Source organism: Alosa pseudoharengus, unplaced genomic scaffold (assembly GCF_046254945.1).
Source record: "Alosa pseudoharengus isolate Yale_2024_CS ecotype anadromous, Long Island Sound unplaced genomic scaffold, YU_APseudo_1.1 YU_APseudo_1.1_scf_18, whole genome shotgun sequence".
In the NCBI taxonomy this organism is placed as follows: Eukaryota; Metazoa; Chordata; class Actinopteri; order Clupeiformes; family Clupeidae; genus Alosa; species Alosa pseudoharengus.
Window position 1 is genome coordinate 6,270,606 of NW_027468650.1, and position 72,089 is coordinate 6,342,694.

The 72,089-nt window shown below is 40.6% G+C and overlaps 4 protein-coding genes, 1 long non-coding RNA gene, 2 other non-coding genes and 1 pseudogene across 7 annotated transcripts; 3 read left to right on the plus strand and 5 right to left on the minus strand.

The window, feature by feature from the left end:
• Positions 1-4,613: 4,613 nt before the first annotated feature.
• LOC143131833 (olfactory receptor 6N1-like) lies at positions 4,614-5,486 on the minus strand. The gene has a single exon (XM_076291421.1). The coding sequence runs from the start codon at positions 5,484-5,486 to the stop codon at positions 4,614-4,616; it is 873 nt and encodes a 290-aa protein (XP_076147536.1).
• Positions 5,487-18,756: 13,270 nt separating this feature from the next.
• On the plus strand, positions 18,757-19,150 carry LOC143131594 (uncharacterized). Its single transcript, XR_012988132.1, has 2 exons — positions 18,757-18,852; positions 18,979-19,150. It is a non-coding gene; the product is annotated as an uncharacterized LOC143131594 (long non-coding RNA).
• Positions 19,151-21,386: 2,236 nt separating this feature from the next.
• Positions 21,387-22,604, minus strand: LOC143131834 (olfactory receptor 6N1-like; annotated as a pseudogene).
• A 3,599-nt stretch (positions 22,605-26,203) lies between these two features.
• Positions 26,204-26,368, plus strand: LOC143131864 (U1 spliceosomal RNA). Its single transcript, XR_012988226.1, has one exon. It is a non-coding gene; the product is annotated as a U1 spliceosomal RNA (small nuclear RNA).
• Positions 26,369-38,967: 12,599 nt separating this feature from the next.
• LOC143131863 (U1 spliceosomal RNA) lies at positions 38,968-39,132 on the minus strand. The gene has a single exon (XR_012988225.1). It is a non-coding gene; the product is annotated as a U1 spliceosomal RNA (small nuclear RNA).
• Positions 39,133-41,312: 2,180 nt separating this feature from the next.
• LOC143131835 (olfactory receptor 8A1-like) lies at positions 41,313-47,710 on the plus strand. The gene is made up of 5 exons (XM_076291422.1): positions 41,313-41,370; positions 41,472-41,635; positions 41,854-42,285; positions 42,458-42,688; positions 47,639-47,710. The coding sequence occupies exons 1-5, from the start codon at positions 41,313-41,315 to the stop codon at positions 47,708-47,710; spliced, it is 957 nt and encodes a 318-aa protein (XP_076147537.1).
• A 9,127-nt stretch (positions 47,711-56,837) lies between these two features.
• Positions 56,838-57,535, minus strand: LOC143131836 (olfactory receptor 2J2-like). Its single transcript, XM_076291423.1, has 2 exons — positions 56,959-57,535; positions 56,838-56,857 (listed from the first exon to the last, which is right to left on the minus strand). The coding sequence occupies exons 1-2, from the start codon at positions 57,533-57,535 to the stop codon at positions 56,838-56,840; spliced, it is 597 nt and encodes a 198-aa protein (XP_076147538.1).
• A 6,428-nt stretch (positions 57,536-63,963) lies between these two features.
• Positions 63,964-66,564, minus strand: LOC143131837 (olfactory receptor 6N1-like). Its single transcript, XM_076291424.1, has 2 exons — positions 65,977-66,564; positions 63,964-64,026 (listed from the first exon to the last, which is right to left on the minus strand). The coding sequence occupies exons 1-2, from the start codon at positions 66,562-66,564 to the stop codon at positions 63,964-63,966; spliced, it is 651 nt and encodes a 216-aa protein (XP_076147539.1).
• Between the last annotated feature and the right edge of the window lie 5,525 nt (positions 66,565-72,089).

Sequence of the window (72,089 nt, forward strand, 5' to 3'; positions counted from 1 at the left end):
TTTAGCAAAACTGCTAAAAATGATTAGCTAAGTAACATGGTTAGCATAGTTAGCATGCTAACATGTTAGTTAGCATTTTTAGCAAAACTGCTAAAAATGATTAGCTAAGTTAGCTAAGTAATGTGGTTAGCATAGTTAGCATGCTAGTGTGTTAGCATGTTATTTAGCATTTTTAGCAAAACTACTAAAAATGATTAGCTAAGTTAGCTAAGTAACGTGGTAAGCATAGTTAGCATGCTAGCGTGCTAACATGTTAGCATGCTAATTAGCATTTTTTACAAAACTACTAAAATGATTAGCTAAGTTAGCTAAGTAACATGGTTAATATAGTTAGCATGTTAGCATTTTTAATAAAACTGCTAAAAATGATTAGCTAAGTTAGCTAAGTAACATGGTTAGCATAGTTAGCATGCTAATTAGCATAACTACTAAATATGAAAACATTAGCTAAGTTAACTAAGTTAAGTAACTTGGTTAACATTATTATCTTAGCATAACTGCTAGCAAACATTAGAGCCATTCCAACTGTCAGTTATCGTCAATTATCTACCTAAATAATTTAACCATTTAAATTATCCATCTATTTAACCGTTCATTAAACCTTATCTACCAAGCAAATCATTTAACTATATAAACTATCCACCTATTTAACTGTTCAGTCATTCCAACTATATTAAACCTCGTCTACCTAACAACCAATATAGTTTGTTTTTACTCTGTATGATATTTTACATCATATTTTTTGCATTTTCATGCACTGTATTTCCTTCAGGAAATGCTTTTCTAGTTATTATTATTCTTCTTCTAACGCAGCTAATGCAGCTTCAACCGTTTAACGTAGAAACTATGTTACGTAGGTCTTACTTAGGACATGTGAGCTTTGTATTTTTCAACTTTGTAACTTTTATACTTTTTAAACTATTAATTAAAAACTAATCAAAATTTCCCCATTGACTTAACATTATGATTATGATATCACAATACGGCCGTTAAGCAATTAGAATCCTATGGCAGGTGTTCAGGCCACCTGCAGTCTGTAACATCGGAGCTGCGCCCTCTGCCGCTGCTGTCACGGGGAGAGCAGTCACAGCGACCACGCCCCCTCCAGAGCCGACCGGGCTCACCGGAGTTTTAACACCTGCAAGTAATGAACTAATGAGCCGTAGACTATTTTAGAGACTCTCCTGGCTGGCCTCAGTGTGAGGTATTGTTTGCGACTCGTATAACGTACTAAGCCGTGATCCTATGTATTTTGGATAAACCCGTGTATTGACCTAGATAGTTTTCCCGACTGTGATTTTCTGGATTCTGTATTTTTGGATTGACGCTTAGATTTTCTGAACAACCTGTGCATCTACTTGGACCGTGTATTCTGACCTGCCCTTTGGATCGTGTTTTGGACACTTTTGCCTATTTTTTCCCTGCCTGCCTGTGTTACCGAACTTGGACTGTATTGTATTGACTTACGTCTGTGGATCACCCCTTTGTACTGTCGCTATTAAAACTCCTTTGCTCCTCGCACCTGGGTCCCTTCTGTAGTCATTACACAGTCTCAGGCTTTAAGCATACAAACTGGCCCTATTAAGACTACACATCCTGTTCAACTGCTTCCTCTGCCAAAAACTGTTTGAAAATAAAAGTCCTCACTACAATATTTCACACAATTTAACCCTTTAAACTACTGAACTTTTTAACTGTTCAGCCATTGTGAATTGAGTGTGCATAATGCAATTTAGTGAGACAGTTAGAATCATATATGCCTTTCAGCGTGATTTATTTTTGTGGAAAAAATGTGCTGGATGGGGTGGCGGTCATATTTTGTACCGCTCTGCCGTCAGTGTTGTAATGTAACGGAGTACAAATACTTCGTTACTGTACTTAAGTAGAAATTTCACGTATCTGTACTTTACTTCGCTATTTAAATTTATGTCAACTTCCACTTTTACTCCACTACATTTCCTAGATAAAATGTATACTTTTACTCCGTTATATTTCCACTAAGCATCTTCGTTACTCGTTACTAAAACATAAAATTAGAAAAAATGTGTGCGACTGCAATAAGGGAGGTTTGGCGAATCACTGCTCCTAGATTGTATTACGCACGCTCCGCACGCTGCGCGCTCTATTTCAGCTCTTGTTTGTTGCTAAAGGAGGAGGACGCACAACTGAAACCGCCATGGAAGCACGAGCACCTACTGGAGGACATTCCGTTATCATAGATGAATAGTGGTGAATATAACGTCATACACCCGTGGCCATATTTGCAAGAAATGTTTCTGTACATCGGCTACCTGCCCTAGCGGCCTGTGAAAGGCTATTTATCCATAGCATCGCAGGAGTTGTCTTCAGTCCAAGAAGAGTAAGACTGAATCAGGCCCGGGTGGGTAATCGGGAGACTTCCCGGTGGGCCGCTTCACTTTTGGGCCGGTCGAGGAAACAAATATTGACATTTATCACGTAAGTCTATCTTTTCTTAAAGTAGGACACGTTCCGCATTCTGTGCATGACACCAATGCAATGCCTCTGCATGGGTTGTAGCCTACGTGAGGGAGTTCTCCCCTCCCAAAAAGAGTTGGTTGGGTCCATATAGCCCGTCTTTTCCAAAAAGTTTTCTCAGATACGGATAGCCAAGCCGGCCCTACAGTAGACACAAGCGTCAGGAAGGATGGAGGGTAGAAAGAGGCCAGGAGAGACTGAGCAGCAGATCAACCAGTCGACCCCTGAAAATTATGAGCCCGAAATTAGTGAAGAGGAGGCCATGACTACAGGGACAAGTAGAGAGGATAAATTAAAGTTATTTAATGTAAGAAAGAGCAATTACCCTACATGATAAACCTATATGCCTTGTTTGCTCAGAAGAGGGTGTAGTAAAGGAGTAGGCTAAATCACCAAACAACAATATAGCCTACCCATGCAAAAAACATGTAGCCAAACATTAGTTCAATATGCCTCTTTGTGGAAGCATGGGATAGGCTACATTTCAAAGGCTTTCTTTCTGTTTTGGTAACTTGTGGAATAGTGGAATATTTTTTGTTAACTTCTCAGTTGAAGTGAATTATTATATAACCTTTACACATTTGTTGAACCATGGTACTAATAAAAACTACAGGATAGTAAGAGCTGAAATGTTGCTATGGTCGGTCTTGGGCCTGAAACTCCCGGGCACTGAATTCTGGCAACTTTGAAAACCAGCTTCTTTTGAAGATGAACAGACACCTTTTCAGTTTCAATTAATGACTGGCATATTAGTAGCTGCTGGACATAGGTGGCCTGTGTGTGTGTTTGTGAGTGACGGTGACCTGGGGAGTAAGCCCTAGAAATGCTCATGCCACATGACCAAAATGTTCTCCCTACAAGCAGGTCATTTTTTGTGTGTGAAAGAAATAAGTTATTTATTTTTCATTTCAGAGAATTGTGCCTAAAAAGTCCTAGAAAAGAATGTGATTTGATTTGATGAGTGAGATTAAGAAGATATGGGAACCCTGAAAATTCTTTATGCTTTACTATAAGAAAGCCAAAATAAAGTTTATAATAAAAGTTCAAAATAAAACCGCTTGCTTTTTACTTTTTACTTTTACTTCAAATACTTAAGTACATTAAATATCAGAAAATTACTTTTGATACTTATGTACAGTATATATCAGATACTTTAAGACTTTTACTTAAGTAATATTCTAAAAGGCAACTTTCACTTCTACCAAAGTCTTTTTCTAGTACGATACTTGTACTTTTACTCAAGTATTGCTTTCTAGTACTTTATACAACACTGTCTGCGGTACATCTAGTTTATAGTATTTTATCATCTGCATAATTACTAATAGCTAAACATAATTAGTCATTTGAATACATCATAATACCAATTGCAGGGGCCAGTCTCCCTGGAGCAACTCTATGAGTCTTGCTTGATTAAGTAAATGAATTGTGTTTGAGTTGGGGTCAATAAATTAAGCTGTTCTGGATAACATCTCAATGTTTTAACTCTTTTTATTAAATTAAGTGCAAAATGGAATGCAACACATCTAACATGGCAGTAAGTACAGTACACATCCAGACAGGCTGTAAAACATTTATGTTATCTAAACTCTGTTAAGGTCCAGTCAACCATACAAAAGTATGGCTTACAGAGGGTGAGAACATTTCAGGAAACCTGTCAAATGATACAGCTTATGGCATCTCAACAAATGAGATAGCGTTAAGAAGACTTTGGGAATTGCAGTCCAGGTCAGTATGAGCATAATGCACATTATTTAATCATTATTTTGTATTAAAACATTAATACATATAGACCGACATAATCCCAATTTATCGACAATACATGCTCTTATAGTTTATGCTTTACTACATTTAACATTACCGACATAACCTACATTGTCCAATGTTAATTTTGCATTGTGAGTAGAAACTGACATCAAAACATGATTAAGTAAAAGAAGTAGGTGTATGAGTTGGTGTCACAGTGTCAAGACAATGAATAAAGCTTTACACGGGTACATCTCCATCTAATTTTATTTAACAGCAAGATATTCGTCAATTATCAAACTCAAGACAAAGTTAACAATTACATTTTTCAATATTGACCAACCAGTATTGATAATGCTCTCGGACTAAGAGAGTCATCTCTTGAGTTTACACAGAATTTTGTGTTTACAACGTTGTTTGCACACTACTTTTCGGATCTGTGGAAGTTGAAGCCCATAAATTATTGGATTCAATAGTGGAGGAAAAATCAAAAACTGTATAGCCAATGCATTGCGTTCACTAACTGAAAGGTTTTCTGACCCCTCCCAGCCATACAGTACATCAGACACTGCTGTAATGATAAAGATGGCCAAAACCAAAATATGGGGCAAACAAGTTTTAGTAAACTTTGTTCTACCCTCATTGGAGGATATACAAGCTCGAACAATAAAAACATACGAAATGAGAATTAAAACAAACTGCAAAAGTACACCTGCAATTAGTATCATGCCCCATACCTGGTTGGCTTTGGTTTGAAAACACGCCAACTTTAGTATTAAAGTATTATCGCAAAATAATTTACGGATGTGAGATCCACAAATGGGTATTCTGAGAGTAAGAACAAGAGCTGTTAATGATGCCAAAAGTGGACAAGCCCAGGCCACTACAAGCAGTTTAAGCACAGCATGTGGAGTCAAAATGCTGTGGTATTGCAGTGGTCTGCAAATTGCCACATAGCGGTCATAAGACATCACTGTAATATTTGAGATTTCACAAAGGACAGAGGAATAAATCACATAAACTTGTAGTAAGCACCAACTGTAGGTTACTGTGTGAGTATCAGATAGCAAGTCCAGCAAAAATTTAGGGTAAAAACCAATAGTTCCGAAAAGGCTATTCACACATAGATTAGAGAGGAAAATATACATGGGCTCATGGAGGCTTTTTTCCATGATCACAGTTAAGATCAAAGTTAAGTTGACTGTAATGATTAGGATATAAAGGACAAATGTCAACAAGAAGTACATAGGCTTATAAACAGATCCCTGCAGTCCAGAATAAACAAACAATTTAAAATCAGACAAGTTGTCCATCATCTCAAGCATAATTCACATGTATCTTAATAATAGTCTAGAGGTAGCATTTGAACATATCCACATAGAATCACACACCAAGTAACATCATATTGCAGTATTATGGTCATTAGGCTATATCAAATACCATTTACAGGTACATTAATGATATAGAAACATGTTGTATTTGAAATGGTGTCATACAGCTATTATATGCACTGCCTGTTTTCTGTTTTGTTGTGAACTCAGGGACTAGATGGATTGCTCATTTATAGCTTAACCTCTACCTTTGGGACCGATCATATGAATAGCCTACCTGATTAACTCCAAGGTAATGGGGACTTCACATTGCACGTGACATGTGCTGTGCTCGCCGCTAGGTTGCTCTTGGTTGAGTAATGTCCCAAGGTTTTTTTTTGTAGTGCTTGCCGCCAAGCTCAGCACAAAATACCAATGACTTACAGTGCGCCACAGTCTAAGTTCAACATGACTGAACTTCCACCGCGGCAAGAGCGGCATAAGAGGCAAAATGCTGCTTGCTGGGTGCTTTGCTCAGCAAGAGTGGCATAAGAGGCAAAATGCTGCTTGCTGTGACAGTGTCATTGTAGTGCAGAAACAACATTATAAGAGTAGTAAGAATAAGTCTATGTGCAGGATGAATAGTATAAAGATCAGTAGAATAACTATGTATAAATGTATTTACAGTAGGCCTATGTACATTTGTAAATAAATAGAAAACTATGGGTGAGAGGGATAAATTAATTTTATTTAATCGTAAAAGTAAATTGCATTCAATTAAATTGCAATTAAAAATCTTTCCAGTAGGCTTTAATGTCACGCAAAAAGTACAACCAAAGTTGAGCTTGATCAACTAGAACATACATGGGCAACATACGGCCCGCGGGCCACATCCGGCCCGTGGGCTTTCCCTGACCGGCCCGCGTAAGGTCCGTGAAAGAACAATTGTCAAGAGCCTAGCATAGAGATAATGCACGCAAATCAATATCGTTGTTTTTTTTTTTGAAAGCGACTGCTATTTGTACGCCCATACATTTGTGCGTGGATGCATACGACGTAAACACCCTCACTGGTGCTGGTGAATAGAATTTATGCTTCTGCGTCGACACAATGCAGTTGCCTTTACGTCGGCGTAAACCTTTCAAAGTTTTGTGTCTCTTATGTCTGCGTCGCTCACCACCGCAAAGGTTGTTAGAACGAACTCCTACTGCTGCTCGTTGGCGATACAAAGTGTTCATTTCAAAACGTTACTGGCAGATAGACAGTTTACAATCGGATAACCCCGTAATTGTAACCAAAATATGTCTGAGTTTATTTGCAAAGCTTATGTAAGCGAACTAGTATGATGCTACTACCCACAGGTTGCTTGAAGCAGCCGGCTCAACACACAAATCGAGTTGACCAATCACAGTTATGTGCATAAAGTTAAAGCAAAAACATAGCCTACATTTGATGAGTGTTGATGAAATGGTGGCACAGGCCTATCGGTTGTACTGACTCCTTCACATTTCCATGACCTAGCCTAATTATATAGATATTGTAGTACTTTTTTATATCAGTCTTTGAAAACTGAAAAAAAAATGTCAATGTCAAAAAATCATTTTTGAGAATGAGGAGTAAATACTGGACATAGATTAAATATTGCTGTTTTTCCTTTGTCTCCCTCACATTTTCATCTGTTCTTACGAGTAGTAAACAAAACCATATGATTTACTTAATGTTATACAAGAACAGAATAGAATTGAACAGAATTGAGTTCAGACTTGAGTTCGGTATTTTGGGTCCGGCCCTCCTCAACAGTCCCAGTTTGTCATGTGGCCCCTTGGGGAAATTAGTTGCCCACCCCTGAACTAGAACGTCTAACCAGAACTTGAGTGTAGTTTTTTGCTGGGTCCCAGGCCATGTTGGTCTGAGGGGAAATGGAGAAAGCGGACAGTGCTGCTAAGCAAGCCCTCAATGAAGAAGTCACAGAATGTCAAATCCCTGCCCCAGACCTTAAACCTATACTGAACTCTTACATCTCAGATAAGTGGCAATCTGAATGGGATTAATGTACCAACAACAAGCAAGGAATGTGAATTTTGGCACATTTTCATGATCCACTGGGTCGTTATGGGCCACACAAAATACGGTGTTGCTAAAATTACTCCTATTGTGGCTATTAGAGACATGCGTTCATGAGTATCCAGCTACATTCAATGAGTTAAGTAAAATACATTCACACACAAAAAAAAAACCACATTCCTTTATTCTGAGATACATCAATAGGCTCTCAAAACAATCCCAAACAGACATAAGGTCTTTATAGAGCAAATCCATATAGATTATTTGTCAAATAAACCAGTAAAACAGAATTAGGGGATGGAATATATAACATTCACACTCATAGCTCATATTTTTAAAATAAATCAGTGAAAAAGTATCCTGACAAACAAGCAGCATTTTAATGCCTTAGTCATATTTCATAATTTCAAATTTTTCTCTAGGTTACCTGATAGCCCAGTTTTAGAGGTGCAAGACGTGTGACATTATTTATTTTTGCAGCCAATCACTGCTGTTGTTTTATTTTATTGATTTGATTTTAGTCATAGAAGCTAAAATCGAAGGCAGGCCACAGGTAAAATCCAACGAACCGCATTCACCCCGCAAGCCAATAGCTGAATAGCCCTCTCCTAGAGCTTTAGAGGTATTGCCACTGCTCCAACACTGAAAGGCACTGTTAGAATGCTTGGATCAAGCCAGGTTCAGCATATCGTATGCCACTGTCTGCTCACGTTGGTGACCGGACCAGGGCAAGCACACTTTCGCAGTTCCTGCCGGAAATGCAGTCTAGTTCAATATTTCAGTTGTGTTGGATGAAAAACAGATAAGTAACTGTTGTTTCCTATTGCTTTCAGAATATGGGTCTTTGCCATGTTTTGCTGTGAAGAGACTGAGTATTACTCCTGCATTGGTGCTTACATGACTTTAAAAGGACAACAATATGTATCATGATACTGGTGATAACTTACTCCTCTGAAGAAACTGATGAATATATACTTTAAGTGCAGTAGAACCATATATCACAGGATTTAACAGTGGTGACAAAATAAAAAATAAATACAGACATTCCATATGGAATCTGGGTTGCCTTCATACGCGCTTGGGTCATTTCAAAAACAACGCCAACAACATAGTTTATAAGTGTCAACAAATGTGGTATGCACGTTTGAAGTGCTTTCTTTTTGACACTCTTTGGATGTATGTAAATATATTCTCAGAATCTGAACATATGAAAAGAAAATAACAAAAAACTGGGGGGCCACATACACAACCAAGAGAAAGAGCCCAATAATGTTCTGTACAGAAGTATCATGACAGGAAAGTTTAAAGACATCATAATTTAGGCAATGAGTTTTGTGGATGACATTGTCACAAAAAGTCCGCCGAATTGTAAGTGATAAAAACATTGAAAAGGAACAGAAAGGAAAAAGCCAAGCCACTGCAATGGAAATTTTAACTTTTCTTAGAGACATTTTGGAATGATAGTGTAAGGGGGTACATATTGCTGCATATCTGTCATATCCCATTATAGCAAGTATCATCAGTTCAACAATACCATAATTGAACAAACAATATATCTGAATAAAACAGTTGACCAAAGAGATTGTGTATGACTGTGTAGAAAGTTTAGTCATAATATGTGGCAATAAAGATGTGCTGCCGTATATTCCATTAAATGCTAAATTACTAATGAAAATGTACATAGGTTCATGTAGGGTTTTTTTCTTATACAATATAAGTAATTATAAGCAAGTATTTAAGAGAATAGTTACAATGTATGTTAGTAGAAAAATTGTAAAATACAAATATTTATGTTGGTCCATTGGCTCATAATTAATAAATATGAATGATGTAAAAGAAGATTTATTCTCCATGATTCCCTGCAAATAAGTAATGACATTTATTAGTGATAGTTATATGAGAAATTCTGTAATATGTACAATTTAAGTCACATCTGTCATTTAATTTCAGTGTAAAATATTAGTACCCATTATATATATATATAATGTTATATATATATATATATATATATATATATATATATTCTTTGAGAAAGTACAATTAATAGGTTTCTAGCACCTTTTAAAGGCACAATGTGTCTTTTTTGTGAACTTTTGAAGTGTAATGCATTCAAAAATCAACTATAGATATCAATAGAATGTGAAGAAATAACACTACTGACATTTTCTAATCGAAGAATATGCATATCATTGCAGAGATCTCCTCCAGAATTAGCGTGCTAACCGACTAGCCCCGGGTCGTCCAGTCTTGCAATTCCAGTTTATGTCTGAGGTGGCGACAGGGAGTAACATACCGGCCAAACCATCTTCAGTGCAGCCCAGAGCAGTCGAGAAAGAGACAACGCAATTACGCACGCTCTGCTCCCACCCCCTCCTGCTCCTCCCCTCCCCCACGGAGTTCAAGTTCTACAGTGAAGTGTAGGCTACTGCGAGAATGGCCGAAAGTTCTAGGAAGAGGCCGAAGAGACCTCCATCGCCTCCAGCTAAAAAAAACTCGATCTGAGGCGAAAAGAATATCAGATGGGAAGCAAGCAAATACACGTTAATCTAGGGAGTGCTTTCCACCGATGGAGACAGCTTGGATAGCAAGGAGATGCAGTTCGATTCTGAACTTGCTACATTTCTTCTTGACTGGTAAGTAAACATCTGTTAAACATAATTCATAATTTTGATTAAGCAAAGGAGATATTGTAGAATTAGCTCTCGAGCCACTAGGTAATGTTTGTCAGCTGTAGATCGCGGTAAATTGACTTTGTTCGACCGCCATTGCTAACGTTACCAACCTAGCGATAGCGTCCTTGCTGCATAAGCAGTTTGCCAAATACTATTATTTGTACGTGACCCAAGTTTTGTGTCCTACACAATACATAAGAGTGTAATGTTCCAATATGCAATAAATACATTTGGATATTGGTGAATGTTCACTGGCTTGTGGTCTCGCTAACGAATGATGTTGGCAGCATAAGATACTAAAATTACAACTAATGCTAGCTCTACACGATTAGGATAACTTTCAGATACGTTAGAATACTATCCTCTATCTCCGGTAACGTTATAAGTTGCTTAGATTGTGTCGGGCCTGTTGCAAAATAGCATCACCATTTTCCTTTGAAGCTCTTCAAACATGTCTTTATCACAATATACCCATGCGTGTGTTTGTATCTGTTTTCACAGGATCAAGAATCAGGATTGGTGAAACATTGGTTGTGCCTGAAAGTGTTCTTTGATCAAGATTGGTATACTAACATCATGCTTTTCTCTCCTGTTCCCAAGGGCGTCGTAGTGGGGGGACAAGTGGGAATAAATTACCCGGGCCCCAAGTGGGGGGAGGGCCCCTAAGGAGTTGAATTTTATTTTCCTTAATAATAAATAATTTCCTTAATTTAAAGATCTTAATAAATGTTATTAACTAATATAGATGCAAATATTTCGGGTAAATGCATCAGTTGATTGATGTATTAAATTGTGTCCAAGCCAACATTGTTTGAGGGCAGGCACCCTCTCCCTTGCACGAAATGGTTCAGTCCGCCTTCCCCTGCTAGGTGCATTTTTGAAGTAGGCCTAGCCTTCATTCTGCCGAAGCGGCAATGCAGACTGTCACGGTGTCTAAGAAAGCTAAATCCGGTTCCCAGAAAAGAAAAGAGAGGCAAGAAAGGGAGAAAAAAAGAAATGAGGGAAAACAAGTAGTGATGGCGAACTGAAGCTTTCTGAACCAGTGAAGCTTCCAATCCAATTGTATCGAAAAAAGGTTCAGTACTCGAAGCTTCAGAACTCTATGAGGACCTCTGCTGGTGAAAGTTAAGGATAGCATTGTGTCACGAAGTGTTTCAGTGTTTTCATTCATTTCATGTTCTAGCTTTTAAACATTCTTTAAACATAAGAAATTCAGTGAAGTCTTGGGTAATAAGATTATTTTCTGTTATACAGTACATATAAGAGTTGTTAGATTAATTCAATGTGTGATTAGATAGTAGGCCTAGTTAGTTGTGAACCTCATGCTTCATGCTTACAGCTACGCCTGTTTGAGTCGTGATTCACTCGGATCTTTCACCCGTATCTTTAAATTAACCCATGAGTCGCGAGTCTCTAGTATCATTAACTCGGATCAGTTGAGTCCTACTACAATTCAATCTAAAACGATAAACAGCGCCACACACAAACCTCTTGCAACATTAGCTAGCCTACTAGCCATCATAGCTGCCAAAAATGTAACAATTTCGTAGGTAGGATAACCACAACTCCACAAATCAACTCAAGCGACTGAGTGAGCAGGCAGTCTGAGATAACTGGTTAACTTCCCGCAGAGCCGGGTTAGTCGGATCAGCCGGCCGGTTAGGCTACATTGAGTACGAGTCGGCTACGGCTACGTTGTCATGAGTGGCTGTAGACGAGCGAGTATCCTCCTCAAAGTGAAAAGCAATTCCACAACAAAAGCCATTCTTCACCTCTTAAATAACATTCAATGTTCTGCATGTAGCCTAGGCATACTTTAGATTTGGTGTATAGATGTAGCATATTAAAATGCAATTAGGTCGCGCAGACAGTCCGAAACATTGCACGCTCTTAATGGAGCTGATTTGTATACCCGGGTTAGTCGGATCGCTGGGCCGGGCGGTTACGTTATGTTGTTATGAGTGCGAGTCAGCCGAATCAGCCGGCTACTTTGTCATGAGTGGATCTGTAGACGAGCGAGTAACTCCTCGTCAAGGGGAAAAGCAAATCCACAACAAAAGCCATTCTTTCACTTCTGAAATAACATACAATGTTCTACACGTAGGCATAGCCTACTTTTAAATGCAATTAGGTCGCGAAGACAGTCCGAAACATTGCAAGCTCTGTATGGAGCTGCTCAGGCTAGCCGGGTCAGTTGGATCAGCAGGGCGGGCCGGTTACGTTGTTATGAGTGCAAGTCAGCCGAATCAGCCGGCTACGTTGTCATGAGTGGATCTTTAGAGGAGTGAGTAACTCCTCCTCGAGGTTAAAAGAAAATCCACAACAAAAGCCATGCGTTCACTTCTGAAATAACATATATTCTGTACGCATAGCCTACTTTAAAATTCAATTAGCTCGCGAAGACAGTCCGAAACATTGCAAGCTCTGTATGGAGAGTAGGCTAGCCAGTCGGATCAGCCAAGCGGGCCAGTTACGTTGTTGTTATGAGTGCGAGTCAGCCGAATCAGCCGGCTACGTTGTCATGAGTGGATCTTTAGAGGAACGAGTAACTCCTCGTCAAGGTTAAAAGAAAATCCACAACAAAAGCCATGCTTTCACTTCTGAAATAACATATATTCTGCACCCATAGCCTACTTTAAAATGCAATTAGGTCGCGAAGACAGTTGCAATGTCCGAAACATTGCAAGCTCTGTATGGAGTTCCTTGAGTAGGCTAGCCTACCTGGGTCATTTGGATCAGCCGGGCGGACCGGTTACATTATGTTGTTATGAGTGCGAGTCAGTCGAATCAGCCGGCTACATTGTCATGAGTGGATCTGTAGACGAGCAAGTAGCCTACTATTAGTATATATATAGCTATGATTAATAGGCTAATAATATTAGTTGCCTAGTATTAGCTGCCTATAATACCTATTAGAATAGATTCCTAGTAGCCTACTATTAGTATATAGTAGTGGTAATAAACATTGTAGCAGAGTAGCATTAGACCTAGGCAAATTTTCTATTGTTAACAAAACAACAACAAATAATTAATTATTATAATATAGGCTACCCTCCCTGTCAATAAGATCAAAGTTTCTGAACATGAGCACCAAAAAGATGAACAATGTGTGGATGCACTTTGACCAGGAGAGCAAAACTCTTAGGCTAAATGCAAGTACTGCAAAAACCTGGTTTCAAATCATGGAGGATCCACATCCAACATGAGAAGGCACTTAACGAAATGAAGCACCCCACTGCACTGCTTGAACGTAGGACTGAATTTCTTTGCGATTTAGCAATACTGACTCAAGTGACTCGTTCAACCCGGATCAGTTTAGTGAGTGACTCAGAATAACCCGGATCCTTAAAAGGAATCGAGTTTGACAAGCCTACTTACAGCCGGTGGTTGGTTGGTTGGTTGGGGGGGGGCCCATGGCCACCACTTGTGCATAGGGCCCAGAATTTGGTGCTACGCCCCTGCCTGTTCCTGACTTCTTAGAATCTATTTGTTGTTAAAGAGTTGTTTAAACTAATGTAATTTCAAGTAGTAGCTTTGGCTCTTGACATTTGTGCCCATAGTTTTAAATATGAACTCATAGCCTAAAGGTGCAAAGGAAAAGATGAACATACTAGGGCTGGGATAAACTATTATTTTTTAAACGATTAATCTAGCGATTATTTTTTCGATGCATCGATTAATCTAACGATTCATTTTTTCAGTTCGATTCGATTATCGATTATCTCCCCATTAATTCACTAATAGCAACTTATACATGTTTATTTACATATCTGAATGAAAAAACATGAATTATTTAACATTGCAATATATGTTTATTGCTCTTAAGATTCCAAAATAAAAGACTGAAGTGCAAGTAATTACAAGTGCAAAGTAATGTATTCTTAGTCAGAGGTAGCATTCAATAAAGTTTCAGTTAGTCATTTTAAGACGTTCTTGTGGGAATCATGTGTGGATGCAATTCATAACGTAGTTCAAATAACAGTTTTTACTTCTCCTTTGGACAAGCACTTTTGAGTCTTGGAAAACACTGCCATTTCCATCTGGATTTTGCAAACAGAGTCAATAAAATGAGCCCTGCATGAGTAATACAAGCAGCTGCAAGTAAGCATGCTAAACTTGACATCCAAACAGTATTCTAACGTTAGCTTTGAGATAAGGTTACTGCTTGATTGCATACTGTAACTTAACTTCGTTTAGTCTCCTCAATGTACTATGTTGTGATAAGACCTTAGCCGAGTTTACTTTAACTTTAATGCAGCGGTTTTGAACAAATTTGCGCAGCATGGTCACGATGCTAAGCGGATTTAATAGCAATGTAGCCCACTGTATTCTATGCAGTGTTTCTATGTGGCAACAACAATCCTTCAACAATCGTGAATATTTTGTTAAATGCACATGCAGAGAGGAGGAGCAGCGGGCTCGTTACGAGAGAGAGCGGGCGGGGCGAGGAAAGGCTGTGTGAGTAAGTGGCAAGTGCAGCTCAATGAAATTATTTTATCTTATCTTTAATTTAAATAGCAGGCCTACAACATAGAACATCAATGTGTGGTGGCCGGTTTTGATTTCGTGGTGCCCAGCCACAGATTAGTCAACGTATGAAAAACACTGAAGGTGTAAAATTAAAAATATTTAGCAGCACACGTTATGCTTGACGAATCGACGCTCATATTTTGCGTCGACGTCATCGATTACGTCGACGCGTTGTCCCAGCCCTAGAACATACCATTTTAGTCATAATTCAGGTATTCTTTATGTTACATGAAATGTAGCCACTGTGCTCTTAGAAAGTTTTATTGTTAGTTGTAGAGGATGATTGTGTAAGGAATAACGTTCTGTAAGGCGGTCATTATCGTGGCATATCTCCCGACAGTGATGCAGCGCTGGCCGTGGCCTGCCGAGTTTCACTTTCCTTGACATTCTCTGGTTATAGCACTTAGCAACGGTCCGGTATTAAAAATTATCAGACGACCGTAGGACGTTGGGAAGATCCATCGGAGTGAATGGAGCATTCTGTAGAATTATAAAGTAGCATTATAAAGAGCCGTGTAATAAATGGTAATAATAATGACCTCTAATAGTAAACAGAACGATTGGCTGTAACCACTGACTACATGGAGCATTTTAGTTACTGGCTACGTAGCAAGAACACCTGTGTTGCTGCCAGACTCTCACGGTGACTGTTCTCCAAACGCCTCTGCTGGTCAGCGCGCTCTCTGGCTGCTCTGACAGCTCGAGCCGTCCCTGTACTGTTCTCTCCAGGTCTGGGACTGACACTAGACACCCAGGCCTTTTATTCTTTGCCTGGCCCTTACGTTTGCCCACTCTTGTCTGACTCGATGCAGGGGGGATGTAAATCTTCGTCGTCACCCACACAGCAGTAGACTCCTAGGCGGATCCGCCTTCAAGTCGCCAAACCCGCGTGACTGTCGCATTCGTTTTGGTGCCGCACAGAGGATCAGCTCCGCCTCTGAATTCTACTGTCAAACAGCGGGTCCTGAGTGGACCCATGTCGGATCCGCGGGCGCGGACGCGCCTGTACTGTAACGGTTGAATATGACTGTACACCAAGAGCCGAGAAGAGTCATACTAGTGGATATTTTCTTTGCTGGGACACGGTTGCGCTGAACCCTCTCGAGTAAGTGATATTTATTAATATATTGCGACATTCACAATAGCTAAACATTGGCCTTTGTGGTTTTATACTTATCATGTTTATTGATTGTAATGACGTTGTTTGATATTAGTGCAGACGTTTGTAATTTTGAGCAACAGGCTAAGTTAACGTTATTGTTAGCTGTGATGCTCATATGAGTCTGTAGCCTATTTGATTTAAAATGGGTTAGCAATTTCGCAGAATATGTTATGGTAGTGTGATTTAAAAAACACACATTGTTATTTAACGTTAGTCTGGTCTTGTCTGTTAATGTGTTGCTGTTGTCCATAGTCCATAGTGCTACTATGCTAGCGGCATACAGCTGCTATCGATAGCTAGCATGCTGCTAAGCGCAATTGCATAAGTTATTGCTAATGTCTATTATACATATATATGTTTGAGATCACGTTTGCGATGCAATCCTTGATTAAGCTGATACATTGGCACTGGTATTTCAGTCAATGAAGTCAGTGAAGCACTCGTCTGCTATGAAAGCTACCTACAACTTTAGCATGTTGACTCACTGATAATGGTTTAGCCCTAGCTTCTAGCTAGCTGTGCATTAACGTTTGCATTTTGCCAAGTTTGGTCTCATACGTAACTTTAGTGTCCTTCTGCCATCTTTGTAATGAAAGCCTCGGCATTTTAATCACTGTTTAAGTCGGTTCAGACAACTAATGGGTATTGGCGTCTGTTTGTGATTTATTATGCTAACGTAACTTAACTGTATGGAACTTGGTCCCCATCTTCTATTTTGTTTGTTCTGCAGCGTCAACTTTTATCTAACGTTATGATTGCCTCTGTTGGGTTCGCTTGATGAAGATACTTTCTGGGTTGTTAAAATGTAATGTGAACACATTCCCGTAGCATTCCAAAATAGACCAGAGATGCTTGTACTATATGTATATTTGGAAATTTTGGGATTGCAATAACCATAATGATATGGTTATTTAACAGCCATCGTTTCGGGGACTCTGATGAGAGTGAAGAAGAGCCAGTAAATGGTGACTGCATCTCTGAGGTACCTTCCAACTCGCCTGGTATTAGAGATGTGCGGTTCGCGGTTACAGCCGCGGACTCCGCGGTTAAACCACGGATCGGGCGGATGACGTGAAGAAATATAATATTTTAATGAAATTCGGGCGGGTGGCGGTTGAACCAATCAAATGAAAAAAATATAGCCTATACATTGTTCAATTGTGTTACCTACATCCGAAAAAACGAGCACACTTTGAAATAGTCAAATTTTCATCAGGCAGTTTGGCCTAGTTGCTTCTATGCATGCTGCTTTGTTTATCTATCAGAGACGGTGTTGCGGAATTGGTGTATTCCGATGTTTCACTGAGCAACCCCTCACGCACGCACACACACACACACACACACTAAAGGTAACAAAGTTTAAATTAAGTAGGCTGTCGTAGGCTACCGGCATGTTTTCCTCTCCAGTGTGCAATAAGAAAGTAGAATAGGTACAGTGCAAGTTGACCGATGATTCATCTCCCATGCCGCGTCTCGTTGCAGAGCATTGGTAGGCCACTAAGCAAATCTGCAACCTATGAGCCCAGCTGCCAGTATTGGAAGAGGCCTAAACATCTCGTAGATGAGACTGACTGGGTTATTTTGTTTCGATATTATATATAAAACACATAGTCATTGTAGCCTACCATTCAGGGAATAGGCATTTAAAAGGGAGACAGATTATGGAGTGATATGACTCAGAACTGACATCGGGCAATGGCAGTGCGAGATGTTCAGAACGTAAGAGCTAAAACTTCTACAAGCTCAGTAACAGCCACAGCGGAAAAAAGAAGGTAAGAAAAATAGTCGGAAAACTTAGATGTGTAAGGCAAGCAAGCAAGTTGTTACTAAAAATGTAAACATGCACGTTGCACTGCTGTGCGGTGGGTTACAGTGCGTAAAGTAGGCTAGCCTATAATGTGAATGACTTGTTATTTTATTAAGGATTTCTTTCTTTTTGCAAAAAATAAAGTACAATAGGCATTCATTAGTAGGCTAAATAGCAGCATGTTGAAATTATGTGCCAAATTGCGTTTTTTATTACAATGATAAAATTGTAGGCTACAGGCCGATGTGCGTTTTATTTGGAGACTTTTGCGAGACAGAGACTGAGTTTGCTGCTGATATTCATAGCCAATGTAGGACTTTAGCCTTTTAATATATTTGCTGCATTGGATCAGTCTTTCTAGAACAGGCAAGAGCTTTCTAGCCTCACGTCAGCAGCACCCCATCACCCATACATTAAAACAACCAGCGGATGGCGGGCGGGTTCGGTTTTGAAAATTGGTCAAAAAACGTTGGTGCGGATGGATGGCGGATGGATGATAAGTTTTGCTATGCGGTTACGGTTGAAATAATAGCCCATCCGCGCATCTCTACCTGGTATATCAGTTGAAGCCTCAAGCCCAAGCCAATTGCACTGGCAAAGTAAGTAATAATCTCTTAACATTGAAATAACTAAATCATTATATTAATATTAGAGATATGGTTAACATTCTTAGTGCTAAAGACATTCCCCTCTCCTTGTATCTATTCCTCCAGCTCCACCATCTTGCCGAGTGCCAGGCAGCCGAGTCACTACCCCTCAACCTGGAGAAAACTGTTAAGGTAAAGACTGATCTCTGAAATAAAATTGAATACAGTGGCCCCATCTATATTAACACAGCAGTAGTCACTCTATTTCAAATCAACAGATTGCATCTGCATTACCATCTCAGATTTTCTGCATACTTCATACATTACTTTCAAAATCTGGACACACCGGGACTATTGACGTGCAGGGCAGTATATCCCTCTCGCACACCGCCCACCTCACTATGGGCCAGGAATGGCAGTCCCTCCTCAACTCCCTCCACCCCCACACCAGCCCTCAACGTGCAGCGAACAGAGGAGCTTTGTAAGTCATGTTTCTTTTTAAATTTAATCTCCTTAATACCTATCTCATATATTGTATTGTGTAAGCATACTTGGCTTTGGATGCTACATACCATAAACATAAACATATCTGTCTGTTTGATTACAGGTGCTGTGAGGAAAAACATGGTGACACGGTCAGCCACGGACGCTGAGGTCACCAAGCACGCAATTAGGTGTTTCAACTGGCGGTGGATCGGGCAACGAGGAGACATGTTCCGCCTCCATCCACACAAATGGATTAGTAGGAGAAATAAGCATTAAACAATCTTTTTATTGAACTTCTTGTCATTCACCAGTTATTCATTTTCTGATATTTTAGATGTGCATAGCGCAGCATTTCATTGAAGTTGTAGCCTATTAGATAAAATATTTCATGTCTGCACTGACCTAGGCTGATAAAGCACTAAATTAGGTTTTGACCTCAAAATTAATGTAGAGTAGCCTAGGCAACGTAGGCTACTTAACAAAAACAGAATAGCTTATAACCTGTAACTTTCCATAAATGTCCATTTTATATTTCCATTGAGTAGTGATCACGTTTGTACAGTAAATTGATGTCTTGACTTTTTCTGTTAGGTTTATTGACAGTATTGTTAAGTTAAAAATACGAGGCGATGCTAATCGTAGGCCTATCTTGCTGTAGTAGCCTAGGCTAGGCCTAGTGATAGTTTTACTTTTATCCTATAGTTTATCCTATTTAATCCTACAGCAAAAACAGAAGGAATTTTGAAAATGAGATAAACGGGTCCGAAACGGACCCGGGCCAGATGAGCCTTTATGAGTCCGTTGCGGGTCCGCGGTATGTATCAATTTACGGGTCCCAAACGGACCCGCCGCGGAGGTAAGGTTTTAATCGCGGATGCGGGGCGGATGCAGCGCGGAGCCACGTCGGGTCCGCGATCCGCCTTCGTAGCGGATCCGTTCCTGAGAGCATCTGGACTCCGATACGGGTCCGTTTCGCGGGTCTGTTCCGGATGCCGTCATAGATCCGCCGCGGAGTCCTTTTGCTGTGTGGGCAGTCTCCACCCGAAAAAAATACCTTATTACTATTTTCAGTTTTATCCATCCATACAATCGCTACTACACGCAGGCTAGGCCTAGCCTTTGCTAAGACTCGCTTGCCAAATGCCGCTAGCAAATTTGTATTTATTTCTCAAATGTCTCATTACCAACAATACCAGTGTGAAAAGCAAAACGTTAATAAAAACTGTTATATCTAGTGATCGGGTAAGGGTGAGCCGCTTGAAGAAGACATTTTCCGGATTTAGGAGTTTTTTTTTCTAGGCGGCGAGACACAGACATTCTCTGATAAACACATAGGGATAGACAGTAGCGAAAACGGAGACGGGGGAGGGAGGAGAGGAGGGTATGGGCAATGTGCGTTTCGTCGTTTCTACCACTAGCAAATCATTGTGACATCATTGTTTTCCTACATGCTGCCCCCAACTGGATTGGCGTGTGGAGTGTGAATTAAATAAAACGAAATCCTGACGGATTGTGCCTTTAAGTAAATGAATTGTGTTTGAATTGGGGTCAATAAATTAAAGGGACACCAGGCAAGCCTGATGCTTTTTCTCTACGAAACTCCCCCTCACTCGGTCTGAAGCTCTTTTCCTTTTCTTTGCGTCTTCCGTCAAGGGTTTTCGCTGCTTCTTAGCCGGCTCTGCCATTATACACATGTTTGCAACAATCTCTAGCATTTTGTTAGCCTGCCTCTGTGCTGTAAACTGATCCTGCTTCGGTCGGCGGGTAGGATACACCGAACTTGCAAGTGGGATTTTCTTCCTACAGCCAGTAGGGGCGGGCGAGAGAGCCTTCATTCGCCCCCCCTAATTAGTCATTTAACCATATACCGACTTACGAAGATGATTAATTAACACGAAAACGTTGCCTGGTGTCCCTTTAAGCTGTTCTGGATGACATCTCAATGTTTTAACACTTTTTATTAAATTAAGTGCAAAATGTAATGCAACACATCTAACATGGCAGTAAGTACACATCCAGACAGGCTGTAAAACATTTATGTTATCTAAACTCTGTTAAGGTCCAGTCAACCATACAAAAGTATGGCTTACAGAGGGTGAGAACATTTCAGAAAATCTGTCAAATGATACAGCTTATGGCATAACAAATGAGATAGCGTTAAGAAGACTTTGGGAATTGCAGTCCAGGTCAGTATGAGCATAATGCACATAATTTAATCATTATTTTGTATTAAAACATTAATACATATAGACCGACATAATCCCAATTTATCGAAAATACATGCTCTTATAGTTTATGCTTTACTACATTTAACATTACCGACATAACCTACATTGTCCAATGTTAATTTTGCATTGTGAGTAGAAACTGACATCAAAACATGATTAAGTAAAAGAAGTAGAAGTACATCTCCATGTAATTTTATTTAACAGCAAGATATTCGTCAATTATCAAACTCAAGACAAAGTTAACAATTACATTTTTCAATATTGACCAACCAGTATTGATAATGCTCTCGGAGTAAGAGAGTCATTTCTTGAGTTTACACAGAATTTTGTGTTTACAACGTTGTCTGCACACTACTTTTCGTATCTGTGGAAGCTGAAGCCCATAAATTATTGGATTCAAAAGTGGAGGAAAAATCAAAAACTGTATAGCCATTGCATTGCGTACACTAACTGAAAGGTTTTCTGACCCCTCCCAGCCATACAATATATCAGACACTGCTGTAATGATAAAGATGGCCAAAACCAAAATATGGGGCAAACAAGTTTTAGTAAACTTTGTTCTACCCTCATTGGAGGATATACAAACTTGAACAATAAAAACATACGAAATAAGAATTAAAACAAACTGCAAAAGTACACCTGCAGTTAGTATCATGCCCCATACCTGGTTGGCTTTGGTTTGAAAACACGCCAACTTTAGTATTAAAGTATTATCACAAAATAATTTACGGATGTGAGATCCACAAATGGGTATTCTGAGAGTAAGAACAAGAGCTGTTACTGATGTCAAAAGTGGATAAGCCCAGGCCACTACAAGCAGTTTAAGCACAGCATGTGGAGTCAAAATGCTGTGGTATTGCAGTGGTCTGCAAATTGCCACATAGCGGTCATAAGACATCACTGTAATATTTGAGATTTCACAAAGGACAGAGGAATAAATCACATAAACTTAGTAAGCACCAACTGTAGGTTATTGTGTGAGTATCAGATAGCAAGTCCAGCAAAAATTTAGGGTAAAAACCAACAGTTCCATAAAGGCTATTCAAGCATAGATTAGAGAAGAAAATATACATGGGCTCATGGAGGCTTTTTTCCATGATCACTGTTAAGATCAAAGTTAAGTTGACTGTAATGATTAGGATATAAAGGATGAATACCAACAAGAAGTACATAGGATTATAAACTGATCCCTGCAGTCCAGAAAAAATTATGAATTTAAAAGTAGACCTATTTTCCATCGCCCCAGGCTTCAGTTGTAAAATCATGAGCTGGCATTTAGATATATCCACAAACAGTCACACCAAGTAACACTATTATACCTCAAAGTATTTCACTGATCAGCCATAACATTATGACCAACTGCTTAATATTGTGCAGGTCCCCCTTTTGCTACCAAAACAGCCCTTACCCGTCGAGGCATGGACTCCACTAGACCTCTGAAGCTGTGCTGTGGTATCTGGTACCACGACAATAGCAGCAGATCCTTTAAATCCTGTAAGTTATGAGGTGGGGCCTTCATGGATCGAACTTGTTTGTCCAGCACATCCCACAAATGCTCAATTGGATTGGAATCTGGGGATTTGGGGGATTTTGGTCACCTATGTGTTGTGTTCTTCAAACCATTCCTGCTATTTCTTTGTAGCAGGGTGCATTATCCTGCTGAAAGAGGCCACTGCCATCTGGGAATACTGCTTCCATGAAAGGGTGCTCATAATCTGCAACAATGAACATGTTTACATGCACCCAAATAATCCAATCATTATCTGATTTCTGGAGATATCGGATTACTCAAGTGGTCATGTAAACAGCATAATCAGTGATGGATTACTGCACGGGCCTACCAGGCCCAGGCCCAGGGGCCGAAGGGGTCAGGGGGCCCTGAAGCCCAAGCCTTTGCATGGAATCATTGCCTCAATATCAACAAATCAGGATGTAGGCTATGAATCTGATTGAATTTAGTATTGGCCATCCCCAAAATGCACCAGAATACAGGAAATCACATCAAACAAATTAAAAATGTTCTGGGGGAGGACCCCCAACCCCCCTCCTCCCACATATGCGACAATTAGTGGGGGGCCCTTAATACATCTGGGCCCAGGGGCCCGAAAATTCATAATCCTTCCATGAGCATCATGCAATATGCACAGCATCCTTGCCTATTTTAAGTGGGTATACTGAGATGGTGATGCTCTTTAAGTGGGTATACTGCGTAGTCCTGCGTAGGGATGTAACGGTATGAAAATTTAACCTCACGGTTATAGTGACCAAAATTATCACGGTTTTCGGTATTATCACGGTATTTTTAAAAGTGTGTTCAATATGCACTGCACAAGCACTGATAGGCCTACACACGCTGAAATAGTTTCAAAAAGTGTCCCGTTCAGTTTTTCATGTTTAATTGGCTATGTGCTTATCGCTTAACTTACCCTACCATGACTTGGAGGTTGCTATTACTGTTATTTGGATCCAATGAGTGAGACCAGGCTTGGAATTTCACCATTCTGGGGGCAAGGCCACTTGGCCTTCAGTTGGGCATATTTGGTGGAGGGCACAAAGGCCACATAGGCTATAAAAAATATCAAAGTTGTATAGCCTATTCACTGCAGTAGACCTGCATCACTGTATGAAACATTACAAAAACATGAAACATGACATATTATATAGAACTGCAAATCATCTTAACATCTAATATTTACAGATATCTAGGCTATATTTAACATTTATTTTATATTTGGCCTGTTATGAAATCATGTATTGAACAATTTAAGCACAGTTCAGCTTTAAGAAACTCAAATAGCCTAGATGCATGCTTAGCATTTTGTGATCTACTTTCACAAACTCTTAGTCAGCTGTCCTCTGATTTACCGATATATAGGCGATATTTGTAACATTTATTTTGTATTTGGCCCGTTATGAAATCATGTGGAACAATTTAAACACATTGTAAAACTTAAAGCCCAAATTTGGAGACATCCATGCATGTCGAAATGTACTGCAAATTCAAAAGTGGATTACTCTGGAACGGCTAACTGTACAGGGGACTGCTTTACACCTTTATGTTCGGTAAGGTCTGCTGTTTATTCTGATATATGGTTTGTCATGTGTTAAACGAAAGGTTCGTGAAGTATTGCACCGAGAGGAATGGGTAGGGAGATGGACGAAAACCTTCAGTAGAATTTATGATTAAATTTAATTATATTATTTACGTTTCTCGCGAACCGTTCACCACAGCAATTCGCGGCTAACATCGTTTAAAAGCTGAGAAAAAGCTCTTTCATGTGATACTTGTGATGTCTGTGTGATGAGTAGGCTACTTCGCGAGTAGTTCAACTGAGAAGAATAGGTGAATTTAGACGCACTTTCTTTCCTGCGCTGTCACTTTCTCCACTGCGTAAAAGAAATTCATTCAGGGACATCACGGCCAACGCAAGGGGCAAAAACGTGGCCGCCGTGAAATTCCTACCCTGAGTGAGACCAAAGTAAGTGTTCGAAATAAAACTTTAGGCTACTGTGTTCTTCTGATAACGTGAGTGGAATGGATTTAATGTGCACGCAAACATAAAAAGACGCAGAGTGCAAATGATACAGTGCAAGTTTTGCGGTGAAAATGTTCCGCCTTTTAAAATCAGGTGTAATCCAATTCGCAGTTAAAACCATCAATTAGACAACAGAATAAGTAGGGTACCAATTTTGCTTCATTGTACCAGGCCTACTGTATGTCAAAAGCAGGCTCGGATGAAGCTGGGAAGGATTAAACACACGGTTTCAACACCGTGATAATCAACCGTGATAATTATGATATTTCAAAAGAAAACGGTCATTGTTATCGTCAACATTTTTATCACGGTTTATCATTATACCGGTAATCGTTACATCCCTAGTCCTGCGTATCAAGTAGACCATTGGTTCCCAAAGACTGGGTCGCGACCCACAGGTGGGTCGTAGGAGATTTTATTTGGGTCGCCAGCATAGCCTAGTGACAATTTATGTTGTGTAATACCCCTAGCTTATACCTTATATAGATTAGGAAAGCTAACAGCTTTCTATTAGGATCTAGTTTGTTAACTACCACAGTCACGAGTTGGGTCGCGATAGTCTGTAATTTTTAAAAAGTGGGTCCCCAGAAAAAAAGTTTGGAAAACACTGACGTAGACTACACCATTGGATATGCATTTGCTAATCGGATAACGGCCATTATCGCATTGTGAGAAAAATCATATTAACACACCTACATTTTTCCCCAATGTATACCGTCAATCAGATTGATTTTTTTCTTTTACATCTGCACATGTGTAAATATTGTAGAAAACTGATGTAGTCAAAACAACAACAAGAATGGTGTGCAGCAGTCATAATCCATCAGCAAAAGTCACTGCTGGAGTGAACTGAATAAAACAACGCTTATCCCGCAGAGGAGTTGCTTATATCTCGTGATAGCGCGTCTTCAGCTGTGCTCTCACCTAATCATTACCAATTTGCAAATGCATTGTGAAATGTATTTTGTAATATCTTTATTCTTATTATGTTTCCCATTGTAGCCTAATCGTGTAATTTCTAATGTTTTGCATGGATGTGCGCTGGTGTGCGTTCATGGAGGATAGAAGGATGGTGCGCCCGCCAATATGACTGTTGACAATGCGCTCTTAAAATAACATATAAACAACGCGCCATAGACTTCTGACCAGGTTTCTCTTGGTCAGTGGCCTAATGTGTTGGCGATTTGCTTAAAAAATAGATTGCTTAAAAAATAGACGTGCAAAATAAGAAAATAAACTTTGCGCCAGGTGGAAAACGAGCCATTCTCCTCCTCTCCACCTCCTTTGTGATCACAGCTAATGAAGCACACTGTGGTCTTCCTCACCCCTCGACCCTCCTAAAGTATCTGTCTATCTACCACCACCATGGACTCCAGCACAGAGTCACTAACAACCTCCCCCTGCATCAGGACATACAGAGCCCCTCTCTACCTCCCCCAGCTTGTCTGTTTCCAGCAGCGGGTAAAGAGGCAGCTGAAAACAGTACAGACCAGCACTGCGGGAATCTGCAGCACCTATTCAACATCAACCTGTGTCAGGAGAAGATATCCTGCCTTGGTCCAGTATCCAAGAAGTCTTCTTACTACTGACCTGGCAGGGGAGATACCATGATCAGGAAGGTGTTTCACCTTTGGCGAGGCTCTGCCATTGCACTTTGGTGGTAGCTGACCCGAACGAATTCCCCAAATGTGGGAATCTCGACTGCATCATTTTTTTGAGGCAGCCGTGGCCTACTGGTTAGCGCTTCGGACTTGTAACCGGAGGGTTGCCGGTTCGAACTCTGACCAGTAGGCACGGCTTAAATGCCCTTGAGTAAGGCACCTAACCCCTCACTGCTCCCCGAGCACCGCTTTTGTTGCAGGCAGCTCACTGCGCCGGGATTAGTGTGTGCTTCACACACACACTCCACCCCCCCATACACACACCATTTCATCAAACCCCCCCCCCCCCCCCCACCTAACCTAACACACACACCAACCCCCCCTCCCAACACACACAGGAGGCGCACGGGAACCTATTTTTGACCAGGGGTGCTGAATAACAAAAATAATGGATGTCCGACGATTCTCCTCCCCCCCCGGACATGTTTCGGATTTTGACTGCTAAATAGCCTACGTCATTTTAGTGCGGTGTGCGGGTGATAGCGAGACGTTTTAGAAAAGTCCTGGGCAGCCACAAATTCCAATGTTCCGCGACAGCACTCCGAGTCCACTGCGCCACCCCACAGAACTTGACATCATTAGCCTATTTCAGTATAGCTGAAATACTTTTGAAATTACTTTTCTGATTGTCAAAATCACACCAGAGGTGTTAGGTAAGGGATAATGCCCGACGAGGTGTCCATTATCAGAAATAAATGAACGACGCGGAGGCGTGAACTGTCCGACGCGAAGCGGAGGACGGTTGCTTCTGCGAAGTCCATTTATTTCTGATAATGGACGCATCAAAGGGCATTATCCCGTTATACCATGGTCACTAACGAAATAAATAAATATGAAATCAATTATTAATACTAAATGAGTTTTAGAGTTAAAATCGTTCGTTTTTTCAGCTGTTTTTGCAATGCTGTGGAATGTTGATAAGTAACAGCTGAGCGGACTAACTCAGGTGTTGTCAAGCAACGTCATAATAATTTTATAGGTGTAGTATATCACTTTTTAAATGACACCCTTTTCAACCTAGACCATGGTATAAGCTTTAAATATAGGCTAATAATCAGGCTGCAATGATCTCGCAAATAATTTCTGAATAGCCTAAAGTGTGTCGTCTCCACAGCAAGTATGTGTCCTAATTTCTATCTTAGCGACTAGGATAGTGAAATGATTTCACTAGCTATACATTTATTAGTTTTTTTCAGCTTATCCATGCTTTTTTGAATGTGTAAATCGCAGAGAATATGTAGGTCTATATCAACCGTAGGCCTAGGCTACACACTTGATCGCTATCACATAGCTGAAACCAAGCTACGGTTCTTACAGTAGCCTAACTGACTCACGTTCACGTTGATCTCTATAACTGTTAATTTTTAGTAGCCTATATTCGAACCTATCCATAACCCTTTTTTGCTATTTGACTCATAATTTCACATACAAAAATATAAACTAGATGTACCGCAGAGCGGTACAAAATATGACCGCCGCCCAGTCCAGCACATTTTTTCCACAAAAAGAAATCACGCTGAAAGGCCTATATGATTCTAACTGTCTCACTAAATTGCATTATCCACACTCAATTCTCACTGGTATCTGCTAGACAACAAGTACCAAAACATGATTAGTTCATAGATTTCACATGTAAAATTAATTTTATACAACCCCACCTCCATCTTGCCTGTTCATAATTCTGAGAAATTCTTGATTGTTTGTGTTATGTTTATGTTATGTGTGTGGGTGTGTGTGAGTGTGTGTGTGTGTGTGTGTGTGTGCGTGCTTGTGTGTGTGCCTGCGTATGTGCCTGTGCATGCAAGCGTACATAGGGATAAGGCATGGGGTAAATATTGTTCGACTAAGGACCCTGTAGATTGGGAAACATATAAACACTTAAGAAATATATGTACTACAAAAACAAGGAATGCTAAATCTGAGTATTTTAAAAGTTCTCTATCAAATAACTACAATGATCCCAAGAAATTTTGGAGAAATCTTAATGAGTTATTTAACAAATCTAATCCAAGTGCTCCAGCTAAAATTAGACTTAAAAATGATACTCTTTCTGATCCACTTGCAATAGCTAATGCTTTTAATCAGCATTTTGCTTCAATCTGCAAAACCCAGTCTTCTAATTCCAACAACATCTTAAATATGGCTCAATACTCTTGTAATAGGCCTACCTCTTTTTCTTTTTCAATTATTAGTCCCATTGATGTACAGAGAGCTATATCTGAACTGAAGACAGGCAGTGGTAAAGACTTAGATGGTCTGGAAACCAAGTTCATTAAGGTCGCCTCTGACATATTGTCATATCCACTATCCGATTTATTTAATCAATCTTTAGCCACTGGTGAGGTCCCATTAAGATGGAAATGTGCCAGGGTAACCCCAATCCATAAAGGAGGTGATCCATTTGACCTTAACAATTACAGACCCATTTCCATTATTAGTAGCGTGGCAAAAGTTTTCGAAAAGCTAATATTTAATCAATTATATAATTATATTAATGCGTCTTCTATTTTGTCTCAACATCAATCAGGTTTCAGACCTAAATTTTCCACCACAACTGCCTTATTGAAGTTCACCAATGATGTATCATCATCCCTCGATGATAATATGTCTACTGGAGCGATTTTTATAGACTTAACCAAAGCTTTTGACCTTGTTAATCATTACATGCTTTTAGATAAACTCCATGCTATTGGGCTCTCTAAACAAGCTCTTCTTTGGTTTAGCTCTTACTTACATTTTCGCCAACAGTGTGTCCTTTTTCAGGGTAGTCTATCCTCCTTTGCCATTATGGAAAAGGGTGTCCCTCAAGGTTCTTCGTTAGGGCCTCTCCTATTTTCAGTCTTTATCAATGACCTTCCACAAGCTTGCTCAGACTGTTCTATTCACTTATATGCTGATGATACAGTGATCTATAATTCCGACTCTAATATTTCTAAGATACAGAACACTCTTCAGACAGACTTTGATATTATTCAAAAATGGTTCCACTGTAATGACCTCCTGTTGAATAAAAAGAAATCATACTGTATGCTTTTCCCAACAAGATCTACTGTTAAACAAACAAACTTGTCAATTAACTTTTTAGATGGCACCGCTCTTGGCAGAGTTGATGAATTTAAATACTTGGGCTTTTGGCTTGATTTTCAACTCTCCTATAAAACCCACATCAATCATATCATAAGAAAGTTGAATTGTAATATAAGGATGTTGTATCGTTTTAATAATTGTTTTACACAGCAGATCAGGTTGAGAATTGTGAAGCAATTATTATTTCCAATTATAGACTATGCTGATGTAGTATACCAGAACTCCACTGAGACCTATCTTAAGCCCTTGACTGTTGTCTTTAATAGCATTTGTAGATTTGTGTTGAAATGTTCATACAGGACGCATCACTGTATCCTGTATGATTCATTGAATATTCTGTCACTTAACGCCAGGAGACAGTTTCATTGGTTCCAGCTTATTTTTAAGTGCATACATCTTAGTTATCCACTCTACCTGCAACAACATTTAATACCTTACCAAACAAACTATAGTTTGAGGCACACCGAATATCTATCATTTACAGTACCACATATCTCCAAAGAAAGCGGCAGGCGTTCATTTAAATACAAGGCTCCCTTTGACTGGAATAGCCTGCCTGGGGCCTTAAGATCAATTACATCTTTGAGTCGCTTCAAGACATCTTTGTTCACATATCTGAAAGCAAGTAACCGTTGTAACTGTTTTCATTAATGCTTTTTGTGTGTCTTTGATCTGTCTGATCTGTCAATATGCCCTGTTATAGATATGTGAGCGTACGTGTCTATATTTTCGTATATGTGTATGTATGTACTGTGCGCATGCATATATGTGTCTCTGTATATATATATATGTGGATATGTAGATGTATGCTTGTTGTATATAAGTGTATATGTATGTATTATTAGGGAATGGGAGCTGTTGGGTTGGGGGAAGAGGGCTGTATGTGAGTGAATGTGTATGTTGTACTGTACTGTACTGTAGTATCTTGTCCCTTTGTCTTTGTCCAGTCCTATCGAGGACCCTCTCGAAAATGAGATGCCACATCTCAAGAGGCATTCCTCTTTAAATAAATAAATAATAAATAATATGTCTACTATGTGAGTATGTGTCATACGTATGATTACTGTGAATGTATGTGTGTGTGTGTGTGTGTGTATGTGTTTGTGCACATGTGTGCACATGAAATGGGTTAACATGACCCCTGGAGGCAAACATACGGAAAAAAATGGTCATCCTAGGCCCTACAGCTCTCAAGATGTTCACAGAAAACTGTGTCTGCCCTACCCTCCTTTCGGGGGGTCCAGTCCAGCGGGGGGGCTACAGATCAAAACGAAAAATGACGGTTCCATGCTAACCATGTGGGGGTACATGCCCACCAAGTTTTGTGTACCCCGGTCTTTCAGTGTCCCGGGAATCCTTGTTGGTGTACGTCACTAAATGTACACATAAATTATTTTATTGTAAGGCCCCCCATGAACGAAAGTACACAAAACTTGGCATGCATTCGGAGGGTGTCATAATGATCCTACACTTTTAATTTCGTGCAGTTTTGACCTTGTCAGCCAGAGATATTGTGATGAAAACACCTAATTTTTTGCTTTTTAATTTTTAACTAGGTGGCGCTATACATGAAATAAGTGGTAATGGGATGGGTTGACATGCCCCCTTAAGACCAACATACATAAAAAAGGTGGACCTCCTAGGCCCTACGGTTCTGGAGATATTCACAGAAAACGGTCTCCGGCCACCTACAGGCCAGTTGGTGTATAGTAACATAAATTAATTTATTGTGTGGCCCCCCATGAACGGAATTCCACAAAATTTGGCGTGCATACAGAGGGTGTCATAATGATCGTTTCGTGCAGTTTTGACTATGTTAGGTCACAGATACCTTCAATTACAACACCTCATTTTTACTTTTTTGTGTTTAACTAGGTGGCGCTATACATGAAATGAGTGGTTATGGAATGGGTTGACATGGCCCCTTGCGATCAACATACAAAAAAAAAATGGTCCTCCTAAACCCTACGGTTTTCGAGATATTCACAGAAAACTGTGTCTGCCCTACCCTCCTTTCGGGGGGTCCAGTCCAGCGGGGGGGCTACAGATCAAAACGAAAAACGATGGTTCCATGCTATCCATGTGGGGTTACATGCCCACCAAGTTTCGTGTACCCCGGTCTTTCAGTGTCCCGGGACTCATTGATGGAAATTTGGGCATGCGAAAAAGAAAAAAAAAAGAAAAGAAAAATAAATTTCTGACTAAACCTATATGACCGCCGCTTCGCTGCGCGGCGGTCATAATAATGTCAGACAGCGAATTAGTAATTATTTAAAAAAAATTATAATCATTTTTAAAAATGTATCTCCTGCCAGCAGGGGGTGCTGCAGCACCCTCAGCACCCCCCTTCCCGCGCCCTTGAACACACACACACACACACACCATTACACCATACCCCCCAAACACACACACCCTACACACTCCACACCCCAATACAGACACCATTTCATCACCCCCCCACACACACACTCCATTACTACTCCTCCCCCCACACACACACTCCAGCCCCCACATACACACCATTCCCCCCCACACACACACAGCTACACATCATTGAGCACAATACATTTCCTTACTTATAACAATTACTTTTTACATCCTATTGCATGAAAGTCCTGGAGAGACATCTCATTCCCTTATATGACCACCTCGCTGGACCCACTGCAATTTGCCCACCGCCCTACTGTAAGGTTGGTGTTGAGGATACCATCATCTACCTGCTTCAATGAGCCCACACTCACCTGGATGAAGCCAGCAGCACAGTGAGAATAATGTTCTTTGACTTCTAGTATAAGTATAAGAGTATATACTCTTTTAATCGATACTGTTATGAGTTTGTACGGCAGAGAGGATGTGTGTCTGAGCAGGTGGTCAGGAGCACCATAGGGGGCTGTAGTCTCACCTTTCCTCATTACACTATACCCCTCAGACTGCTAACAAACTCTGCAACCTGTCATCTGCAAAATTACTCTGACGTCTCTGCAGATGTGGTGTGTGTTAAGGATGGGAAAGGGTGTGGTCACGCGTATGGTCACAAATTTTTGCAATTTTGATGCTATTTTAACGGCAAAAATGATAACGCCACTGACCAAGAAAAACCTGGTCTAAAGTGAAATGTGCTACACAGCTATTTTGAGAGCACACTGTCAAGAGTAGAAGTGTGCTGTTGTGCTTGGATGTATGTCCTAGTATTTTTTTCAGTCATTTGAATATTATTGGGGTAAGTGTTGCTTTTTTCAGGCTAATTGTAATTGTCAGTCAGTAGTGAAAGTAAATATCTTAGCTGTATCTTAGCGATCTAAAACGCATGGTCACTGGCGAATAGCTTAGGGGGTTGTCCAGTCCACATTCGAGGTGGTTTTGTTATCAAACGTCTGGCGCAAAAAATGGCTCTCATGTTTCTTGTTCAATGTATCAGTCATGGGTGTGTTTTGGGCGTAACATCCTTTAAACCAATGAGAATGACACGTGTAATTTCCTTTAAAGCAAAATTCCGGTATTTAGCATTTTGAGTCCCTTTTCTGGTTTGTTTTGGATGAACTAGAGTGGTGGACACCGACATTTTGACAATTGGTCCTGTCTCGACTTTTCTGACTCGTTTTGAATCGCCTTTACTGCTTCAGAGTGGCTGCCTACAGGCATGAACAAACATGTCCTTAAAACAACCCAAGGCCGTAGTCATGTTGTCAACATTGGGGGGGACCAAATCTGTGGTGGGGTCTAAGGGACCCCCAAACAGAATTTCAATACATTTCCTACCATGCAAAACTATTATTAAAAATCACAAACAAGTCGTTAGTTAGGTCAGTCAGTTAGGTTATTCCAAACTTTTGACGGACATAGGCATGGCATGGATGGATTATGAACCCCTGGACACAGATTCCCCCCCCCCCCCCCCTCTGGTGAGTTTTGTGAAAAGAGAAGGGTGGAGAAGAAGCAACTTCACTGGTCCATCCCTGGACCCGTGACTCCATTTGTGTTCAAAATGTATACTTTAAAAGAAATTACAAACTAGAGTATCTTATGATAACCTCTATATTACACAGACTGTGGTTTTTAACTTATTACTTACACCTGAAGATTTGTTTAAACTAAGGCTTAGACTCATAGGTTTGGAGCCTAATAAGATTTTGTCTTTTAATTTAGATTTTATTATGTTGGCGGCTAATCACACAATTCACACAATTTTAACGTAGTTTGAAAGGGACAGGATTCAGGAATAGGCTACTAAGACAGGCCCCTCTTCTGTCTGACTCACCTCATGTTACCCCTGTATGCATTAAAGACTGCCTTCTGACAGAAATTACGTTTTGTGCCAACATGTAGAAACACTAGGCCTACTACAGCCTTTAATTGGTGAATGGAGGTGCAAATTCCTTTCTTTGGTTATTGTCCGCGATTCACATTAACTGTAGGCTATCACGTATTGTAAACATCGCCACATTTGATCACGTTTTGCCTGCAAATAATATGCAAGATGCAACAATCATTTCTAAGAGGCCTATACACGGTAATTTCTGGCATTACTACTAGCATATGAATGCATTCTTTATGTTGAAAGACGTGAAAGAAATGACACAGGCTTGCACAAATTCATCATTTAAAATAAAAGGTTTCACTCTCGCTATCATTGCGAGAATAGGCTACAATATGGAAAATGTTCCCTTTCATTCTGATCGGGTCCAAACATGTATGGGATTTCCTTAGCCTGTGCTACACCTTTCCAAGAAGTTTTGTGAAAATTGTACCGGTAGCTTTTGCGATATTGTTGACAGTCCTACCTCAACACAGGGTGCAGTAAATGGAAGCTTTTGATAGCGCACGCCACTAACGAAAAACGGAAAATCACCAGGACAAACCACTCAGGGGTGTAGGCTACTCTGGAACCATAGGTCACTAATTTGTGCGTTATTTACGTTTGATTACATTTCAGATACGTGTTGGTTTCCTAGTATAGCGCTTTATTCTTTCTTTATTTTTCTATGTCCAAATATTGGGGGGGACATTTTGGTCATATTTGAATATTGGGGGGGACACGTCCCCCTCAATGTCTATGGTGACTACGGCCCTGAAACAACCCTTAATGTTTGTTTTCAAAACTGTGCAACTCACCAACTCATTCAAACATGTTTGAATAGTCAGTTTGAGAAGAGAGGGAAATTAACCTGGCTAGGTGACCAGCGAGAGTTCGTGATTTTTAAATAGTTTGCTGGATAAGTTAATGAAGCTACCAGAGAGAGGGAATTAAGATGAAAGACCTAGGACCCAGGGACATGCCAATAATCCAGCAAAAGGTAACAAAGATATTTATTTTCAACCAAAGGATATCTAAGACCTGAAAAAAATCTCTTTCCACCTTAGGAAATTACACAAACATCTCTCAGCACCAGCCAGCTAGCTAAAATGTCCCTCGAGATGAATAAAGTATCTATCTATCTATCTAGCTGCACACACCTTGGAAACTAGATGGTAATGATGGTAGTTGTGAATAGCAGCAGCCAAAGTTTGAAGTATCATCACAGAGGGTAGTTTTTACTGCCATTGAGGCCAATGCCAATTCAGTAGAATATTGCAACTAGTGTCGCAACCACCACATGGGAGTTTAAATGGTTACGGCGCTCCCGTGACGTCACATTGTCGCGCTACCGGTCGGGAGTGGCGAGTATGTAGGACGCTTTAGGCTCCTTGTAGGCAGCTGCAGTGTTACACTCGGGGGGGCATGATTTTAAAGATGAGTGTGCCCAGAGTGTAGCACTGTAGCTGCCTGCCTGCTCTAGCTGTTGGCTGCAGCAATTTGAGCTTTATTTTTTGTACCGACAGTACTTGGTGACCTCGAGAAACAGAGATCTACTGTATGTGAAAGGGCCCCTCGAGTTTATTATTTTATTTTTTTTATGTTCAAAGCCTCCTGCCTGCCTGGAATGTGTCCACCAAACCCATGCTGTGGCCTATGAGTAAAGCCACATGCCATTTACATCTCAATACAGTTGGGCTAAAACACAAATATGTGAGAGCGTACCTATGTTCCCCGGGTCCTATGTTCCCCGCTTTGTATGGGACCAGGGAACATAGGACCCTTTTTTAAAACCATAACCCTAATCCTAACCCTAACCTTACACGTGTCATTCTCATTGGTTTAAAGGATGTTACGCCCAAAACACACCCATGACTGATACATAGAACAAGAAACATGAGAGCCGTTTTTGCGCCAGACGTTTGATGACAAAACCACCCCGAATGTGGACTGGACAACCCCCTAAGCTATTCAGGGTCACCCATCTTTTGTATGAATGAAAACAGCAAAAAATCAAAGTGGCTTGTTTGATTGTTGATTTCTGTCGCCATATAACGTTCTCTTTCGTTCCATAGCTCTGTCAACATTGAACAATGAAAATAAGGGAGATTTCCCAGGGTTTCTCACGCAAAATACGGAAAATGTCAACATTCGTCCCCATTAACGTTGGAAGGGTTGGAGCAACAAAGTAGCCTACTTTATTCACGCCTAACAGCCTATATCCATTTGGTCAACTTTATCCAGCCCTAAAAAAGCTAAATTTAACTTTGGTTTACTTGTAGTTTACCGTGTAGCCTAACTTTAAACAGTGTGCATGCTTAACATAAAGCATCTCCTGCCAACAAAAATGTGTTACGTTCCAAGTAGCAGTGCGTAATTCTGCTTCATAAAGTTGAACAAATACATTTGGTCATATAAATAGCCAGTTTATGGTCTACAGTGTAGTTGGTAAGTTATGGTAGGCCAACTTGGAGTGAATATACAGGGGGAATTCTTTGTCTAGCTGCTGAGTAGCCTGGCAGGTGCGCACGTAGGCATAGCCTACGGCCGAACACTGCAAGCGCTAATGAATCGTGTTCTCACAACAACCACGTCGTTAACTTAAATAGGCCTAGGTTAACATCACTCTGAGTTCGCATTCAAGCAAGCAAAACGATGATTTGAATACATCTGTTTCACTGGAAGGGCAAGGGGTAACAACAGGACAACACAGAGACAGGCCAGAATGCAGGACTAATGTAATGAGAGTATTACAGTAATATGGGATATTCTACGGGAAAATATTAAAACGGCAAGACAGCGGGGAAACGTTAAAATGATAAACCCGGAAAAAGTTGGCATGTTAGGTATTTTTCGGTCCCTGTGATTATTTGTGAAATTGTGCAAACGGCCTTTTCAAGTCATTTGAGAAGGAAGGAGTGTAGCAAGCTCCCAAATTGACGCTCGTCTGAGAAATTGAGTTTTGGATAATGTTCAGCTTCGGCAGCTTTACAATGACTGAGGAAGCCTAGACGAGTCCATAGCAACAAGTGTTGAATTTGTTATTACCCAGTGTGCTTTGTTGAATGGTCTCAATGCTTTATTGTTTTATTTCATGTGAATACTTACTAGAGGAGTAACTTTTCAAGTAGGCTAATGCAGTTGCAGGAAGTGTGCATTTAGTTTCCATGCTTATTGTGTTTCCACAACAATATTAGTGAGTAAATCTACTGAAATGGCCACCATCTTGGTGAAGTGTGATGTGTAAGATCAGAAAGCAGAGGTTGGTTTTAGGGCGGTAGCATATGTTGATGTGTTTTCATAACGCGTTAGAGCGTGGGCGGAAGACATCGACAATTGGCCGGGGAGTGTCATGTCATTTTTGAAAATGCTGCTGGAGGGTCGTTGAAAATTATGTAGCAGGCAGGGGAGGGTCATGCAACTTTTGATCGGAGCACTCAAAATCCCTCCGGTGATCCCGTTTATAAATAACGAACGGTCCCTAAGTAAGGAAATTTATTGTGCTCAATGATGTGTAGCTGTGTGTGTGTGTGGGGGGAATGGTGTGTATGTGGGGGCTGGAGTGTGTGTGGGGGGGGAGGAGTAGTAATGGAGTGTGTGTGTGTGTGTGGGGGGGGGTGAAATAGTGTGTATGTGGGGGTGATGAAATGGTGTGTGTATGGGGGGGTGGAGTGTGTAGGGTGTGTGTGTTTGGAGGGGTATGGTGTAATTGTGTGTGTGTGTGTGTTGGGGGGGGGGGGGTTGGTGTGTGTGTTAGGGTAGGTGGGGGGGGGGGTTTGATGAAATGGTGTGTGTGTGTGATAGAGATGCGCGGATGGGCTATTATTTCAACCGTAACCGCATAGCAAAACTTATCATCCATCCGCCATCCATCCGCACCAACGTTTTTTGACCAATTTTCAAAACCGAACCCGCCCGCCATCCGCTGGTTGTTTTAATGTATGGGTGATGGGGTGCTGCTGACGTGAGGCTAGAAAGCTCTTGCCTGTTCTAGAAAGACTGATCCAATGCAGCAAATATATTAAAAGGCTAAAGTCCTACATTGGCTATGAATATCAGCAGCAAACTCAGTCTCTGTCTCGCAAAAGTCTCCAAATAAAACGCACATCGGCCTGTAGCCTACAATTTTATCATTGTAATAAAAAACGCAATTTGGCACATCATTTGAACATGCTGCTATTTAGCCTACTAATGAATGCCTATTGTACTTTATTTTTTGCAAAAAGAAAGAAATCCTTAATAAAATAACAAGTCATTCACATTATAGGCTAGCCTACTTTACGCACTGTAACCCACCGCACAGCAGTGCAACGTGCATGTTCACATTTTTAGTAACAACTTGCTTGCTTGCCTTACACATCTAAGTTTTCCGACTATTTTTCTTACCTTCTTTTTTCCGCTGTGGATGTTACTGAGCTTGTAGAAGTTTTAGCTCTTACGTTCTGAACATCTCGCACTGCCATTGCCCGATGTCAGTTCTGAGTCATATCACTCCATAATCTGTCTCCCTTTTAAATGCCTATTCCCTGAATGGTAGGCTACAATGACTATGTGTTTTATATATAATATCGAAACAAAATAACCCAGTCAGTCTCATCTACGAGATGTTTAGGCCTCTTCCAATACTGGCAGCTGGGCTCATAGGTTGCAGATTTGCTTAGTGGTCTACCAATGCTCTGCAACGAGACGCGACATGGGAGATGAATCATCGGTCAACTTGCACTGTACCTATTCTACTTTCTTATTGCACACTGGAGAGGAAAACATGCCGGTAGCCTACGACAGCCTACTTAATTTAAACTTTGTTACCTTTAGTGTGTGTGTGTGTGTGTGCGTGCGTGAGGGGTTGCTCAGTGAAACATCGGAATACACCAATTCCGCAACACCGTCTCTGATAGATAAACAAAGCAGCATGCATAGAAGCAACTAGGCCAAACTGCCTGATGAAAATTTTACTATTTCAAAGTGTGCTCGTTTTTTCGGATGTAGGTAACACAATTGAACAATGTATAGGCTATATTTTTTTCATTTGATTGGTTCAACCGCCACCCGCCCGAATTTCATTAAAATATTATATTTCTTCACGTCATCCGCCCGATCCGCGGTTTAACCGCAGAGTCCGCGGCTGTAACCGCGAACCGCGCATCTCTAGTGTGTGAAGCACACACTAATCCCGGCGCAGTGAGCTGCCTGCAACAAAAGCGGTGCTCGGGGAGCAGTGAGGGGTTAGGTGCCTTGCTCAAGGGCATTTCAGCCGTGCTTACTGGTCAGAGTTCGAACCGGCAACCCTCCGGTTACAAGTCCGAAGCGCTAACCAGTAGGCCACGGCTGCCTCAAAAAAATGATGCAGTCGAGATTCCCACATTTGGGGAATTCGTTCGGGTCAGCTACCACCGAAGTGCAATGGCAGAGCCTCGCCAAAGGTGAAACACCTTCCTGATCATGGTATCTCCCCTGCCAGGTCAGTAGTAAGAAGACTTCTTGGATACTGGACCAAGGCAGGATATCTTCTCCTGACACAGGTTGATGTTGAATAGGTGCTGCAGATTCCCGCAGTGCTGGTCTGTACTGTCTTCAGCTGCCTCTTTACCCGGCTGCTGGAAACAGACAAGCTGGGGGAGGTAGAGAGGGGCTCTGTGTGTCCTGATGCAGGGGGAGGTTGTTAGTGACTCTGTGCTGGAGTCCATGGTGGTGGTAGATAGACAGATAGATACTTTAGGAGGGTCGAGGGGTGAGGAAGACCACAGTGTGCTTCATTCAACATTGGCTCCTAGAAAACCAGAGATGCACTCACTTTAAACTGCCACACATGTAATTTCATCACCCACTCAATTTTACTATCAATTGAATGTATAGAGGTGTATGAATTATGTCCTTGTCTTCATGTATTTTTGTTTCATTTTGTTTGTTTATTCTGTCAATGTACTGTTATGTCCTCCTTGTCTTCATGTATTTCTGTTTTGTTTCTGTTTGTCTGTTGTGTTCTGTTTATTCTGTTAATGCATATGTCACCATTATGTATTTAATTTTACAGTGTGTTGTCCTATGTCACCTGCCTAGGGACTGCAGATGAAAAGTAGTTCTTCTTACTAATTCTGGCATATTTACATGGTGTTTATTACACAATGTTCATTAATATGCATTGTCCCTATCAAATAAACCAATAAACAATTAGCTGTGATCACAAAGGAGGTGGAGAGGAGGAGAATGGCTCGTTTTCCACCTGACGCAAAGTTTATTTTCTTATTTTGCACGTCTATTTTTTAAGCAATGCGCCGAGGGGTGTGGTAATTAACAACCTAGGGAGTGGCCTAGGCCATTGTACACCACCTAAAACGCATTACGCCACTGACCAAGAGAAACCTGGTCAGAAGTCTATGGCGCGTTGTTTATATGTTATTTTAAGAGCGCATTGTCAACAGTCATATTGGCGGGCGCACCATCCTTCTATCCTCCATGAACGCGCACCAGCGCACATCCATGCAAAACATTAGAAATTACACGATTAGGCTACAATGGGAAACATAATAAGAATAAAGATATTACAAAATACATCTCACAATGCATTTGCAAATTGGTAATGATTAGGCGAGAGCACAGCTGAAGACGCGCTATCACGAGATATAAGCAACTCCTCTGCGGGATAAGCGTTGTTTTATTCAGTTCACTCCAGCAGTGACTTTTGCTGATGGATTATGACTGCTGCACACCATTCTTGTTGTTGTTTTGACTACATCAGTTTTCTACAATATTTATACATGTGCAGATGTAAAAGAACAAAATCAATCTGATTGACGGTATACATTGGGGAAAAATCTAGGTGTGTTAATATGATTTTTCTCACAATGCGATAATGGCCGTTATCCGATTAGCAAATGCATATCCAATGGTGTAGTCTACATCAGTGTTTTCCAAACTTTTTTTCTGGGGACCCACTTTTTAAAAATTACAGACTATCGCGACCCAACTCGTGACTGTGGTAGTTAACAAACTAGATCCTAATAGAAAGCTGTTAGCTTTCCTAATCTATATAAGGTATAAGCTAGGGGTATTACACAACATAAATTGTCACTTGGCTATGCTGGCGACCCAAATAAAATCTCCTAGGACCCACCTGTGGGTCGCGACCCAGTCTTTGGGAACCAATGGTCTACTTGATACGCAGGACCACGCAGTATACCCACTTAAAGAGCATCACCATCTCAGTATACCAACTTAAAATAGGCAAGGATGCTGTGCATATTGCATGATGCTCATGGACGGATTATGAATTTTCGGGCCCCTGGGCCCAGATGTATTAAGGGCCCCCCACTAATTGTCGCATATGTGGGAGGAGAGGGGTTGGGGGTCCTCCCCCAGAAAATGTTTAATTTGTTTGATGTGATTTCCTGTATTCTGGTGCATTTTGGGGATGGCCAATACTAAATTCAATCAGATTCATAGCCTACATCCTGATTTGTTGATATTGAGGCAATGATTCCATGCAAAGGCTTGGGCTTCAGGGCCCCCTGACCCCTTCGGCCCCTGGGCCTGGGCCTAGTAGGCCCGTGCAGTAATCCATCACTGATTCTGCTGTTTACATGACCATTTGAGTAATCCGATATCACCAGAAATCAGATAATGATTGGATTATTTGGGTGCATGTAAACATGCTCATTGTTGCAGATTATGAGCACCCTTTCATGGAAGCAGTATTCCCAGATGGCAGTGACCTCTTTCAGCAGGATAATGCACCCTGCTACAAAGAAATAGCAGGAATGGTTTGAAGAACACAACACATAAGTGACCAATATCCCCCAAATCCCCAGATTCCAATCCAATTGAGCATTTGTGGGATGTGCTGGACAAACAAGTTCGATCCATGAAGGCCCCACCTCATAATTTACAGGATTTAAAGGATCTGCTGCTATTGTCTTGGTACCAGATACCACAGCACAGCTTCAGAGGTCTAGTGGAGTCCATGCCTCGACGGGTAAGGGCTGTTTTGGTAGCAAAAGGGGGACCTGCACAATATTAAGCAGTTGGTCATAATGTTATGGCTGATCAGTGAAATACTTTGAGGTATAATAGTGTTACTTGGTGTGACTATTTGTGGATATATCTAAATGCCAGCTCATGATTTTACAACTGAAGCCTGGGGCGATGGAAAATATGTCTACTTTTAAATTCATTATTTTTTCTGGACTGCAGGGATCAGTTTATAATCCTATGTACTTCTTGTTGGTATTCATCCTTTATATCCTAATCATTACAGTCAACTTAACTTTGATCTTAACAGTGATCATGGAAAAAAGCCTCCATGAGCCCATGTATATTTTCCTCTCTAATCTATGCTTGAATAGCCTTTATGGAACTGTTGGTTTTTACCCTAAATTTTTGCTGGACTTGCAATCTGATACTCACACAATAACCTACACTTTGTGCTTAATACAAAGTTATGTGATTTATACTTCTGTTGTTTGTGAAATCACAAATATTACAGTGATGTCTTATGACCGCTATGTGGCAATTTGCAGACCACTGCAATACCACAGCATTTTGACTCCACATGCTGTGCTTAAACTGCTTGTAGTGGCCTGGGCTTATCCACTTTTGGCAACAGCAACAGCTCTTGTTCTTACTGTTAGAATACCCATTTGTGGATCTCACATCCGTAAACTATTCTGTGATAATACTTCAATACTAAAGTTGGCGTGTTCTCAAACCATAGCCAACCAGGTATGGGGCATGATACTAATGACAGGTGTACTTTCACAGTTTGTTTTTATTCTTATTTCATGTTTTTATTGTTCAGGTTTGTATATCCTCCAATGAGGGCAGAACAAAGTTTACTAAAACTTGTTTGCCCCATATTTTGGTTTTGGCCATCTTTATCATTACAGCAGTGTTTGATATATTGTATGGCTGGGAGGGGTCAGAAAACCTTTCAGTTAGTGTACGTAATGCATTGGCTATACAGTTTTTGATTTTTCCTCCACTATTGAATCCAATAATTTATGGGCTTCAACTTCCACAGATTCGGAAAGTAGTATGCAGACAACGTTGTAAACATACGATTATGTGTTATCTCAAGAGATGACTCTCTTAGTCCGAGAGCATTATCATTACTGGTTGGTCAATATTCAAAAGTGTAATGTTGACTTTGTCCTGAGTTTGATAATTGATGAATATCTTGCTGTTAAATGAAATTAGATGGAGATGTACTCATAAAAAGCTTTATTCATTGTGTTGACACACTGTGACACCAACTCATAAAACTAGTTGTTTTACTTAATCATGTTTTGATTTATGATTTAATTTAAAGTCTACTCAATGCAAAATTAACATTGGACAATGTAGGTTATGCTAGGTTATGCTAAATGTAGTAACGCATAAGCTATTGGTAAAATATTTATAAGAGCATGTATTGTCATTAAATTGAGATCATGTTGGTCTGAATTTGCTAATGTTTTAATAGAAGAGAACGTAAAATAATGATTCAATTATGTACATTATGATCATACTGACCTGGGCTGCAATTCCCAAAGCTTTCTTAACGCTATGTCATTTGTTATGCCATAAACTGTATCGTTTGACAGGTTTTCTGAAATGTTCTCACCCTCTTTAAATTATAGTTTCGTAAGATTGACTGGACCTTAGCAGAGTTTTCAGATAAATTAAATGTTTTACAGCCTGTCTGGATGTGTACTGCCATGTAAGATGTATGTCTTGCATTACATTTTGCGCTTCATCATTTAATAAAAAAGAGTTAAAAACATTGAGCTGTTGTCCACCTTTATTGAGTAGGTACACTGACCCCAACTCAAACACATTTACTTTCCTTTACTTAATCAAACAAGACTCATAATAACTCCAAGTTTTTATAATCTGCAAATCTCGTAAACTCATATTAAGATGTCAAAAGGACACAGACAACATATGAAATTCATGGAAAATATATGTTCATTTTGAATTTGATACCAGCAACACATTTAAAAAAAGTTGGGATGAGGGTAACAAAATACTGAAGAAGTTGTGTAACGGCAAAGAAACCAAAAGGAAGAATGTTTCACAACTAATTAGGTTAACTGGCAACATGATTGGGTATGAAAAAGAGCCTTCCAGAGAGGCAGAGTCTCTTAGAAGTTAAGATGTAGGGGTATGGTGTGGAGGTGCATTAATACATCATGAGCATCTTGCACATCTGGCAAGGCACAATCAATTCTGAATGATGTACTGTATACAAGTTTTGAGCAACATGTACATGTACAGTACTGCCATCCAGGCAATATTTTTTTCCAGGGAAGACCTTGAATATTTCAGGAAAACAATGGCAAAATGAATTCTGCACATTAAACAGTATTTCTCCATAGAGGAAGAGTCCAGGTGCTAAAATGGCCTGTCTGCAGTCCAGACCTGTCAAATTAAGTGCATCATGGAATGAAAAACACGATTAAGCATACATCATACTGTTGAGCAAATGAAATCCTATATTGGGTAGGCATGGGACAAGATTTAACTCTCAAAACTCTAGCAATTGGTCTTCTCAATTCCTAAACATTTACAGAATTTTGTTAAATGAAGATGTGAAGCAGCACAGTGGTAAACATTCCTTGTCCCAACTTTTTTTGAAAGCATGAAATCCAAAATGATTAGATATTTACCATCGTCAAAATTTTCATTTTCAACATTTGATATGTTGTCTGTGTTCTTTTTGCTGCTTTTTGGGTTTACAAGACTTGTATATTATCACATTCTGTTTTTATTTGCATTTTACACAACATCCCAACTTTTTCTGATTTGGGGTTGTAGCACTTTAGAGAAATACTGGAGATGCAATAGGCCTATAATTATCCATGCTGTTAAGGTTGCCAGCTTTGTCCTTTATAACAGCAATGTATAGACAATAGAGAGGACACCATGGGCAAGGAAACCAGTTAAGCACATGGCAATCAGAGGTCAGAGTCTGTGACATACTTCAAATGTTCAACTGTAATATTATCCATACCACAAGCCTTGTTGCTATCTAGCATCATAATGGCATGATAGACTTTGATTTAAAATTTGATTGTGCTCCACTATGATAAAAATGATAATCATATAGGTTACATATTTGGGGTCATCCCTATGTTCCCCAGGTCCTATGTTCCCCGCTCGGGGTAAGGTTAGGGCAGTGTTTCTCAAACTTTTATAGACCAAGGACCACTTAACCATTAGAAAAACCTCACGGACCACCTAGCTAATAGACACAATAGGCCTACTCACTGAACCACCTTGCTTATAATCTTTGCACCTTGCTTATTGTGTCAGAGGATTTATATGATTTAAATTGGCATAGCTTACATAGGCAGTGTTGCAGAACTGTTTGGATTTACATACAAGTTGGTTCAATATTGCAAACAACTCATCTATATTATTTTTTACAACGTCTGCTCGCGGACCACTTGGGATAGCTTGCGGACCACCAGTGGTCCCGGACCACACTTTGAGAAACACTGGGTTAGGGGAACATGATATTTGGTGGAGTGGGTGACTGTGACTGCACTGGCCGATTGGATCCAACCACACCAACAAGGAGGGGAATAAGGGTAGGAAGAAGTCAACTGTCTATAAATAAAATAATATATATATAAAGAAATATTTAATTAAGAAATTATGTATGTTAGAAAAGGGGAAGAAAGAAAGAAGAAAATTAAATAAATAATTAATGAAGGGTTAAGATGAGGGGTAGGGGTTGGGTTTAGGCCAAGGGGCTGGTTAGGATAAGGGGTGGGGGGCTGGAGTCGGCCTTGGGGGTTGAGGTTAGCCTGAGGGTGGGGGTAAGGGTTAGCCTTAGGATAGGGGCTGGGGTTGGCCTAAGGGTTGGGGTTAGGCTAAGGCAGGGGTTCCCAAACTTTTCAACCCGCGACCCCCAAAATAACCGTGCCAGAGACTGGCGACCCCCACTATCCCTGGATGTGACTCAAAAAATACAATAAAATGTGCGCACCGGCCATATAGTCTGGTCAGTTTGGGGCAAAAATGGGGTCAAGGCTGCAAATCATGATTAACATTTGAGCCAATGTTTTTCTGTTCATTTAGGGCCCAATAAAGAAAAAAATGCAAGGAGCCCAAAAAATGAGGTGGGGGAAGGCCCTGAAACGGCCACGCCCACTTTTGAGACCTGAAATTCTGTATCTCGGCTCCTGAAGGTTGCAGAGAGTTGGTTTTCGGCTTAAAAGATGCGGAAATGCCACATTTATATTAGTGTTATGAAGAAGCATAGGCCCTAAAACCTTTAATTTCTGAGATATTCATGAAAAACCTTTTTTTATCACTGAATCAATCAGCGCCCGCCCAAGCCACCTTTTTCTGTAAATCTACTCATGAAAGCCATGCAGTTTGTTTGGGCAAAAGCTCTAAATCTACTCATTGGGCATACTAGTGCTTAAGTTGATTATGGCTCTTTGTTAGATGAGGACCCCAACAACCTTCTAAGAAACAATGTAAACCAGTCCAAAAATTATAGGTTTTTCTAAGGTGATGGCAGTTATCACACGTGATGAAGACCATGGAGCGACTGGTTTTGGGAATACTCAAACCCCAGGTACGGCATGCACTAGACCCACTATAGTTTGCATACCAGGAGAAAGTGGGCGTGGACGATGCCATCACATATCTCTTACACAGGACGCATTCTCACCTAGACAAGGGGAAAAGTGCTGTGAGAATCATGTTCTTTGACTTCTCCAGTGCTTTTAACACCATCCAACCCCTCAGACTGGGTGACAAGCTCCTGCAGATGCTCAAAATATCCTGGATTGCAGACTACCTGACAGAGTGGCCACAGTTCGTCAGATTGAAGAACTGCCTCTCTGACACTGTGATCAGCAGCACCGGAGCGCCACAGGGAACTGTGCTCTCTCCAGTCCTGTTCACCCTGTACACGTCAGACTTCTGCTACAACACAGAGTCATGCCACATGCAGAAGTTTTCGAATAATACTGCAATTCTGGGGTGTATCAGGGATGGACAGGAGGAGGAATACAGGAGCCTGGTGGAGGACTTTGTGCAATGGTGCAAACTCAACCACCTACAACTCAACACTGCTAAGACCAAGGAGATGGTGGTGGATTTCTAGAGGTCTAAGTCCGATCTGCTGCCAGTCATTATTGAGGGGGTCAATGTGGAGGTGGTAAACACTTACAAGTATCTGGGGATACACCTGGATAATGAACTGGACAGGTCAGTCAACACTGAAGCACTCTACAGGAAAGAGCAGAGCAGGCTGTACTTCCTGAGGAGGCTGTGGTCCTTCAATGTGTGCAGCAAGCTCCTCTGGATGTTTTACCAGTCTTTTGTTGCCACGGCCTCTGCTATGCTGTGGTATGCTGGGGAGGAAGCACCAAGAAGAGGGATGCTGGGCGACTTGACAGGCTGGTAAGGAAAGCTGGCTCTGTCGTGGGAGCTGGACTGTAGTGCACTTCAATATCAGACAAAAGGACCCTGAACAAACTAATCAACATCTTAGATAATGACTGTCATCCACTCCAAAGCAGAAGAGCTTGACCAGTTGGAGACTACGCTCACTGCCATGCACAACTGACAGACTGAGGAAGTAATTTGTCCCCAGGGACATACAACTCCTCAATGCTTCACGAAAGGGAAGAGAAGAGATCGACTTCTCTGCTTAGTCTACCTGCCTCTCCACCCTCTTCTACACTTGTATGACCTCCTATAACAATGTTGTGTACGGACTGTCCACTCGCCCACTGTGTTGCTGCTTGCACTGTCTACACTATTTATGGGCAATATTAGCCCACATGCACAACCCCTCCCTCCACTGTGGACTGTGGTCTAACTTCATACTTGACCAATGGCTGATATCCTATTACTTCAAATCACTTCCTATCCTTGCACTGCTGCTATAATTCTTATTCAATTCAATTCAATTCAATTCAACTTTATTTCACCATGACAGAGATACTAGGAATTTGATTTGGTCTTCTCCATGCAGGCAACACAAAGTGCAACAGAAAGACCCAAGAAAACACAATACAAGGACCGACAGGACCATTATGAGCAATAAATTATTAGGAATGTAAATAGTGCTGTGTTAAATAAAAAAAAAAGTGCAATGAAGTCCAAGTTTAAGAGTTATTTAGGAGGGCTATTGCCTGGGGGGAAAAACTGTGGCGGTGGCATGATGTTTTGGGCAGAAAAGCCCCGTACCGCTTTCCAGAGGGGAGAAGATTAAACAGACTATTGGCTATGACCATATTTACATTTTCTCTTATACTGTCCATATAATAATACTATAACTATTACTATGCTTACATTTATCTCTTATATTGTCCATATTTAATGCTGGTTTCTTATATTGTCCATTTTTATTGCTAGTCTCTAGACTTTATCCCTGCACTGTTGCACTTATTTGCACTATGACACACACCTCATAAAGCACCTTACCACTGCATATTAAAACACAGGGTCAGTCCCTGCCCATTCACGCAAGAGCCTCATGCTTAAACATCCTTCGTACATTCACGTGGATCCTTGATTTAGTATCTTTTACTGTCCTTATTAGTGGATTTGTTATTTTATCATCCTATTTATGTTGTAGTGTATGTTGTGGTGTCTTAAGCTACTGGGACCTTAAATTTCCCCTTGGGGATCAATAACGTATATATCTATCAATCTATATGTACAGTACCTTCCTCCAAGTTCCTGTGGTGGATTTAAAAATGAAAACGTTGCACACTGTGCTTTCATTTACATGACATTTCTAAGTCAAGCACATGCCAGTTCAGTCAAATGGGAGATCATCAAATCAGGGAAAAGCAGAACTTCACAGATTTTTTAGTAAACAAGTTAAACACAAATATAGTCTGATAAACAATACAATACTAGCCTAGAAATCTAGACGCACCCTAGCGGCAGCAAATTACATTTGCTGCCAGGGCTAGTCTAGCAACTCTCTGTTGGCTTATGAGCTCGAAAAATTAAACTTCTATCAGGCCAATCAAATCGTGTATAGAGTCGTTAGGCGGGCTTAATATAATGATTGATGGCAGAGTTGCAACGGTTGGGCTTGAATTCCCTGCTACTTGAAAACAAATAAGATGGATGTTGCTGTTGGCGAACAGTGTGACACGAGTTAAGCTTTTATTAAGTTGGCAAAAGTTTGAACTAGCCAACTAGCTCCGCTGGTCGGAAACGCATGGGACTCATAGCGCTGTCCTATTGCGTGCAGAGGGAATTTGAAAGACAACCGATTATCCCGCCCCTCGGACTGACGAACGGTGAGTGCCCAGACCCTACATTTTAATGTGGGTCTGGCTTGTCAGGCTAATACAATACAGCTGTTTCAAACAAAAATTCAACCGTAGAGGTCAACTACATTTCTTCTATCCCAGATTCATCTGATCCATCCAAGTAAATTCAGTAACTCAGAATAAATTCCATAGATTTAGGTGGTTCTCAAAGCTAAAATACAGATTTTTGCAACAGTTTAAGTTGAATTTTTTGCATCAATATTTAAAATAAATGAAGGTAATTTAGGGAGTTTGGTGCTTCATAACATTGATATAAGATGAGATTCATACCAAAACCTAATATGATTCTCTACAACCTTCAGGGGCTGATACATGAAACGTGGCCTGTGCACAATACAAAAACAAATTTTTCGTGAATATCTCAAAAAGTAAAGGTTTTAGGGCCTATGTTTCTTCATAACGCTAATATAAATGTGGCATCTTTTTAGCCGAAAACCAACTCTCTGTGACCTTCAGGGGCCGAGATACAGAATTCTGGGTCTAAAAAGTGGGCGTGGCCGTTTCAGGGTCTTCCCCCACCTAATTTTTTGGGCTCCTTGCATTTTTTTTGTTTATTAGGCCCTAAATGAGCAGAAAAACATTGGCTCAAATGTTAATCATTTTTTGCAGCCATTTGCCCTAAACTGACCAGACTAATACGCACTAGGCTTATCCAAACACGGGCTTAACGACAACACAAAAGAACAGAGCAGCCTGTTATGATTTTACATATAGAACTTTACTATATGATAAAAGCAGAATACCTTAGTCAAATATTAATATCCATGTAACATGAGTGCAACTTTGAAACATTACTTTAATTTCCATTTTAAAGCAACACCAAAGCACTTTTCCTGTCGCATGCACGCTATTTGTTTATCCAGCACTGGTTTTGGAAATAATTTCTACAGACAAGGTAGAGTACGTTGCATGATTTTATGAAAGTATGATGTATCAACCAAAACCTAATATGATTCTCTACAACCTTCAGGGGCTGATACATGAAACGTGGCCTGTGCACAATACAAAAACAAATTTTTCGTGAATATCTCAAAAAGTAAAGGTTTTAGGGCCTATGTTTCTTCATAACACTAATATAAATGTGGCATCTTTTTAGCCGAAAACCAACTCTCTGTGACCTTGGGGGTCATTGATGCAACCTTCAGAAGCAAGTCAAATTTGTAGTTTCTTATCTCATTCCATCGAACTGCAGATCCGCTACCCGATCTGGCAAACTTGCATAGTGCGGTTATAGCCGATAGAGGGTCGCGAAGAGAATGCAGTGCCGTTCACCCTGTTACGAGTTGATGATTTTGGAAACAATATTTTAATGTACAAAAAACTCTTTGGTGTTGCTTTAACAGAAGAATATCTCAGTCAGGGTAATATCCACAAACTGTTGTAAACATATATTGTTGCGGCGCAAATTTACATTTTGGCAACTATGTTTCAGCGTTAATCTCATCTAATGAGATGGATGGAACACAGCAAGTCCATTCTTGGTTTAATTGTGGAGACGGCCACACGGAGACCATCCTCCACATTTAGACGCGATCTGTATTTGTTTTTAATATATGTCAGTGCAGAGAAAGTCTTTTCGCACAGGCATGTGGAGCCAAACAGCGTCAGTACGTCCATCGCGGCCTTGGATAGCTGTGGATATTCCCTCTCGACTGAACGCAGCAAGCGTCTACAATCTGTCTTTAAAGTGCGGTCACATGACAGCTCAACCAGGGCGTCCTCCATGCCGGCTGACAGATGACTTGCGGTGGTTACAGTGAATGGTGATCTTATCCAGTCATAATTTTTCTGAATTTTATTTTTTCAAAATTTATTTGATTTATAGAAATCATTTCGCGACCCACCCCTTGCCGACCCCCACTTTGGGAACCCCTGGGCTAAGGGGTTGGGATTGGGGTTAGGCTAAGGGGTTGGGGTTAGGCTAAGGGGTGGGGGTTAGGGTTAGGCTAAGGGGTGGGGGCTGGGGTTGGAATTTAGCCAAGTGGCTGGAGGTTAGGTTAAGGGATAGGGGTTGGGGTTGGGGTTAGGCCAAGCAGCTGGGTGGGGTTAAAGCTAGGGACTGGGGCTAAAAGAAAAGGAAAAAGGTAAGTGCAAGAATTGGGGCTGGGGGTAAGGGATAGACTAAAACCAGGAAAAGTGCTATAAGTGCTAAAAATCAAAAGTGCTATAAGTGCTAAAAATCAAAAGTGTAAAATTCATGAAAACAACCTTTGAAAATCAACACGACACTGCAAAAATAAAAGGTAACCACATCTAAATTGTGTAAAGGTGAAAAGAATAAAAAGTAAAAGTCCTGGGTAGTCTAGGGGGAGTGGAAGAACTGGGGTGGAGAACTGAAGAAACTAAAAAAAGGGGAGGGGGGCGGGGAAAGGGGAAGAAAAAAAAAGGGGTAATAACAAAGTAATAATGGATTAATAACATAGTAATACGAGTTTTTTTTATAAATAAATAAGACTGGACCTGGGAAAAGAGGGGAAAGGAAAAATGTAGCTTTATTGAGAAACAGAAGAAACAGAGGAGTGGATTAATTGAGACCAAGGGGGAAGAAAGTGTGAAGTTTATTGATCCAGCTCCGTTCTGCTGGTTGCCTCTGTGCTCGGGTCCAGCCGGGGTTGCTCTGGAGACCACAAATGCCAAGGTGTGCAGTGCTGTGTTGCTGGAAATGTGTGACTATGTGGGTGGTGCGTGAGTTCCTAGAAATGGTGTATAGATGCTGTTTGAGTCTGGTTTTGATTGAGTGACCTGTTTCTTCTATGTACTGTAAGTGACATTTATTGCATGTGATAGCCTAACCCCAATCCCAACCCCTTAGCCTAACCCCAACCCTTATGCCAACCCCAGCCCCTATCCTAAGGCTAACCCTTACCCCCACCCTCAGGCTAACCTCAACCCCCAAGGCCGACTCCAGCCCCCCACCCCTTATCCTAACCAGCCCCTTGGCCTAAACCCAACCCCTACCCCTCATCTTAACCCTTCATTAATTATTTATTTAATTTTCTTCTTTCTTTCTTCCCCTTTTCTAACATACATAATTTCTTAATTAAATATTTCTTTATATATATATTATTTTATTTATAGACAGTTGACTTCTTTCTACCCAGCTCCAATGGCGGTGGTCTGTCCACCAGCCCCCACCCTCACACCCCCTCAATACCAGCGCAACACTCACCTCCATCATCACAGGCTATCGTACCCCTACCATCACTGGATTTTGCACCCCTCCCCCACATGGCGATCATGAACAATGAGGTGACAACGACCTCAGTCAACAGCCATCAGACACACAGATCCCAGATGCACCCCTCCCCCTCCCCTCCCCTTACACCCCTCACCATTACAAAAGATCAAGTGACAGTCCAACTTAAGAAATTGCGCAGCAATAAAGCAGCTGGGCCTGACAGACTGTGCCCAAGGCTACTCAAGGCCTGTGCTGCTGAACTGGGGGAGCCACTGAAGCACCTCTTCAATTTGAGCCTACGCCTTGGACAAGTTCCAACACTGTGGAAGACATCATGTCTCACCCCTGTCCCTAAGAAGCCACACCCTAGTGAGCTTAATGACTACAGACCTGTCGCTCTTACATCACATGTGATGAAGACAATGGAGCGATTGGTCTTAGGCATGCTCAGACCCCTTAGGCATGCACTAGACCCGTTACAGTTTGCTTACCAGGAGAAAGTGGGCGTGGACGATGCCATCACTTATCTTCTACACAGGACACATTCCCACCTGGACAAGGGGAAAAGTGCTGTGAGAATCATGTTCTTTGATTTCTCAAGTGCTTTTAACACCATCCAGCCCCTCAGATTGGGAGACAAGCTCTTGCAGATGGGTGTAGACGCTCACCTGGTAACCTGGATTACAGATTACCTGACCGAGCGACCACAGTTCGTCAGACTGAAGAACTGTCTCTCTGACACTGTGATCTGCAGCACCGGAGCGCCACAGGGAACTGTGCTCTCTCCAGTCCTGTTCACCCTGTACACATCTGACTTCTACTACAACACCGAGTCATGCCACATGCAGAAGTTTTCTGATGATACTGCAATTGTGGGGTGTATCAGGAACGGGCAGGAGGAGGAGTACAGGAGCCTGGTGGAGGACTTTGTGCAATGGTGCAAACTCAATCATCTTCAACTTAACAATTCAAAGACCAAGGAAATGGTGGTGGATTTCCGCAGGTCTAAGCCCACTCTGCTACCAGTCCACATTGATGGGGTCAATGTGGAGGTGGTTAGCACCTACAAGTATCTGGGTCTCCACCTGGACAATAAACTGGACTGGTCAGCCAACACTGATGCACTCTACAAGAAAGGGCAGAGCAGGCTGTACTTCCTGAGGAGGCTGCGGTCCTTCAATGTGTGCAGTAAGCTCCTCAGGATGTTCTACCAGTCTGTTGTTGCCAGCGTCCTCTTCTATGCAGTAGTATGCTGGGGAGGAAGCACAAGGAAGAAGGATGTGGGGCGAATTGACAGGCTGGTAAGGAAAGCTGGCTCTGTAGTGGGAGCTGAACTGGAGTGCATCACTTCACTATCTGACAAAAGGACCCTGAACAAACTGATCAACATCTTGGACAATGAGTGTCACCCACTCCACAGCACTATTGTTAAGCAGAAGACCCTGATCAGCTGGAGACTTCGCTCACTGCCTTGCACAACTGACAGACTGAGAAAGTAATTTGTCCCCAGGGCCATTGAACTGTTCAATGCCTCACTTAAGGGAAGAGGAGAGATAGACTTATCTGCATAGTCTGTCTGCCTCTTCACCCCCTCCATGTTTGGTACTGTCCACTAGCCACTTGTACCACTGTCTTTATGCCTCACTGTTTGCATGCTATATTAGCACATTAGCACATATGCATAACCCCCCCCCCTCCATGCCACAGCCGAACTGTGGCCACACTTACACATTTTCTTAAATAGTTAAATATATAGATATATAGACTTTACTTTACTTTATTTCTGCATTGTTGCACTGTTGACTTACTCATTTGCACTATCACCATGACCACTATCACCATTGCACTACCACCATGACACTCATTCACACAGAGCACCCTAGAGCACCTTACCATACCTTACTATGCACAGAGAATCAAAGGCTCAGTCCCTGCCTCAGTCATTGCAAGCGCCTCTGATTTATTAATCACCACTATGTGGATACTGTTTTTAGAATTGATTTAGATTAAGTGTTAGTATAATTTGTATTTTTGTAATTTCTATTTTAGTATATTTGTATATATTGTATTAAGTGTTAGTATAATTTGTATTTTAGTATATTTAGCATATTCTTTATCTTCTACTGTCCTTACTGCTTAGTTGTGTTTTTATATTATATACTTTAATTACTCTTTCTGCTGTTAAAGAATGTGTTTGTGTTGTATGTATGCTGCTGAGACCTTGAATTTCCCCTGGGGATCAATAAAGTATCTATCTATCTATCTATCTATCTATCTTATTCCCCTCCTTGTTGGTGTGGTTGGATCCAATCAGCCAGTGCAGTCACAGTCACCCACTCCACCAAATATCATGTTCCTCTAACCTAACCCCGAGCGGGGAACATAGGACCCGGGGAACATAGGACCTGGGGAACATAGGGATGACCCCAAATATGTAACCTATATGATTATCATTTTTATCATAGTGGAGCACACTTCAATCAAAGTCTATCATGCCATTATGATGCTAGAAAGCAACAAGGCTTGTGGTATGGATAATATTACAGTTGAACATTTGAAGTATGTCACAGACTCTGACCTCTGATTGCCATGTGCTTAACTGGTTTCCTTGCCCATGGTGTCCTCTCTATTGTCTATACATTGCTGTTATAAAGGACAAAGCTGGCAACCTTAACAGCATGGATAATTATAGGCCTATTGCATCTCCAGTATTTCTCTAAAGTGCTACAACCCCAAATCAGAAAAAGTTGGGATGTTGTGTAAAATGCAAATAAAAACAGAATGTGATAATATAGAAGTCGTGTAAACCCAAAAAGCAGCAAAAAGAACACAGACATATCAAATGTTGAAAATGAAAATTTTGACGATGGTAAATATATAATCATTTTGGATTTCATGCTTTCAAAAAAAGTTGGGACAGGGAATGTTTACCACTGTGCTGCTTCACATCTTCATTTAACAAAATTCTGTAAATGTTTAGGAATTGAGAAGACCAATTGCTAGAATTTTGAGAGTTAAATCTTGTCCCATGCCTACCCAATATAGGATTTCAGTTGCTCAACAGTATGATGTATGCTTAATCATGTTTTTCATTCCATGATGCACTTAATTTGACAGGTCTGGACTGCAGACAGGCCATTTTAGCACCTGGACTCTTCCTCTATGGAGAAATACTGTTTAATGTGCAGAATTCATTTTGCCATTGTTTTCCTGAAATATTCAAGGTCTTCCCTGGAAAAAAATATTGCCTGGATGGCAGTACTGTACATGTACATGTTGCTCAAAACTTGTATACAGTGCATCATTCAGAATTGATTGTGCCTTGCCAGATGTGCAAGATGCCCATGATGTACTAATGCACCTCCACACCATACCCCTACATCTTAACTTCTAAGAGACTCTGCCTCTCTGGAAGGCTCTTTTTCATACCCAATCATGTTGCCAGTTACCCTAATTAGTTGTGAAACATTCTTCCTTTTGGTTTCTTTGCCGTTACACAACTTCTTCAGTATTTTGTTACCCTCATCCCAACTTTTTTTAAATGTGTTGCTGGTATCAAATTCAAAATGAACATATATTTTCCATGAATTTCATATGTTGTCTGTGTCCTTTTGACATCTTAATATGAGTTTATGAGATTTGCAGATTATAACAACTTGGAGTTATTATGAGTCTTGTTTGATTAAGTAAAAGAAAGTAAATGTGTTTGAGTTGGGGTCAGTGTACCTACTCAATAAAGCTGGACAACAGCTCAATGTTTTTAACTCTTTTTATTAAATGATGAAGCGCAAAATGTAATGCAAGACATCTTACATGGCAGTACACATCCAGACAGGCTGTAAAACACTTAATTTATCTGAAAACCCTGCTAAGGTCCAGTCAATCTTACGAAACTATAATTTAAAGAGGGTGAGAACATTTCCGAAAACCTGTCAAACGATACAGTTTATGGCATAACAAATGACATAGCGTTAAGAAAGCTTTGGGAATTGCAGCCTAGGTCAGTATGATCATAATGTACATAATTGAATCATTATTTTACTTTCTTTTCTATTAAAACATTAGTAAATTCAGACCAACATGATCTCAATTTAATGACAATACATGCTCTTATAAATATTTTACCAATAGCTTATGCGTTACTACATTTAGCATAACCTAGCATAACCTACATTGTCCAATGTTAATTTAGCATTGAGTAGACTTTAAAATAAGTAAAATCAAATCATAAATCAAAACATGATTAAGTAAAACAACTAGTTTTATGAGTTGGTGTCACAGTGTGTCAACACAATGAATAAAGCTTTTTATGAGTACATCTCCATCTAATTTCATTTAACAGCAAGATATTCATCAATTATCAAACTCAGGACAAAGTCAACATTACACTTTTGAATATTGACCAACCAGTAATGATAATGCTTTCGGACTAAGAGAGTCATCTCTTGAGATAACACATAATCTTATGTTTACAACGTCGTCTGCACACTACTTTTCGGATCTGTGGAAGTTGAAGCCCATAAATTATTGGATTCAATAGTGGAGGAAAAATCAAAAACTGTATAGCCAATGCATTGCGTACACTAACTGAAAGGTTTTCTGACCCCTCCCAGCCATACAATATATCAAACACTGCTGTAATGATAAAGATAGCCAAAACCAAAATATGGGGCAAACAAGTTTTAGTAAACTTTGTTCTACCCTCATTGGATGATATACAAACCTGGACAATAAGAGCATACGAAATAAGAATTAAAACAAACTTCATAAGTATGCCAAAAATTAGTATCATGCCCCATACCTGGTTAGCTATGGTTTGAGAACATGCCAACTTTAGTACTGAAGTATTATCACAGAATAGTTTTCGGATGTGAGATCCACAAATGGGTATTCTAACAGTAAGAACAAGAGCTGTTGCTGTTGCCAAAAATGGATAAGCCCAGGCCACTACAAGCAGTTTAAGCACAGCATGTGGAGTCAAAATGCTGTGGTATTGCAGTGGTCTGCAAATTGCCACATAGCGATCATATGACATCACTGTAATATTTGTGATTTCACAAAGGACAGAAGTATAAATCACATAGCCTTGTATAAAGCACCAAGTGTATGTTATTGTGTGAGTATCCGATTGCAAGTCCAGCAACAATTTTGGGTAAAAACCAACAGTTCCATAAAGGCCATTCACACATAGATTAGAGAGGAAAATATACATGGGCTCATGGAGGCTTTTTTCCATGATCACTGTTAAGATCAAAGTTAAGTTGACTGTAATGATTAGGATATAAAGGACAAATGCCAACAAGAAGTACATAGGGTTATAAACTGATCCCTGCAGTCCAGAATGAATAAAGAATTTAAAAGTAGACACGTTTTCCATCACCTCAGGCTTCAGTTGTAACATCATGAGGTAGCATTTAGATCCACAAACAATCGCACCAAATAACAGCTCATATTTCACTATTAAACCTCAAAGTATTTCACTGATTAGCCATAACATTATGACCAACTGCTTAATATTGTGCAGGTCCCCCTTTTGCCACCAAACCAGCCCTAACCTGTCAGGGCATGGACTCCACTAGACCTCTAAAGGTGTGGTGTGGTATCTGGTACCAAGACAATAGCAGCAGATCCTTTAAGTCTTGTAAGTTTTGAGGTGGGGCCTTCATGGATCGAACTTGTTTGTCCAGCACATCCAGTAGTGAAGTGGCAATCGAGAGAGTCGGGAGGATTCCCAGTGGCCCGGTGGCGTTTTCAGAGGCGGACCTTGTCAATAGGCAAGGCAGGCAACTGAGCCGCTAGGGGGCCCCCGAGACCTGGAAGCACACGGAGACACGTGCTCACCTCCACACACACACCCAGCACTCTACACTAGCCTCGTAAGACCATCCTGATCTCGCCAGCTCCATTTTTCCACTCGCATATTAGTCTGGCTTCTTGCGATGGAAAACATTTGGAGCCGTTTGGCAAACGAACGGCCAATCATAGTTAGTTTTGAGGCGGGCTTGTGGTTGTATTTTCGTTGATGCTCTGTTAGTACTGTACGTCATACGCTTCGTCAGTCTGATTGGTTGATTTGGCCTGTCTATCACCAACATAGGTGATGATCAGTGTTGTGTGTAACGCGTTACAAAGTAACGAGTTACAGTAACGTAACTACTTTTTCGGGTAAAAAGTAGTGTAACGCGCTACTACTGAAAATTTGGTAACGTAACGTAGTTCCTTTTTCATATCGGCGCAACGTTACTTTTCCCAGGGACAGATTTGACAGTGACGCTGCTTTCTCAGCTGCACGCTTGCGCAATAGGCACAAGCTCAACACGGCAGCCTACGAGGCTGGTAGCATGAAGTGCAATCATAGCTCCACACGGTATGTGACAGAGGCTGGTAGCAATCATAGCAAGCGAGACGCATCCAACGCTAACTTCTGAGGGATGGAGGTGTTCACATTACTTCAAACTCGTTGAAACTAAGGTGTTAGTTGTAGCCTACACTGTGCCCTGATTTAGTCCACTGCCGTTAACTCAACTGCCAGCCTATTGATGCAATTTGCACTAGCTTTGCACCAAATTTCAGAGTAGCGCCTGTTTAATGAAAGAGCATAAGGCTATAAAATAAGCCCTCATATATTTTGTGTTCACCTATATGCCTAAGATGTATCGAGGCTATGTTATTTGATATTGTTTCATAGGGCTTTAGTGGTCGTGTTGAAACCTATAAGCCCAATGTTTTCTCTTAGTGCTCTGTTTGTGGCATTTTTTATAATAAAAAACACAAAAGAAATACCTGTTATGTCCTCCATAGTAGAACTTTATGTAGGCCTACATTTAGGAACAGATATTGGGTTCTGCTCAAAGTCGAGCAACATAAAGGTAACGTAAAAGTAACGAGTAACGTAGTTACTTTCCATAGAGGGTAACTAAGTAAAGTAACAGGTCACTTTTTTGAGAAGTAACGAGTAATGAGCAAACACTACTTTTTAAAAGTAACTTCCCCAACACTGGTGATGATAGACAGATGGTTTATCCAATCAGCTAACCAGTATTTTTGCCCCTTCCCAAAAGTTCTTCAACAGAAAGTTCCCAGATGGATATGCCAAGCAAATGCGAAGCAATCCATCTGGCGGAGTCAGGTTAAAAGATTCTCGAGTCTGCATGGCGACTCTCCCCATTGCAAAGTCCCCTGTGATCACAGTGACACTGTTTAACTGTTTGTTGGCGGTGGCAGATAATTCGCATTCAGTAGGTAAGCCTTCCATAGAGCTGAATTGTATCGTTTTGCTTGTTTCATCTTGTCTAGATTCATCAGAAGCAGATGGGCTCCCCCTAGTAAGTCAGGTTATGCTCAAGGTTTCTTCCTGGAATATGGGAGTTTTTCCTTGCCACAGTTGCCATATGGCGTGCTTGTGGGGGGTAAAGGGTTAAGGCTGCCAGTCTTGAATGTCTGTGTATAAAGTCAAATAATTGCGACTGTGTTACATGTTATATTTCTGATATGTTGCTGATTGGATCATAAACGGCCACAGCAATGAAGAAAAGTGAAAGTGATTGATAATGACTGACTGACTCTATTATTGTGTTACATGCTCCAAATGTAAAGCACTTTGAGCATTCTGTGTATGAAAGGTGCTATACAAATAAAGCTTATTATTATTATTATTATTATTATTATTATCTTGAGGTAATCTATTAGCCGCTTGGCTATCGTTAATTACAAAGAGGGATGCTCCGCTGGAAGTCGAGGACGGCCATTTGGAATGTTTGTCCTGTGGAACACCTAAGGGCAGCCTACTCAGACTCTTGTGTAAACTGTGCGGGAGTGTCGGCTCATAAATTTCATAGTTAATGATACTATGCTTCCACTGGTTGGAACCTCGGCCCCTAGCAAAGTTTTAAAGCACACAACTAGGGATAGCAATGCAGAGCACCCTCCAAAGAAAAGAGTGCAGGCAAACACTGAATCAGTCCTCAATAAAAGGGTGGATGATCTCCCCACAGCTAGTATAAGTATAAGTATAAATACTCTTTTGATCCCGTGAGGGAAATTTGGTGCATTTATCCAGAGACTTTCTAATGTGGAGACACAGCACTCAAAAAATACTCCATAGAAATGCATGGGGCTAGTTTGTCACGCCAATATGGCCGTTGTCTACGCATATCCCACCCCTTCCTCGGCAAAACGTCGACATGTGAATACATTGAGCCAATCATGTGGTGTGTGAATACATTGAGCCAATCATATGGTGTGTTGTGAAGACATCGTGCCAATCATGTGTTGTGATCTCGCCGCTGGAGCAAGATTGGTGTCGTGAAGCCTTGCGCATGCGCATTTCTGCCGAAATTGATGCCCGACGAGTGCCCAAAAAGCGTTGTCAAATGCCCGCCGAGTGGAGGGACTTGCCTAAAAGGACTTTGATTTATCCCAATCCGTGAATTAGTGAAACACACTCAGCACACAGTGAGGTGAAGCACACACTAATCCCGACGCAATGAGCTGCCTGCAACGACAGCGGCGCTCAGGGAGCCGTGCAGGGGCGTCACTAGACCTTATTCACTGGGGCACGTGCCTTAGTAAAAGTCTCCAGTGCCCCAGTAAAATTCTAGCGCTGCTCTCACTGGAAACGTCATTCATGAGCGCATCTCCGTGCCTGCTTTAGTCATGACTCGAGCCTGTCACTTACCAGCCAATAAAAAACAAACAAGAAAAAAAGAAAGGGGCCATAATAGCCAATCAGGAAATAGCACCTCTGTAGCTGGGTAAGATTGAACGCAACAACCAATTAAAATCGTTCACATGATTCTTCCGAGTGTTTCGTTGTACAGTGGAAACCGCTGGAGCTCATCACATCACTTTGAGCGCAGAGTAAGTCGTCCCCTGTTTCAATGTTACAACAAATTCACAACTTGTTTGACAGAAAATATGAAAAGTTGATTTTTCAATGCTTAGCGTCAAATTTGTAGCCTAAATTTAGCAACAGTTTACCAGCTTGTGCTCTCTCCCTGACACACACACTCACACCATGCGTAGGCTGCATGCACACATGCGGACAATTAATAATCATTTACGTATAATGTAGAGAGAGTCCTGTAAAAGTAGCCTATACTGTTTGTGAAGCTGTCCTACTGTAAAACTAAACATAGCCTTCTGATAAACTATTCAGAGATGGACATCAGAAAATTCTTCCTGAACAGAGGCAGAAGGAGAGGAACAGTGAGGAGAGATGAGGAGGACGAGGGAGGTATGATAATTGCCCACATTAACGGTAACATTAACATTTATGTTAAAGTGCCAGTGCTGTGATTTGATCAATGGTTTAATGGCAAACTTAAATAAGTTTGCTGCATTTGCAAATGTAGCCTATAATAATCTACACAGACTCTGTGTAGATTATAGGCTACATTTGGAAATTATCACCAAAACTCAATATGAAGGCTTTAGTAGGCTGTTTAAGCTACAAAGAACTGCAGTATTGCCAGGATGACTATATGACTATTGCCTGAGGGAAGTATATCTCAATTTTGACAAAAAAATAGCTTTCCCTTGTGTTAGTAGGAAAGCCTATTAAATTCATGCAGTGAGTATAAGCCTACTTATGCCTATGTGTTTGGATGTTGCTGGATAGTGGTTCTTACAACAATTGAGGGAGAGAGTGCTGGTCCTACAGTATGACAGTGACAATAATGATTTTGAAGCTTGTAGCCTACCTGTAGGCTAGCTATTTATTTCATATTGCGCGCACATTTTTTATTTTTTTATGTATTGGGAGTTGGGGGCCTGTGCCCCAGCAAAGCTCTAGGTCTAGAATCGCCCCTGGAGCCGTGCCTACTGGTCAGGGTTCGAACCGGCAACCCTCCGGTTACAAATCCAAAGCGCTAACCATGTAGGCCACGGCTGAGGTGCCCACTAGCTTGGGGCAGCCGTGCCTACTGGTCAGGGTTCGAACCGGCAACCCTCCGGTTACAAGTCCGAAGCGCTAACCAGTAGGCCACGGCTGCCCCAAGCTAGTCTAGAGGAATACGCCTGGATTCAGGGGAAAATAGGGCGGGGGGAATGTCTGATTTCGAAAAAAGCTTTTTTCAATAGCCAATCGCGGAGAGGTGGCAGACCTTGTAAGTATGCACATGTACTGGGGGTTTCATGAAAATACCGCCGACAGCAAACTAACAACCAAAACGATGGCGTTTAGTTTGCCTTTGTAGCCATCTCTGGTTAGACTTTGCTTAGGCAAATGAGACATACCTTCTGCAGAGGTTTAAAGCAACTATTGTTACGAACTTCAATTTTTTTTAAAAATCGGCTCTAAAAATGCTTCAATTACGTTTGTATCGGCAGCCATTTCACACTGGTTTCAGTAGGAACTTTTGCCCATGAACACAAAGGAAGTGAGATCAGTGGGCGTCTCTGAGAGTAGCTATTTTCCGGTTGTGAAGGTTTTGGCCCAGAAGTTCGTTCAGCATGATGCGAACTTCTGGGTACTCAGATTACTCCACAGCGGTAACACGCATCGAGGCACTACTGCTTTAGCTCCAGCCAGCTTGCTCACAGCCCATTTAACCACCAACAGGTGTCACTGCCCCCTCACGGCCTGTCTCTCCCCCTAGCGAGGAGCTCATAGAGGATGATGCGGTTTCTACCGCGGCCACTGACTTACTGTTCACTGCTTTGGAGGCCAATTAATCAGATGTGCGGCCAGGCTCCCCCTTTTCTTATGCATCGCATGAGGATGCTCCTCTCAGTGCATTTTCAGACAACAGAGGGAAAAGTGCAGCAGGTGGGTCTCACTCCCTACCGGCCACTATCCACTCAGCACTGGCACAACATGGCTTGCAGACAGTGCAGCCAGCTTCGGGTGTGAGCGCATATATTCTAGACACTCCTCAGGGGAGAGTTCTGCCTTGATTCCTAAGTGTGATGCTTTTGTGCAGAAATACCTAAGTACAGTACTTAAGTATGAATGGGGAGTATCTGTACTTTACTTGAGTTTTTATTTTTCTTCCTACTTTTAAGTTTTCTTCACTTCATTTTTAAAAATTAAATGTATACTTTTACTCCACTACATTTTCATTAGCAGAATTAAGTAGAAAGTAAAAATAGTGTGCAAATGAAAACAACAAGAAACCCCAAGATTTTTGGACCTGATGTCACCACGGGACATAGCAATGAATGAAGACATAGTGACAAGACCCAGCAAATAGCAAAGACATCCCTACTGAAAAATGGGCAGGTGTATGGATTTGAGGGACTTTGACAATTAGCCAAAATGTGATGGCTATATGAATGGGCTAGAGCCTCTCCAAACGACAGCTCTTGTGGGGGTGTTCCCAGTCTGCAGAGGTCAGTACCTATCAAAGGTTGTCCAAAGAAGGAAAAACACTAAATATAGGCGACAGGGTCATGGGCGGCAAAGACTCATTGATTCATGAGGGGAGTGAAGGTTGGCCAATTGTCCAATCCAACAGACAAACTACTGTAGCTCTGAAAAAGTCAATGCTGGTTCTGATAAAAAGGTGTCAGAAAAACATATGGGCAAACATAAGGGAGCCGTGGCCTACTGGTTAGCGCTTTGAACTTGTAACTGGAGGGTTGCCGGTTCGAACCCCGACCAGTAGGCACGGCTGAAGTGCCCTTGAGCAAGGCACCTAACCCCTCACTGCTCCCCGAGCGCCGCTGTTGTTGCAGGCAGCTCACTGCGCCGGGATTAGTGTGTGCTTCACCTCACTGTGCGTTCACTGTGTGCTAATTCACGGATTGAGATAAATGCAGAGACCAAATTTCCCTCACAGGATCAAAAGAGTATATATACTTATACTTAGAACACACAGTGCATCACAGTTAGTTGCATATGGGGCTGCACACCAGCAGACCAGTCAGGGAGCCCATGCGGACTCCTGTCCACTGCCGAAAGCACCAACAATGAGCATCAGAACTGGACCACGGAGCAATGGAAGAAGGTGACCTGATTGGTTTGTTGGCTGGCTAGACAGTAAGCAGCGTGCTGATTGGCTCCTCAGGAAGGCCGTCAAAAAAGGGTCAAAAATCTGTACTCGTAAACTTGAGTCATGTAAATGAGTTTTGCAAACTCGTGATTTTAGTTTTGCGCAGGAAAGCGTCGCACAGGAGACTATACAAAATATTTATACAGGAAAATGTTTTTTTCACACATGTACAAAATATTTCTACAGGTGCGAAATGTCTTTGCACATGTACAGTACACATTTTTTTCACACATGCATGTACAAAATATTTCTACAGGTACAAAATGTCTTGCACATGCACAAATCATTTTACACAGTTGCAAAACTTTGTTATACATGTGAACATCTTTTCACAAGCTCACAATATTAAAGACTCTGTTTTGATTCCATAAGTTAATGCTATTTTTCACAGTAGAATCCGCATTTGAAAGCCTGGTCATGTAGGCTACCAGTTATAGCCTAGATGCCATATTGTTATTTTGCCTACTTAGACTCTGCATAATGAAAAGGCTTCCTTTTCGTGTTTGGTGGCATAGCTGATCTACAAAGCACAAAAAGGAGCAAACATGTACATACTGAAGGGCAAAGGGAATATTACAATATTTTACACTGGCCTTTTTTGGGTTATGTAATGGTAGACAGCCCTGATAACAGCCTACCCGACACACCTTGTCTGCCAGTGCCACCACAAAGTGAAGTATGCTTTGACACTCTTGTGCGTCATGTCAGATAATCCCCCTTCGTTTCTTTTACAGTCGTCCAAGCCTTTAGAATCAGTCCAAATAGCAGGAAGGAGTTCGCTAAAATATTGGTGGGGACAATTTTGTCATCTCAAAATATTGATGGGGACTAGTACTTAGCGTCTCCACCTAAACCTACGCCCATATGTTATGTGCCTTGCTTAATTAAGTAAAGTAACTGTGTTTGAGTTGGGGGTTAGTGCTAACACAATTAATAAAGCTGTTCTGGATGACATCTCAATGTTTTTCCTCTTTTTATTAAATGATGAAGCGCAAAGTAGGCTTACAAAGGCTTACAGAGGGTGAGAACATTTCAGGAAACCTGTCAAATGATACAGTTTATCACATAACAAATTACATAATGTTAAGAAGGCTTTGGGAATTGCAGCCCAGGTCAGTATGAGCATAATGTACATAATTCATTCCAATCATTATTTTACTTCCTCTTATACTAAAATATTAGTAAATACAGACTGACATGATCTGAATTTATCAACAATACATGCTCTTGTAAATATTTAAAAAAATAGTTTAAATGGTTTTCTTCTATGCTTTGCTATTATTTAACATAATCTACATTGTCTAATGTTAATTTTGCATTGTGAGTAGAAACTAAATCAAAACATGAATGATGAAGTAAAGGAACTAAGTTTAGATAGATAGATAGTTGGTGTCACAGTGTGTCAGTGTGAACACAATGAATATGAAGCTTTTCATGAGTACATCTCTATCTAATTTCATTTAACAGCAAGATATTCATCAATTATCAAACTCAAGACAAAGTTAACAATTACACTTTTGAATATTGACCAACCAGTATTGATAATGCTCTCGGACTAAGAGAGTCATGTCTTCCGATAACAAATAATTTTATATTTACGATGTTGTCTGCATACTACTTTCCGAATCTGTGGAAGTTGAAGCCCATAAATTATTGGATTCAATAGTGGAGGAAAAATCAAAAACTGTATAGCCAATGCACTACGTACACTAACTGAAAGGTTTTCTGACCCCTCCCAGCCATACAGTACATCAGACACTGCTGTAATGATAAAGATGGCCAAAACCAAAATATGGGGCAAACAAGTTTTAGTAAACTTTGTTCTGCCCTCATTGGAGGATAAACAAACTCGAACAATAAAAACATATGAAATAAGAATTAAAACAAACTGCAAAAGTACACTTGCAATTAGTATCATGCCCCATACCTGGTTGGCTTTGGTTTGAAAACACGCCAACTTTAGTATTGAAGGATTATCACAGAATAGTTTACGAATGTGAGACCCACAAATGGGTATTCTAACAGTAAGAACAAGAGCTGTTCCGACTGCCAAAAGCGGATAAGCCCAGGCCACTACAAGCAGTTTAAGCACAGCATGTGGAGTCAAAATGCTGTGGTATTGCAGTGGTCTGCAAATTGCCAAATAGCGGTCATAAGACATCACTGTAATATTTGTGATTTCACAAAGGACAGAGGAATAAATCACATACACTTGTATAAAGCACAAAGTGTAGGTTACTGTGTGAGTATCAGATTGCAAGTCCAGCAAAAATTTAGGGTAAAAACCAATAGTTCCGTAAAGGCTATTCACACATAAATTAGAGAAGAAAATATACATGGGCTCATGGAGACTTTTTTCCATGATCACTGTTAAGATCAAAGTTAAGTTGACTGTAATGATTAGGATATAAAGGACAAATACCAACAAGAAGTACATAGGCTTATAAACCGATCCCTGCAGTCCAGAATAAATAATGAATTTAAAAGTAGACAAATTTTCCATCACCTCAGGCATCATGAGATAGCATTTAGATATATCAACATTCACACCAAGTAACAGCTCATATTTCAGTATTATACCTCAAAGTATTTCACTGATCAGCCATAAAATTATGACCAACTGCCTAATATTGTGCAGGTCCCCCTTTTGCCACCAAAACCTGTCGAGGCATGGACTCCACTAGACCTCTGAAGCTGTGCTGTGGTATGTGGTACCAAGACGATGGCAGATCCTTTAAATCCTGTAAGTTATAAGGTGGGGCCTCCATGGATCAGACTTGTTTGTCCAGCACATCCCACAGATGTAAAACATTTATTTTATCTAAAAAACTCTGCCAAGGTCCAGTCAACCATACAAAAGTATGGCTTACAGAGGGTGAGAACATTTCAGGAAACCTGTCAAATGATACAGCTTATGGCATAACAAATGATACAGTTTATGGAATAAAAAATGAGATGGTGTTAAGAAGACTTTGGGAATTGCAGCCCAGGTCAGTATGAGCATAATGTACATAATTTAATCATTATTTTTTATTAAAACATTAGTACATACAGACCGACCATGATCTCAATTTATCAACAATACATGCTCTTGTAAATATTTTAAAAAATAGTATGCTATACTACATTTACACATAACCATTTTCCAATGTTAATTTTGCATTTTGAGTAGAAACTGAATCAAAACATGAATGATGAAGTAAAGGAACTAAGTTTAGATAGATAGATAGATAGATAGATAGATAGATATATAGATAGATACTTTATTGCAGGGCTGTAGTCAAGACCACCTTTGTCGAGTCCAAGACAAGTCCAAGACCAGGACTAGTCGAGACCAAGTCAAGACCGAGTCCAAAGAGGTTCGAGTCCAAGACAAGACCGAGTCCAAAAAGGTTCGAGTCCGAGTCAAGACCGAGTCCAGGATAGGAAAAAAAGTCTTATGCATGACAGTATCAAGACAATCATTTTGGGTTATTATTATTATTATCTAAAAGCAAAAACAGTGTGACAACACCCAGGATTTGTAAGTGTAGCCATTCCCCTTCTCCTCCAATATTATTATAGGGCTGTCAAACGATTAAAAATATATATTTTGAAATGAATTCATCTCGATTAACCGCAATTAAAAAGTTCCTAAAGACTAAAGCTTCTTAAATGGCATATTAAATACAACATAAATCACAAAATTAATGAGTAACCACAAAGGTAAAAGTAAAACACTTTTATATTATTTAAACTGTTTAACTCATTTGTAAATGGTGCACTGTCACTTTAAGTCCATTGTGGCCACGTTCTCATAATGATCTTTTTTTTACCAGCTCCATTGAAATATAGCCTATGGCTAGTCCACAAGCTCTAATATTGTTTGTACCACATGTATTGCACAATATTAACAATGATAAGCATGATATTAAGTTGGTATAAACAGCTTTCATTCCTTTGGAAATAGAAGCATGTAATGACATGATGCTAGCTAGACATTTTCTGTTTGCAATTAAAAGTGAATGATGAGCCTGAGCCAGTCACCTAGCTAGCTGAGTGGAATATGTTTCAATCGGCATAATATGTGCTTCATGTAAACAAATTATTGAAGACTTCAAGACTCACCAGTTCCATTACACAAAGGCAAAGACAACTCTTTATATTTTTGTCCATTTTTCAAATCACAGTGAGTGCAGCCTACATGTCGTGCTCTCACAGTTTATAACTGTCAGTAGTGGAAATAATATATAAAAAATCCGCATAAATCCGCAATCTCCTCTAACCTCGTCTTTGTTGCCTTCCTTTTATAAGTTTCTTATATTAAAAAGGAGATATCAATTATCATCAACAACGACAAGCCAGCTGGAGCCTGCCAATCGTTTTCTCTCCCTCTCGTGTGCGCTCAGACACGCTCTCAATTAAATGGAGTAGCATAGGCCTACGTTCAAGTTGGATCTTAATGGAGAGGACCCGAAAAGTATCATCTTTATGTAACTGTTGCTGTTGGTGCATTTTGACATTGTAAACGATCTAACAAGAGTGAAAAGCAGTTTGCAGCAAAGCTACTATTTATTGGCTAAATGTTGTTTCCTCTTCATCTTCAGCTAACTCCACAGACAGTAAAATAAACTCTCAGGCTTGCGGTTTTAGGTTTTGCGGCTTCCGTTACGTGACATCAGCCCCCCACAAAGGTAAACACTATTGCGTTAATATTTTGTAACGGATTATGTATTTCAAAATGAATCGCGGCGATTAACACGTTAATTTTGATGGCCCTAAAGACACCTGGACTCGGTCGAGACCAAAAGCCATATTTGGCAAGACCAGTGGCCGAGACCGAGACAAGACCAAGTCCAAATACTAGCGAGTCCGAGACAAGTCCGAGACCATAGAAAAACGGTCTCGAGTCCGGACTCGAGTCCAAGACCGGACTCGAGTACTACAGCCCTGCTTTATTGATCCCCAGGGGAAATTCAAGGTCTCAGTAGCATACAGACAACACACACACATTCACTAACAACCTGAACCTGGCTTGATCCAGACATTGTAACAGTGCCTTTCAGTGTTGGAGCAGTGGCAATATCTCAAAAGCTCTAGGATAGGGCTATTCAACTATTGGCTTGCGGGTTGAATGCGGTTTGTTGGATTTTACCTGTGGCCTGCCTTCGAATTTAGCTTCTATGACTAAAATCAAATCAATAAAATAAAACAACAGCAGTGATTGGCTGCAAAAATAAATAATGTCACGCATCTTGTACCTCTCAAACTGGGCTATCAGGTAACCTAGAGAAAAAATTGAAATTATAAAATATAAAAATATGAGCTATGAGTGTGAATGTTATATATTCCATCCCCTAATTCTGTTTTACTGGTTTATTTGACAAATAATCTATATGGATTTGCTCTATAAAGACCTTATGTCTGTTTGGGATTGTTTTGAGAGCCTATTGATGTATCTCAGAATAAAGGAATGTCCACAACATTAGTGATGTTTTTTTTGTGTGTGTGAATGTATTTTATTTAACTCATTGAATGTAGCTGGATACTCATGAACGCATGTCTCTAATAGCCACAATAGGAGTAATTTTAGCAACACAGTATTTTGTGTGGCCCATAACGACCCAGTGGATCATGAAAATGTGCCAAAATTCACATTCCGTGCTTGTTGTTGGTACATTAATCCCATTCAGATTGCCACTTATCTGAGATATAAGAGTTCAGTATAGGTTTAAGGTCTGGGGCAGGGATTTGACATTCTGTGACTTCTTCATTGAAGGCTTGCTTAGCAGCACTGTCCGCTTTCTCATTTCCCCTCAGACCAACATGGCCTGGGACCCAGGAAAAAACTACACTCAAGTTCTGGTTCTTTAGACGTTCTAGTTGATCAAGCTCAGCTTTGGTTGTATTTTTTGCGTGACATTAAAGCCTACTGGAAAGATTTTTAATTGCAATTTAATTGAATGAAATTTACTTTTACAATTAAATAAAATTAATTTATCCCTCTCACCCATAGTTTTCTATTTATTTACAAATGTACATAGGCCTACTGTAATTACATTTATACATAGTTATGCTACTGAACTTTATACTATTCATCCTGCACATAGAATTATTCTTACTACTCTTATAATGTTGTTTCTGCACTACAATGACACTGTTTCCACACTGCACATAGCTGTATGTTATGTACATATCTGTTATATATTTGTCATATTAAATATCCATATTTATTCTGTTTTATTATATTCTGTTAATACACTGCATATATCTATATTATTATTTCTACTATTATAATGTTACTGCTACATCTACATACATTATTCTACTTGTTGGGCAGCCGTGGCCCACAGGTTAGCACTCTGGACTTGTAACCGTGAGGGTTGCCGGTTCGAGCCCCGACCAGTGGGCCGCTGCTGAAGTGCCCTTGAGCAAGGCACCTAACCCCTCACTGCTCCCCGAGCGCCGCCATTGTAGCAGGCAGCTCACTGCGCTGGGATTAATGTGTGCTTCACCTCACTGTGTGTACACTGTGTGCTGTTTGTGTTTCACTAATTCACTGATTGGGTTAAATGCAGAGACCAAATTTCCCTCACAGGATCAAAAAGTATATATACTATACTTATTGTATGAGATAACTGCTAATACACTGCACATATTTATATTTAATTCATATTACTCTAAACCGCCTTCTGTAAATCAACTGTATACTACTGTCTACATTGCACTATATTCCTTGACCTGTCTCTGTATATTTCATCACCTTTCTATACTTTGCATTACATTGCATACATACTGTATCTACATGAATCACAGCTAAGATCCTTGGTTGCTATGAAGGCCAGTCGTTCTAAATGGATGGTTGCTATGGCCAAAGGCCAGTTATCTCTGCTGTTGTCAAGCAGGCATATCCTAACTTTATCTTATTTTAAACATCTCTATTTTACTTAGCCTACTTCCATACAGTGAGTCCCATTAAGAAGTGGACACTTCATTCGTGCTTACCATGATTCACGCAGCAACATTATTAAATTAATCTGTCACCATATGCCTATGCCAACGTTTGCAAAGAGGAGAATCTTTTAATTTGATTCACAATGAAACGTTACATTTAATGTACATGTAACCAATGAGTAGGCTAGTTTTGGTTGTTGTTGGTGGTGTTACTGCATCCCTTAGTTATGCCTACAATGCAAAATTGTTCCCTCGTGATTGTTAGATGTTTCAAAACATCGCAACGTGAAATGCCACCACAAAACATTGTTTGTGAATCGGTCTTATTAGGAGTCCTCGCTTAAGCTGTCACAGACTCAGGCGCTACTTTTAGGGCTAAAATGCTTCCTGAATTACTCTTAGTAAAAAAAAATACGAGTCCTAAAGTTATGAGTGACGAAGTTACGAGTACAAGCATCTCATATCAAATGACCATGGCATTACGCTAAACAACATAAATCCCATAACGTTACAGCAACATCTCCTCCCTATGACCTAGCTAGCTAGCTAGCTTCTAGCCACACAAGAAATGAATGATGTTAAATCTCCGCTTAGCATTCTAATAACAGAAATGGCACATTTATGTGGACCACTACAACATGACTCATTGGGCTGTATTTTGGGCACCAGCGCATGGCGTAAAACTCGTTATTCACCCGCGGAAAGTTTAATTTGGTATTTTGCACGTTTATTTTTTAAGCATTGCGCCCAGGGGTGTGGCAATTAACAACCTAGGGAGGGGCCTGGCGCGTTGTCTAAAAATCGCTATCATACACCACCTAAACCTGGTCAGAAGTCACTGGCGAGTTGTTCATATGCTATTTTAAGAGCGCATGTCAACAGTCATATTGGCAGGTGCACGCACCATCCTTCTATCATTCATGAACGCACAACAGCGCACGTCCATGCAAAGCATTTCAAATTGCACAATTACAATGGGAAACATAATTAGAATAAAGATATTACGAAATACTGTACATCTCCTAATGA

Coding starts and splice junctions, on each gene's coding strand:
- LOC143131833 (XM_076291421.1), bottom strand. CDS start 5,486: ATGTACTTCTTGTTGACATTTGTCCTTTATATCCTAATCATTACAGTC.
- LOC143131835 (XM_076291422.1), top strand. CDS start 41,313: ATGCTCATTGTTGCAGATTATGAGCACCCTTTCATGGAAGCAGTATTC. Junction 41,636..41,853: donor TGGAGTCCATGCCTCGACGG/GTAAGGGCTGTT, acceptor TCTGGACTGCAG/GGATCAGTTTATAATCCTAT. Junction 42,286..42,457: donor CAACAGCTCTTGTTCTTACT/GTTAGAATACCC, acceptor TTTATTGTTCAG/GTTTGTATATCCTCCAATGA.
- LOC143131836 (XM_076291423.1), bottom strand. CDS start 57,535: ATGTTACAACTGAAGCCTGAGGTGATGGAAAACGTGTCTACTTTTAAA. Junction 56,858..56,958: donor TTCAGTACTAAAGTTGGCAT/GTTCTCAAACCA, acceptor CTTATTGTCCAG/GTTTGTATATCATCCAATGA.
- LOC143131837 (XM_076291424.1), bottom strand. CDS start 66,564: ATGTACTTCTTGTTGGTATTTGTCCTTTATATCCTAATCATTACAGTC. Junction 64,027..65,976: donor CATATGTTTTTATTGTTCGA/GTTTGTTTATCC, acceptor TGCTTTCGGCAG/TGGACAGGAGTCCGCATGGG.